Below are 72089 nucleotides of genomic sequence, written 5' to 3' on the forward strand. Positions count from 1 at the left end.
CCAGCACCTTGAATTTCACCCGGAGGGCAACCGGAAGCCAATGCAGCTCGCGGAGTAGAGGTGTTACATGGGAGTATCGGGAAACCCCCATTACAACTCGCACGGCCGCATTCTGCACCAGTTGAAGCCTCCGAGTGGTCTTCAAGGGCAGCCCCATGTAGAGAGTGTTACAGTAGTCCAAACGGGAGGTCACAAGCGCATGAGTAACTGTGCGTAGGGCATCTCGGTCCAGATAGGGATGCAACTGGCGCACCAGGCGAACCTGTGCAAAAGCCCCCCTGGTCACGGCTCCTATGTGATCTTCAAAATTGAGCCGTGAATCCAGGAGGACGCCCAAGTTGCGAGCCCTATCAACGGGGGGTAACACCTCACCCCCCATCATTAGAGGTGGAATAACTTGGTTAACCCGAGATGCCGATATGCACAGCCACTCAGTCTTGGCGGGATTGAGACGAAGCCTGTTTCTCCCCATCCAGACCTGAACCACCTCCAGGCACCGGGACATCACGGAGAGGGCATCCCTTTGAAGCCTGCTTTATACAAACATAATTGTCATCTGGTGCCCTCTCTTTCTTGGTGTTTAATCCCAAAGAAATGTGGCTAGTATCAAGACAACAGTAGTAATTTTCAGGTGATTTATTTACTATGTATGACTGCTGATAGCATTTTATGGATTTCTCTAGTTTGTTTGTAAAGTAATTGAAGCAGGTGGTGGATGTCACCATATTTTGTGGCAGTGAATAGCATAAATATAAGTGTATGTTTTTTTTATTGAAAAGTTTTAAAATACAGTTTTCCTTTAAAAAAAACCCCTTCCCCCTCCCTGTACCCCCCCTACCTCCCCCCAACCTCCCTCCCTCCCCCCTCCCTCCACCCCCCTCCCCCCGACTTCCCAGAGCTAAATACAAGGTATATATATATAAAAAGGCAATCATAAACAACCATATACTAACAACTATAAGTTCTAAAATCCATCACTCTCTAGCTTATATAGGATAGAACACACCTTAACAATATTAAATATATATAAAAAACTAGAATAAAAAAAGAAAGAAAAACGAAAGAAGACTTATTCGAATGCTACATAAAACTTCTTAACCCTATGATTTAAAGGAGCAGGCAGAGCGGTACAAGAGACAAAGGTGAAGAGGTTTATTTTACTATACTCTCGAGCTTGTTGGACTTTTTAAACTTTAAGTGAAAGTGCGTCATAATTGAGGACTAAAAGATGGCGGCGAATCCTCCCCCTAAAACTCTTCGGAGTGGTGGATCCTCGCCAGTGCAACAATCATCATTACAGGCATTGCACCCTCCTGAAGCGCTGACACCGAAGGATTTACGAGATGCTCTGGATAAACTTTTGGAATCAATCAATCAATCAATGGGTGATAAATTTGCGCAGATGGAGGAGAAATTGGAGAAATTGGAGGAGAGAATGGAAGAGAGGATGGAACAGAAGTTCAGCGTGATGAAGGTAGACATTTTGTCTTCGGTGCATAAAGTGGCGGAATGTGTGGAAGAATTAGATGAAAAAATGGATGATCTGGCTCAAAGGAATGCTATATTAGAAGTAAAAGCACGGGAGAATGAAAATGCAAGAGACAAAGTGGAAAAGGAGTTAAGCTTAGCCCAATATTACCAGATGCAGTTTGCTATCAGAATTAGAGGTTTAAAAGAGGATATTAAAGAAGATTTAAAGCAGCTGATCTCTGAGGCTCTTGAAGTGGTATTAAACCAGCCAGCATCTGAAATAAGAGCAGCTATGGATAAAGTGTTCCGGGTGAATTCATGGATTGCCAGACAGAGAAAGTTGCCTAGAGATGTGGTGGTTTATTTTGCAAAAAGAGAAATCAGAGACCAAGTTATACAAGCTGCCTATGATGCTAAAATGGTGATTGCTGAACAAGAAGTCTTGGTTTTAAAAGAAATTCCTCCAAGGATTTTAAGGGGAAGGAAGGACTATACATTTCTCGTGCATGAGCTTAAGCAAAGAGATATAAGGTTCAGATGGGAGATTCCAGAGGGGCTGATGGTGATGCATGAAGGTAAAAGGTACCGGCTGATTACTGTGAAGCAAGCGCGTGATTTCTACAACAATGTCTTAAAAGCAACCCCATTAACACTTCTGGAAGCTGGAAAGGGATCTGGAGAAGGAGAACATCAAGAGGATGAAATAGAGGAAAGTGGTGTTGGAGGAGATCAAGCTACAACTTCTTTGGATGATCCTAGAGAGCAAAGAGTAACGCGTGCTGCTTTAAAACGAGCAAAGAAAATAAAAGAACAAGATCAGCAAAAGTCTTCAGATTCTTCACAACGTACATATAGTCAAGCTGTGGGAGGAGCACGGCCTAAAGAAGTTAGTCCTATCAAAGCTGTGGTCCAAGAGCTTCTGGAGGATATGCATGGCAACTAAATTTCTAACTTGGAATGTTAATGGACTGAATTCACCGCAGAAGAGGAAGAAAGTTTTTCAATATTTAAAACAATTTAAGATAGATGTTATATGTTTGCAAGAAACGCATATTAGAGTTTTGGATCAAAAGCATTTACTGAACTCGAGACTGGGTACGCATTTTGTTGCCTCTGCAGAGAATAAGAAAAATGGAGTGGTTGTTTATGTTAAAAGTGCCTTAACAGCAGACTTAATTGAAGCAGATAAGCATGGAAGATATGTTATGATTGAGCTGTTGTTAGAAGGTAAAAAGACGCTTCTAGTTGGATTATATGCACCTAACCAACAACAAGCTGATTTTTTTAGTTTACTCCACACAAAGCTTACCCAGTTGGATTATAAATCTTTTATTTTTATGGGAGACTGGAATGGTGTTCTGGATGTACAGTTGGATAAGGCTGGAGCTTTTAAGCGCATTCCAAGTCATGCTAGACTGCCTAAATCTTTTTTTGAAATGAAGGATGACCTGGAATTGCGAGATATCTGGCGTGAGAGACACTTGCAGGAGAAGGATTATACTTTTTATTCTGACAGACACCAATCTTTTTCGAGGATTGATTTTATTTTGTTGACTAATGATTTTTTTTTGAGAACTAAAAAGGTGAAGATATGTGCAAGAACTATCTCTGACCACAGTCCAGTTTGGTTGGAGATTGATAAGGAGAAAAGAGACAGGCGCTCGTGGCGCGTAAATGAGAATTTGTTTAGAAATCAGAGAAATGTGGAAGAATGTAAACAGCGGATGAAGGATTTTTTTGAGATTAATATGAATAAGGGTACCTCTATGGATATGGTTTGGGATGCTAGCAAGGCCTATATGAGAGGAGTGTTGATATATATGAATAATAGACATAGACGTGCAGTGGAAACTAGAAGGAAAGAACTGGAGAATGAAATAAAGGAAAAAGAAAAGGCTTTGATTTTGAATTCAGAGGATGTGAAGATCAAGGAGGCTATTAGACTGTTAAGAGGACAATTTGATAAATTAATGGCAGATCAAGTGGCAACCAATCTGCGGTTTGCTAGGCACAATACTTTTTGCAACGCTAATAAACCAGGCAGATGGTTAGCCTATAGACTGAGGAAAAAACAAAGGGCCTCTAATATAGACAAGATTGAGTATAAAGGAAGGGTTGTGTTTCAACAGAATCTTATTAAGGATGCTTTTGTGGATTTTTATTCGAAATTATATACTAAAGAGGAAATTAATGTAAAAGATATTGATAAATATTTGGAGAATGCTAGCATCCCGGTTCTTACGCAAGCACAAAAAGAGGGGATTAATCAACTGATTACAGAAGAAGAAATTCTTATAGCAATTAAGGAACTGAAGGTCGATAAGGCGCCAGGCACGGATGGCTTGACTGCGGCCTTTTATAAAAATTTACAATTTGAGATGATAAAGCCGTTAAAGGAACTGTTTCAGACAATTCAGAGGGGGGGAAAGGTGCCACCGTCTTGGAAGACAGCTTTTATCTCTTTGATTCCGAAGGAAGACCAGGATGCTACTCAAGTTAAAAATTACAGACTGATATCGCTCTTAAATACAGATTATAAGATATTTGCTAAGGTTTTGGCTAATAGACTGATGAGGGTTCTGCAACAGGTGATTCATGGGGATCAAACGGGGTTTATTAGTGGTAGGCAAATGAAAAATAATGTGAGACATATAGTTGATGTGTTAGAGTTTTTGGAAAGGCACAACCAGATCTCTGCAGCGCTAATCTTTTTAGATGCTGAAAAGGCTTTTGATCAATTGAATTGGCAATTTTTGTTGAAAGTGTTAGATAAAATGGATTTTGGGGAAAAATTTTTACAGCCGATTAGGGCATTATATCAAAAACAAACTGCCCGAATTATAGTTAACAATAGCCTGACAGCAGCATGTAATATTGAGAAGGGCACAAGGCAAGGGTGTCCGTTATCGCCCTTGCTATTTGTGTTAACATTAGAGATACTATTGGTTAAGATTCGGAATTCGGAAAAAATTAAGGGGATACAAGTTGGAGATCAGGACTATAGATTGAGAGCATTTACAGATGATCTGGTTGTTACAGTGACCCAGCCAGAGAACTCTGTTGTGGACCTGATGGAGATAATAACACAATATGGGAATGTTTCTGGATTTAAAGTAAATATACAGAAAACTAAAATTTTGGCTAGAAATATGACAGTTTCACAGAAGGCTCTCTTAGAAGGATTAACTGGATTTGAGATTGTTAAAAGGGTTAAATATCTCGGGGTGATTTTGTCGCCCTCTAATACAAAGCTATATAAAAATAATTATGAAAAACTATGGGGGAAGATTCAAAAAGAACTGGAGAGTTGGCAAAAATTGCAACTGTCTTTGTTGGGACGGATTGCAGCAGTGAAAATGAATGTCCTGCCCAAATTTTTATTTTTGTTTCAAATGATACCGATTCTTAAGAAAGATTCCAACTTGGAGGAATGGCAGCGTGGTATCAATAAATTTGTGTGGGCAGGGAAAAAGCCACGAGTTAAACTTAAGATTATGCAGGATACTCGTGAGAGAGGTGGCCTTAAACTGCCTAATTTTAAATTATATTATGAAGCTGCTGCATTAGTAGGAATAAGCGATTGGATTAATTTGACGCAATTGAGGTTATTAAATCTTGAGGGCCATGAGTTGTTGTTTGGCTGGCATGCATATTTGTTGTATGATAAGAAGGTAGATACTGTGTTTAGGATGCATATTTTAAGACAGGCATTGCTGAGAGTTTGGAAGAAGTATAGACATAAGCTAAGCAGCAAGATACCATTGTGGGCAATTCCAAAACACGCAATAGAAAATATACATGCTGGTTTCAAACATGATGTGACTACCTACAAGGAAATTTTAAGCTTGGAAAGGAACGTTTGGTGTTTGAAATCATATAGCCTCTTGCGAGAAGAGAAGGTTGTTCAAACTTGGTTTCAATATATTCAATTACAGGCCAGGTGGAAAGAAGACCAGAAAAATGGATTTACAATGACTGATGAAAATTTGATAAAGCAGATTAGAAATCAGGGACCAGCACATATTAAACGGATATATCTTGCATTGATAGAGATTGACTCGGAAACAGAGCTTGTTAAGGATTGTATGATTAAATGGGCCCAAAACATCCAGGAAGTTATTACAATGGACACGTGGGAAAAGATTTGGGTGAGAAACGTAAAATTTACTCAAGCTCAAAATCTAAGAGAGAACTTTTACAAAATGTTTTATAGATGGCATCTAGATCCTAAAAAGCTTGCAAGTATGTATCCGAATTATCAGCCTAAATGTTGGAGGTGTGGTGATGAAGATGCAACATATTTTTACATATGGTGGACATGTAAGAAGGTTAAGGCTTTTTGGATAAAAATCTGGTGGAATATGCAGAAGATTTTTAAACAGAGGATAAAGTTTTGTCCGCAACTTTTTTTGCTGGGAATAATTGCAGACGCTACAGTTGTGGACACCAAGCTGATGTTGAACTTAATTACGGCGGCAAGACTTTTGATAGGCCAATATTGGAAGAAAGAGGAGTTGCCGACCATAGAAGAGTGGACTTTAAAGGTTTCCGACCTGGCAGAGATGGCGAAGATTTCGGCCTATTTGAAAGATCATTCGCAAGAACGTTATATTATGGAATGGAGAAAATGGATTGAGTTTATCCAATATAAGTGTATGTTTAATTGCTATCTGATGCTTATTAGTTTACTAGCCATTAAAACAAGAGACAGAATTGATAGACTCAACCCCATGTCATCCTAGGTTCTGTTCATTCTGTTGGTTCTGTTTCTTAAATCTTCATGGAAGAAACATCTTACAAGACTTGTCAGTCAAAGAAAGTATTGTATCAACCCCCACTATGAGCACATAATTACATCCCCTGGCAGCCCTATACATAGCCCTATTCAAATATTGACATCAATGGAAACTAAGTATATGATGGCCCACAAGAGGCAGTCCCACTTCTTGGTACTGTTCTGTGACAGCCACATCTCTTTCCAACAACAACAAAAAAACAGAAAAAAAATCCAGAAGGGAGTGCTTCTAGAGGGAACATCTATCTATCTATCTATCTATCTATCTATCTATCTATCTATCTATCTATCTATCTATCTATCTATCTATATTCCATCTTTTATTTATTTTATTTTAATTCCATTTATATCCCACCCTTCTCCGAAGACTCAAGGCGGCTTACAACTTAAGCACAAACCAATGTGCTTAGCAATAGCCTTCATTCTATGTATATGCCTGCTTATTAGGGCTTCCGGGGGGCCCCAAGCGGCATTATTACAAAGTCAGCTTATTGCCCCCAACAATCTGGGTCCTCATTTTACCTACCTCAGAAGGATGGAAGGCTGAGTCAACCTTGAGCCTGGTGGGATGCGAACCTGCACTAATTGCAGGCAGCTGGTGTTACTTAAGGAGGCATTAGCCCACTGCTCCACCAAGTCTCATCTTATTGTTTATAAATAACCCAAGGTGGCAAACATGCTTAATGCACCTTCCTCCTATTTTCCCCTTCAACAGCAACCCTACTGGTGATTGGACTGAGAGAGAGAGCCTTAACCTATAGTACTAGATCAGACTGCTCACAAATAAACATCCCATTTGAAGTTTCTGCCCAACTAGGTTTTAGCATCTAGCATATGTTGACTATTTGAAATTTCAATATAAGAGGGCAACTATTTAATAAACAAATGAATATCTTTTTAAATTGGTATTTAAATTGGTTAATACTTCTCAGCCATACTAAAAATCAACTCCACATTAAAGCTGCATATCTCTGTCAAGGCCATCTTTCTTACTTTCCTTACAACTTGAATGAGTTATCACCAAGAAATCACCAAGTTATCAACAAATGGTTTGGGACTGAAATAAGAAGTAAAAGATAGAAAAATCCTGGAAAAAGGTGATAGAATAGTATTTCTATATTGTTACCAAGAAAGCAACAAGGAAGTGCTCATTAAGTCACCTAGATCTAATTTCATTTGCCTATCTAGATCAATGTTACCAATATTAACATTATAAAGAAAATTATCCTGCATTTTCTGTACTGTTTTATGAAAGAATTTGATTTCCAATTTTCTGAGCAGAAGAGAATTTAAAGAATTTTTTTTCTTAATTAACTGCGATGTTCTTATTTAGTTAGAATTACTGTACGCCAAATGGCCTGTGTTTTATTCTACTATAACCTTTTAAAAGGTCTGTAGCTTCATCATGTGTTTATTAAATCCTAAGGGAAAACATAATGTTGAAACCTCTGCTTGAAGCTTTTCTAGACCAAGAACTATGGGCAACTAGAGACACTGCCGACTGCTGGTGTGATGAATAATATAAAACAACCATACCAGGATTGCCACCCACATGATTTACAAGAAGAAAATAACTCTCAAAAATATACAAATATAATTTTAAAAAATTCCTAATCCCTGTAAGAATCAGATGGAAGAAGAGACACCTCTTTTGAGAAATCGAAAGAAAATTTTTAGACCAGCTTATTTAAAATTAACTACTGACCATAGCTATAATTAAAGACTTGCAGGACTAGAGTGCTTCTTCCATTTTAGTGCTGCATTTAAAATATTACATTTATAACTCATCTTTTTTATCTTTGAAAAGGGATTTTTTAAATGAAAAAAATGAAAATCCATATAGTCTGTTGTATGATTATTAATAATTATTCATTGCAAACTGCCTAGAAAATATTGCTATATGAATATATTCACAATCATATAGAGACTTCAGAGATGTGAATTAAGGACACTTGTGCAAATATTCATTTTCCAGTCTGAATCCAGTTATAAATTCCATTGATCTAGATGAATGTCTCAACCTAGCCTATTTTCAGAATGAAACCCATACATGCCCATAGATTTCCAGGAGTGAATTAAATTTCTGAATGATCGTATTAGCAGTCTGAATCAGAAGTTTAATGAATCTATGAATACTTACTAGCAACATTTAGAAATGCTACTCAAACTCTGTGAAATATATTTTAATGGGCATTTCTTCTTCAGGAATAGCAGGAGGGATGACACATTTCACATCATTTAGCAGCTCTTAAATTGCCCTCAATATAGTGCTTACTTGTCCATTTAGTCTTTCAGCCTATGTAACATCTGGTACTTGTAGATTGTGTTCCTAGTGGCCAAGCATTGGGTTAATTATTTGATCCCTTTAATCCTTTATGAGAGCGCTGACTGTTCTTCTTGGTGGAAATAAGATAGAGGGGAAAAGTAGAGTGCCTAAGACTGTGGTTATATTTTTGTAAAAGGAAGAAGGGATGTCAAGGGGGGGGGAGAAAAAAAGAGGATGGAAGGAACTTTTAAGTTGCTATAATAATTGAATAGTACAAGTGCTTTTGACAAAAAGATAGGCAAAGTATAAACAAGATGTTGCAACTGCTGGCAGCAGAATGGACTGTGAATTTATCCACACATTCTGCTTCTTGTGGCATGAAGGGACTCCACAAACTGTTCCTTAAGAAATGACCTCACAATGTAGGTTCCAGGTTGTCACCAGCCTGCTGCAGAAGCAAACAGAAACCAGTCTAAGGTTTTTCCAAGATTAAAATAGTGTTTCCCTGGCACAAGATCTTCCTTACTCTATATTTTAGGACACATAGAAGAGGGCATTGAAATTTCAATTCAGGGCTACTGTGGAATATATCTACCATCCAGTTGTTGACTTCTGCTGTTTGTGACTATTTTAGCTGTGCCTGTGAAATAAATAGAACATCTCACTTGCACAGTCTATGTTGTTCTTTTGGGTGGTTGGTGTATGAGGTGGAAATGATCTTATGTAAGGACAGCAAGGAACCCAGCAGTAACGTCCCTGAAAGAAACCCACATTAACAAGAGTAATCAGGTCTTTAGTCAACTGAATAAATGGGGACCATGTATATATTTCTCCAATGTTGCAGTATCAGTCTTTTAGCTACCATAAAAGCCCAGAGAATCCATTTACGTTGTTTGGTTGCCAAATGTATTTGGTACATAATTCAAGACAATATTTTTCTCTGAAAATTTAGCTTTTGTCACACAGTCACATTTATATAGTCCACTACTTTCTCCCAAATCTTAGTAGGTATAGGTCATTGCAAATGCATGTGTTTTAAAGAAGCATTGCCCTTATATCTGGCCATTACATCTGTATAGGAAATCCTTTCCTATACAGATATAATGGTGTCCAATAAATTGCAAATACTTTTTGTTGTATAAGTCATAGTTTAAGGTCCATTGATACTCTTGCTATAGAAGTTAAGGCACTCTCCCATTGTTTAGACAATATAAGAAGCTCTAATTCTTTATTCCATTCATCTCTTAACATCTGCATATCAAACTGATTTATTGATAACTTCTATAGATTATTTTTTTTTAGCTTTAAAGGTTTAATTTTAAAGTTTTAAATCAAACTGTTTTAGTATTTGGGTGTTTCAGAAGCTGAAAATGCTGCTGATCCAAATAGTGTTGTTAACAACTGCTATAACTGTAAATATTGCCACTCATTTACCTCTGAAAGATGATTTTGTCTTTCAGCACAGGATCTGGTACAAAATCATCCTCCTCATCTATAAATTCATCCAAAGTCAATATCTCTGCTTTCATCCAATTTTTCCATATCATGATAATTCTTTTTCCCATTTTTATTGTTGGATGTCCTCATCAAGTCAATTTAGCATGGGAAAAAAGATCGAAGCTGTTTTTATTAGATATCATGTTCCATAGCTTTCTAACTGATATAATTGTTTCCAGAGGTACTAGAGTCTTATTGTATTTAAATCCTAATACTAGGTATTCATCCAATTAAAGGTGCTGTATATGTATATTCCAAGTTGCCCAAATCAGAAAATTAACATCAATTTTTGGTTTTTTTGTATTTAATACTTGACAACAGGTAAGCTTGATGATATACTTGATGATATCAAGGTTGACTCAGCCTTCCATCCTTCCGAGGTAGGTAAAATGAGGACCCAGATTGTTGGGGGCAATAAGCTGACTTTGTAATAATGCCGCTTGGGGGTGTGTGTGAAAGCCCTAATAAGCAGGCATATACATAGAATGAAGGCTACTGCTAAGCTTGTAAGCCGCCCTGAGTCTTCGGAGAAGGGCGGGATATAAATGGAATTAAAATAAATAAATAAAATAAATATACTGTAGCTCCAGATGTGGAAAACCACATCCTCCCTCATTAATTGGTAATTACTTCTTTTGTAAAAAATATTCTCAGAATTGAAGAACCCCATAAAAATTTCTAAACAAAGAATTTATTTTCAAAAAAAAAATAATCCTAAAATTTAAACAGGATTTCCTCTCAGAATATAAATTAATCTAGGAATAATATTCAAAAGTAATATGTACTTCAAAGGCAAGGAAAGCATAAGGATGTTAAAATTTCTTCTGCAGATCAAATTAAAATGTGAGTCAGAGCATACTTTTTGTCTCTGGGAAAGGGGAGCTAGCAGGGCAAATCCCAGCTTAACAGTGTCCCTCTTAACTGACTTTCCTTTGAATAATTGGGATTCTTTATTACCAAAACATGCATTTTTATGAGCCTTCAGATGAGTCTGTCACCAAAGCAATGCATTTTTGTACCTTCAAGTTTGATTTATGGTTCCTCCTCCTCCTCCTCCTCCTCCTCCTCCTCCTCCTCCTCCTCCTCCTCCTCCTCCTCCTCCTCCTCCGGAATATTAAATTGTTGGGAAAAAACAATATTTAATTGTAGTATTTTCTCCTATTCCACAATATTGGCTATATTAGTCTAGCATATAAGCCCTCTCTTTTTCAGCCCAGTTCTCAAAGTTAGCCCCCTTCTTTATATCTTTTTTTCTCTCTTTTCTACTTTTTCTCTATTCTTTTTTCTTTTAGCACCTTTAGTTTTTCCTTTCCCCCCTTTTCTCTCTCTCTCTCTCTTTTTGCTCTATTTACTTTAGTCTTATTCTTGTGTTTAAAATTTGTGTGTGTGATATAAAATATTTGATGAGTCACATATCAATCTCCATGTTTGACATTTCAGTGACCCATAAATGTAGTCAGTGAGCAAGATGATAGCTCTATAGTTCCTTCTCTTTGTGAGTAAAAAATACAAAAGAAAGGCTTTAATAAGCCAGAAGATATGTGGAGAGGAAGCAGTCCCTCAAAATCATAGATGCATTATGCCAACAGCTTTATTCAAAGGAAACTATTTTCTGCATTAGAAATCCATTAAAACTCTAACTGAATAAATAAAATAAAAGCAACAAAAGCAAATACCACAGGGAGACCATTCTTTGATTGTTCCCAGGCAGTTTATTCAAACAATAGCAGGCCTCCACTTCCCTTCATGCATCTGGGTAGGCCAATGGGGAAAAGGAACAATAACCATGATACTTCAAACACAATAGAAAAACAAAATGTCCATGTTATAATACAGCAGAAGGCATTTAAATCTAGATTAAAACCATGTTTCAACATAACAGTTTTGATGTATGTTTCAGAAAGGGCTCATGTTGTCAACAGCATCTCATTTATTTTGCCTTTTGTTTGGTCTTGATCTATCAAGCTTACTATCAACCCAATTTTACTGTAGTCATCAAAGGTTCATTTCTGGCTTCCAGGTTCTCAGATCTAGAATGTTACCCTGAAAATAAGACTTCCTATAAAATTACAAATTTAAACATGTTTGTCAAAAATCCTATTGAAAATAGAAATAGATGAGTGTGTTCGATTTACTTTTTTAAGTATGCTCTGCAGATGTGTTGGGACTCTTACTCACAGAACTTTCCAGGCCATTTTATTAATTAACGTGCTAATTGGGAATTCATGGAACCATAGTCTAGAAGTTTTGGAAAGGCTGTTTTATCTCTCTCATAATATTGAGACTATTCTGTCTTATCTTTATTCACTCAAACCAAATGAAAAGTACAAAATGAATAAATGCAATATATTTGCAGAGTATGAATGGACATGCACATGTGTAGATTTTGCTGAAGTAGAGAAATATGATTTGGCACATTGACAAAAGGAGTCTTATTTGTGAAGGTGAAGAAGGACTCCTGTCTCTCACCACAAAGCTAAAGGCACTGAAGGAAATAGTAAGGTAATCTTAGGAGACTGAAACATATTTCAAGGTGAACATTGCAAGAGATAGAATGGATAGATTTAAGACCTATAAACAAAAAAAATGAAATCAGAGCAAGTTTATTTTGAGAGGCATGGGAATCAGTTAGAAATCTGAAGAATTTACTGGAAAAATCAAGTTTACAAATAGAGAGCAATGTCTAATTTGTGATTTGTAACAGTCAGCCTCACAAGCTAGATCACATTAAGAACTAAAGCCATGTAGGTCAATACTACATCTATTGTAACAGCTATAGTTACACAGCCTTGCAAGTCTGAATGTGCTTTCCCCTTTTTCTCTTTATCTTTGTGTTAACTAGAGAGGAGCTTGTCTGAGATGTTTTCTCAAGTTACTTTCTTGGCCCAGGTTGAAGCTCCTTTTATCTAATTGTTGCCTTTGTAGTTGCCCTTCCTACTGTCTTTCAAGGACATTCTCTTTTCTTTCTACAGTCACATACATAGGGTATAGATAAAGAAGTTGAAGTGTGGAATGCCTTTAGCATTTTATTGGTGCCAGATACCATTAACAGTCAAATTGTGTTTCAGATGTTAGACAGTCTAGAGTCCTTAGAAGATGACTACATATGCAACAATCAAGTCAATGGATCAATCTTGAAGAAGGCTATCTTCCCATTATGACTAGCACTGTTACATAAGTATGATTTTAGTACACAATAGAGTTCCTGAGTATATATGGCATTAAGATAGAAAAAGCAAGAGAAGAAACCATCAAGGCTAGAAACATGACTTTGTTCCAGATAGAGGAATAATATAAGATGAACACTGTGAGATTCAAACTATATTTTGCTTAGTTTCTGGAGAATTGCAGAAAAGCATTCATGCAAATAGACATTAAGATGTGTCTGGAAACTGAAGTTGGGAAAATTTAACCCTTTTGGTCCTTCATTATGATGGGTTATAATGCAAAGGAGAAATATCAAAAAATCATCCAAAAGAAAGAACTCAACTTTCATTAACCACTTGGTAGCAGCCGTGGTAGCAGGCAATAAAGGAAACAGCTGACAATGTGATAGAAAATAAATGAATGATGGATTTAGGTCTTGAAGATTGAAGTTCAAATTTCCACGAAGTGAATAACTTTGAACACACTTTTTTGTTCTCAATAAGTCTAACCAATTGAAAAGTTTCTATTGTTTTGGACAAAATGAAGAAAGCCACATAAATAGCCTAGAGACCTTTGCTGGAAATGCTGGACAAACACAGTGAAATAATTTGGAGTGAGCCTAGAGTAAGATGAATCTGTTGTAACACTAGAGCAAAAGGCAGGACTGAAACCTGGGTAAAAGATGTCTTTGCTTAGTACTCTATCAAGACTTTGAGACCTTAGATGAAGTAGTTACGTTTGTATGCATAGAAATGAGCTGCTAGTGACACAATTGCATGGGCAAGACTTTAATAGCCAAAAGAACTATTATTTACACCAATGACACTGCTCATCTATCATTGTAGAACACTGTAAATGGAGAACTGAAAAGATTTAAGGCATGGGAAGTCTACCAAAATAAGGAAGGATTATCCTAGAACAGTATATACCGTAGTTTTCTGAAGGATAAAAAAAATGTTGTTATTCATTTGGGAATTCCTTTTGCAGAAGTGAAGGACAAAATATTTTCCCCCTCATCTTCCATGAACTGGCCAAGATCTTTCACAGATCCAGAGGTTTTGAATATTAGTTTAGGGGAGCTATTCTCAACCTCATCTATTTTAACATGTATGGACTTCATCTCACAGAATTCCCCAGCCCACATGCCATACACGTTAAAGTTGCTGAGTTTAAGAAACACTAGTTTAGAGGAGGCCTAATATTATCTGTGTGTATATTCATCTCAGGGGTCATATTGCCCCAGAAATTATCAATCTGAGCCCATATAGTATGTGCAGCTGAAATAATGAGCAGGGAACAAGCCAAAGGGATGTGTAGAAATTCACTTTCTTGCCCTTTCTTTCTCTACAAAACACCAGGTTGCAAATAAAGGAAAAGTCCTTACTAGAGGTTAGAAATAAAAAGCTGCCTTAAATAAATTTAAAATCAACTGATCCACTTCTACCAATGACTGGCAGCAATTCTTCATAGTTGAGACTGAAGGAGATGAATCTTGGGGAGTCTGCAGCATACAAAAGAAGTATTACTAATACTCAAGTAGTTGGTCTGTGTTTTTCATTCATGTGATCAAATTCATATGCAATTATGCTTTGTATTTTGCCCTCCTCTGAATCTCTCTTGAATCAGGTTTCAGAAAGCATATAAGAATGGACATGTTGGGATAACGTGAATGAAAAAATGCATTAGTGGGTGGGTGGGTGAGTGGATGAATGATCTAGAAATATTTATTGGAATGGATATGCTTGTGTATTCTTGACATCACAAATTACAATTTCTGAGATGGAACAGACTTATGATTGAAGAGATGCCAAGCAAACTTGGAAATAAATTGAACTATCCATCCCTAGCTTGTGCTGTAGCAAAACCGGTCATAATATAAGATTTTCTGGTCTGTGTCCCTTTTGCATGTTTCATTCTACTAAATTTCTACATTATTCTATGAGTTTGGATGCAAGGAAACTTTTGAATGTGTTCAGTCAAACATCCTTGGATTTTAATGCTCAACTTTAGAAATACTAGTACAATTAGAAATGTGGAAGATGCACATGCAGACAGGCAGCACTGGAGTCATTATTAAAATGTTGGACTGGAGTTAGGAAGATCCAAGTTTAGGTCACTACTTTACCATGGAGCTCCCTAACTAGTTTTCAGCCCCCAACCTCACAGCCTTTTTGTTGTCACAAAAGAAAATATGTGAGATTGTTCTTTGCAGTCCTTGAACTGGTAGTGGAAATATGGGCTTTGAGTAATAATTATAACAATTATTCTAACTCCTGTTGTGCTTAATATGGACACACATATATAGACTTTTGCAAATATTATTCATTTCTAGGGTATCTGAAATGTTCTAAGCACTAAATATTTTTAAGTCTAAATTAAGCATTTAACCCACAATTTTCCATTTTTCCATCATTTTAGCACATTATTTCAGCTTTGCTCCATGGTAACCTCATTGTATTAAAACTTTGTCCATTACTTCTATTCCATCAAAACAATTTCCTATTTGCAGCAATATATAAAGCGTTTTTAAAATGTAATAATATAATAAAATTGAAAGGGGGAGAGAACAGAAAAAATAAGTTATCAGTTATTATTATTATTATATATCTTGTAACATTATAGACTAAGTCTACCAGGTAGAATGGCCAGAGGTTTTGAGAGGAAAGTATTAACACAAGTGCCACTATTACATCCAAATCAAATTAGTGCAATTTCTGCATATAGGACTGTAGTTGGCAAATTTGCATAATCTGTGATTGGTTTGTAATGGAGCAATAAGAATTATATATCTTTCAAATGCTAGGTAGAAATGCATCTGGAGAACAGCAGATTGGGAAAGGTCAAGCTAAACCCAGAGTTGTCTTTTTGTCAGAATCCATTTATATCATATTCATAAATGGAATGTTTCAAACATTATTCCATGGATTCTGCCATCTCCCGAAGAGAAGAGAATGGATGTGTATTGAACTGGTATTAGGCATTTCAAAGGAAAGGAGAAGCCTTTTGAACTGGGGAAACAAAAGGGGGGGCTAGCATCTGGCTTGTGTCACGAAAGAGAGCAACAAACATGAAGGGTCCTAAGTTCCTTTTTCCCACGAGAGGGATGATACGAGATAAAGGATGGGGGACTGACCAAATGGGGTTAAGGGGGGTTAAACCGGGAACTCTTTATAAGGGTTTACTTTGTGGAATAATATTAAGTCCTGTCTTGTTTCCTACAACCAAGCGTGTCGTAGTAAAGATTCTTTTTGAAATAGATTTGACTCCAAGAATTTTGTCTTCCTAAGACGTGGTTTGGGGTGGGTCCTGACACTTTTTTAGAATGAAAAAACTAATAGTATATAGGAACAACTAGATCTGATCCTAGTTATGGCCTTTACCACACTTTACATCGGCCATTGCTTCAGAGAAAAGCATGCTGATGCAATTTATTGTTGTTCAGTTTTTCATCCCTACTGTATGCATGAGTTCTTCTCACAAAATTTGCCATTTATGAATTAATAGCATTGCACAGCTTTTATTCTTTTTCATATTTACACATCAAGATTAACCCAGAGAGAGGTGGAGAGGGAGAGTGCGAAAGGAGAGACAGACAGAAAGAGCAAAATGTGATCTTGCTTGATTTCAAGAGCACTTCTGTGACCTGTCCTTATCACTTGTCATTAAGAACCGATTCACCTTTCACATGTTCTCCTTTGCTTAATTGGTTATTTTCTAGCCAGTTAAATTGCTTGACCCTTTAAATTTTTGAGGCCATTTTTATCTTTTCCCTTGCTTCAAAACATCCTACCTTCTATAGAGATAGCAATTAATCATATCAATTCTGTTGGCAGGCGATTGCCAACCCTTTATAGAAGAACTTCCTGTATGTGTCTGCTTCATAGTTTCCTATCACTTTGAATATGTTAAGAAAGGGGGAGGTGGGAGCCTGATTGCAAATATCAGGGGAAAGGGCAACAGAAACTGATTTCTCATGCTCCTTGCCAGCTGAAAGCACATGGTATCAAAAGGCTACATAGAAAAAGACATGAATTGCAGTAATTATTTCTTTGAAGACCAAAGTATAGAAAGGTATATAGATGCTGACGCTTTGCACGTGAGGAAGAATTGTTTGTATGAGATTCTAAACTGAAAAGGAGACACCCTCCCTTAACAGACGACATGGTGTGAAAAGGTTCACCTTGCTGCTAACGTCTAACAGGGAGGCAAATATTGTCATCCTTGCTTGCTTGAATGTCAAGATATATTAACTGCTAAAAATCCTTCTTGTCGGTGGAAGTTAGAACAGTAATCAGATCCAGCATTTTTTTTCTGAAAATTTTCTTTTTTAAAAAATGTGGATGTAGTAACTGTTTATGTTCACATCTCATAATATAGTAAAACTTTATATTATAGTCTTTATCTAATTTATCTAATGTAAAATGTGTCACAGAGCCACCAAGTGGTAGCACCTAGCTGACATTAGCTAATCTTGAAAATACTATGCAAGATCAGATCTGGCTTGCAGACTATATTAGGAAAATCCTGGAAGAAGACAATGTCAAGCGACTTCCTTATTTTTGTGAAGAATACAACAACTAAAAAATCACCAGATACTGAACTTCCCTTGTGGGATTTATTCTTTCTTTTTGAATGTAAATTCTTCAAGAACCCATTTTAATGCAACTCACCACATACTTGTCCTTTGAGACACACTAATCTTTCTCTAGTATGGCCATATACCAGCTTTGGGAAGTGAGGTACAGTTATTAAATATATATATATATATATAGAGAGAGAGAAGATACATTGGAGTAAAAATAAAAATCTGAAAAAAATCTGAAAAGCTAAAAGATATAAAAGATTGTTTTTGTTGTTAGCTGTGAAGTAATGTCCGACCCATCGCAAGCCTATGGACAATGTTCCTCCAGGCCTTCCTGTCCTCTACCATCTTCTGGAGTCCATTTAAGCTCACACGTACTGCTTCTGTGACTCCATCCAGCTACCTCATTCTCTGTCGTCCCCTTCTTCTATTGCCCTCAATCTTTCCCAGCATTAGGCTCTTCTCCAGTGAGTCCTTCCTTCTCATTAAGTGGCCAAAGTATTTGAGTTTTAGCTTCAGGATCTGGCCTTCTAAAGAGCAGTCAGGGTTGATCTCCTCAAGGACTGACCGGTTTGATCGCCTTGCAGTCCAAGGGACTCGCAGGAGTCTTCTCCAACACCATAGTTCAAAGGCCTCAATTGTTTGGTGCTCAGCCTTTTTTATGGTCCAGCTTTCACTGCCATACATTGCAACTGGGAAGACCATAGCCTTGACTATACGCACTTTTGTTGACAGGGTGATGTCTGTTGTGATTCAGGGTCAGCCTGTGGGTTCAACAGTTGGGTCGGACGACTCAGAGGAGGATGAGGGGGGTGTTGAAGAGCTTGCTGATGATGGCCTTGAGGCTCCGCAGAGCCCTCAGCCAGGCCCCTCCCACCTGGTCATGACGCAGACCCAGCTGTGTGAGCCTGACAGCGTGGATGAAGATGACCCACAGCTGGCCCTGTTCAAGGACACCCGACACAGGAGGCAGTCAATCAGGAGTAAACAGAGGAAGGCAATGGGGCACCTCAGAAGGAGGCAGAGAGAAGCCACACCCTGAACTGTATAAAAGGGGAATGTGTGGGAGGACTGGTTTGCTGAAGGCAACCGCTTGAATAGTTCCTGTTTCATAGCTCCTGTTTCATGGTTGGTGTCTGTTTTATGTTAATAAATTTGGCAGGCTTTATTCCAGCCTCTTGCCGTTTGTAAAGGGGTTGTCCCTGCTTTTTCTGCAGGGCCAGTAGCAGGCTGGTACAATGTCTCTGCTTTTTAGGGTGCTGTCTAGATTTGCCATGGCTTTCCTCCTGAGGAGCAAGCGTCTTTTAATTTCTTGGCTACATCTGCAGAGATCTTGGAGCCCAGGAAAATAAAATCTGGCACTACCTCCATTTCTTCCCCATCTATTTGCCAGGAATTGAGAGGGCCAGATGCCATGATCTTGGTTTTCTTAATGTTAAGTTTCATCCCAACTTTTGCACTCTCCTTCTTCACCCGCAACAAGAGGCTCTTTAGTTCTTCTTCACTTTCTGCCATTAGAGTGGTATCATCTGCATATCTTAGGTTGTTGATATTTCTTCCGGCAATCTTAATTCCAATGTTTGATTCATCAAGCCCTGCCTTTATCATGATGTGCTTTGCATATAAGTTAAATAGGCAGGGCGACAGTATACAGCCTTGCCGGACTCCTTTCCCAATTTTGAACCAATCAGTGGTTCCATGTCCAGTTCTCAATGTTGCTTCTTGGCCCGCATATAGGTTTCTCAAGAGACAAATAAGATGGTCTGGTATGCCCATCTCTTTAAGAACTTGCCACAGTTTGTTATGATCCACACAATCAAAGGCTTTAGCATAGTCAATGAAGCAGAAGTAGATGTTTTTCTGGAACTCTCTAGCTTTCTCCATGATCCAGCGTATGTTGGCAATTTGATCTCTAGTTCCTCTGCCTCTTCGAAATCCTGCCTGTACTTCTGGTAGTTCTCGATCCACATACTGCTGGAGTCTACCTTGTAGGATTTTAAGTATAACTTTACTAGCATGAGAAATGAGTGCAATGGTGCGATAGTTTGAACATTCTTTGGCAGTGCCTTTCTTTGGAATTGGAATGTAAACTGATCTTTTCCAATCCTGTGGCCACTGTTGAGTTTTCCAAATTTTCTGGCAAATTGAGTGTAGCACTTTTACTGCAACGTCTTTTAAGATTTTGAATAGCTCAGCTGGAATACTGTCACCTCCACTAGCTTTGTTGTTGCTCAGCTTTTCTAAGGCCCACTTCACTTCACATTCTAGGATGTCTGGCTCGAGGTCAGTGACCACCTCATTGTGATTATCAGGGACATTAAGTTCATTTTTATATAGTTCTTCTGTGTAATTTTGCCACCTCTTATTAATCTCTTCTGCCTCTGTTAGTTCCCTGCCTTTTTGGTCCTTTATCATGCCCATTTTTGCATTAAACTTTCCCTTCATCTCTCCAATTTTCTTGAAAAGATCTCTGGTCCTCCCTATTCTATTGTTTTCTTCTATTTCTTTGCACTGTTCATTTAAGAAGGCATTCTTATCTCTTCTAGATACTCTCTGGAATTGTGCATTCAATTGGGTGTATCTTTCTTTTTCTCCCTTGCCTTTTACGTCCCTCCTGTCCTCAGCTATTTGCAAAGCTTCCTCAGACAGCCATTTTGCTTTCTTGCATTTCTTTTTCTTTGGGATGGTTTTAGTTGTTACCTCTTGTACAATGTTGCAAACCTCTGTCCATAGTTCTTCAGACACTCTGTCTATAAGATTTAATTCCTTAAATCTATTTGTCACTACTACTGTATATTCAACAGGGTTATGATTTAATTCATACCTGAGTGGCCTAGTGCTTTTCCCTACTTTCTTCAGTTTAAGTCTAAACTTTGCAATGAGAAGCTCATGATCTGAGCCACAGTCAGCTCCTGGTCTTGTTTTTACTGACTGTATAGAGCTCCATCTTTGGCTGCAGAGCATATAGTCAATCTGATTTCTGTGTTGACTGTCTGGTGATGTCAATGTGTAGAGCCATCTCTTGGGTTGTTGGAAAAGAGTGTTTGCTATGACTATCATATTCTCTTGACAAAATTCTATCAGCCTGTGACCTGCTTCATTTTGTACTCCAAGGCCAAACTTGCCTGTTATTCCAGTTATCTTTTGGCTGCCTACTTTAGCATTCCAATCTCCCATGATGATAAGGACATAATTTTTTGGTGTTAGTTGTATAAGGTGCTGTAGGGCTTCATAAAACCAGTCAATTTCATCCTCTTTTGCACTGGTGGTTGGGGCATAGACCTGGACTACTGTGGTATTGAATGGTTTGCCTTGGATTCAAACTGAGATCATTCTGTCATTTTGAGGATTGTATTCCAGTATTGCTTTTCCTACTCTTTTCTTGACTATGAAGGCTACTCCATTTCTTCTGAGGGATTCTTGCCCGCAGTAGTATACCTGATGGGCATCTGAATTAAATTCACCCATTCCTGTCCATTTTAGTTCTCTGATATCTAAGATGTCAATGTTCAGTCTTGTCATCTCTTGTCTGACCACGTCCAGCTTTCCTTGATTCATGGATCTTACATTCCAGGTTCCTATGGAGAAAAAATCTTTACAGCATTGGACTTTCCTTTCATCACCAGACACATCCATAGCTGAGCATCCTTTTGGCTTTGGCCCAGTCGCTTCATTCTTTCTGGTGCTACTAGTACTAGCCTTCTGCTGTTCCCCAGTAGCATATTGGACACCTTCCGACCTGAGGGGCTCATCTTCCAGCGTCATATCATTTTGCCTTTTGGTACTGTTAATGGGGTTTTCATGGCAAAGATACTGGAGTGGGTTGCCATTTCCTTCTCCAGTGGATCACATTTTGTCAGAACTCTCTGCTATGACCTTTCCATCTTGGGTGATCCTGCACAGCATAGGTCATAGCTTCATTGAATTATGCAAGCCCCTTCGCCACAACAAGGCAGTAATCCATGAAGGGGATATAAATGATACATGAATTAAAAATAGAAAGTTTAAATAAGAATTTAAAAGAAAGTGTAGGAGCATGAGATAGGTGTAGGGGATCATAAAAGTTTATGTGGAAGATTATCAAATTGCAGACCACTCTAATATGGTGAACTAGGTGTTCATTAAATCTAGTTTTTATAGCATAGGTTATCATCCAATGAATTCTGACCACTGCACAGAACCTGGCAACATTGTATGTTGTAGCAGGGCTGGTATCAGAAAGCAGCAGGGTCTGTAAAATTGTCCTGTTGCCTTGTGCATTTATGCAGAAATGGTGAGCTAAGGCTAGTATGAGTATCTCTATAATAGATGTACTGTAGAAGTATATGCTGTAGATGCATAATAACAGTAGTATAGCAGTGTTTCAATATCTCAGGGGTTGCTACAAAGAAGATGGGGGACAACCTATTCTCCAAAGAACCTGAGGCCAGGACAAGAAGCAACAGATGGAAATTAATCAAGGAGACAAAGAACCTAGAACTAAGGAGAAATTTCCTGACAATGATAACAATCAATGGAATGACTTGCCTCCAGAAGTTGTGGGTGCTCCAACATTGGAGGTTTTTAAGAAGAGATTGGGGATTCATTTGTTTGAAATGGTATAGGGACTCCTGATGGAAAAGGGGTTAGACTAGAAGACCTCCAAAGTTCTTTACAACACTGTTATTCTGTCTGTCCAGAGTCACAGGGCATTCTGGATAGGGAATTTTTCTAAATCAGCCTTCATAGCTCAACGAAAAGCATGTCACTGTGCCAGAGCAAAGGCCTTTTCTGTTAGGTACCTGCTAATTTTTATTTTGAGATAAACTATTCTCCAACACAAGATCTCTTTATTTAGATCATTCTTTTTGCTGAAGTTTGATCATAGAAACATAAATGCTAATGAATTTTATTTGGTGCTAGTATTCACCTTGAAAATCTGAGCAGAACATCCAAATTTATATCCATCAAAATTTTTAGCACAATAGTTTTACCTTCCTGTGTCAAGGAAGGGACGATCATATTATGGGATGGAATCATGTCATAACTTTCTACCATAAGGCTGGAGAAGGGAGATTTCTCCCAGCAATAACTTTCTTGAACTGAATGTACACTACAATAAGGACTTCAGGCATTCTTGCTCATTTGTAGGTTTACAGAATTCATACTAAGAATAATTGCAGCCGTATAGATTAGTTTTTATACTTTTGCATACAACAATATGTGTTTTGCATGTAATATAATATAATAATATAATATAATATAATAATATACCTTCCTTCCTCTGTACACCGCCCCGAGTCCCTCGGGAGAAGGGCGGTGTATAAAAACAAACAAACAAATAAATAAATAAATAATAATGGATAAAAAAATGAAATGCCAAAACAAATCTATAGACGGCTTTGGAAGAAAACAGTGAAATGCCCCTCCCTCTATATTTATTATCAACACAAGATGGATCAGGGCTTTTCAGCCAGTGGTACGGGTACCACCTGTGGTACATTGGCACCTGGCAGGTGGTACACGACCATCCTAGAAAAGTAGCAGTGGAGGGGAATGAGCTGAACCGGTGGCAGCACCACACAAGCCTGAGCAAGAGATGGCTGGAGGTGCACCCTGTCATGGCTCACCGAAAGCGCCAGGATCAGCACTTCTTCGGGGCTATCAGGGCTCAGTGGAAGCACCAGGATCAGCTCCAGGCTCCAGCTGGAGTTTGGTGCTGATCCCAGCATGTCTGCTGAGCCCAGAAGAAGCGCCGATCAGCTGGAATCTTGCAGCATCTCCAGGGTCTTATGATTTACATTCAGATACTTGGCAACTGATTCATATTTATGATGGTGACAGTGTCCCAGGGTCATGTGAAGTGACCAAAACCTACTGCAACCACCCAGCAGACGGGGGGAATAAAAACCAAACACCCCCCACCCCACCCCTGCTGTCAATCCTCATCAGAAATGCTCACAATAATGAAAACTTCAGACAGGAGGAAGAGTGCTGCCGGGTAGGCAGACAGGTGTCTTGCTCTGCTGTGTCTTGGGGGGCACTTTTTTCAGTGCCATTGTAACTTCAAACAGTCACTAAGCGAACTGTTGTAAGTGGAGGACTACCTGTACATCATCACTTTTTTTCCTTTTTTTTTTTTGGCCATCAAGTTTTTGACACCTTGTTAGGCGACTGGTGGTACTTGGATGTTGCCATATCCTGAAAGCGGTACAATGGGTAAAAAGGTTGAAAAGCCCTGAGCTAGATAATGTTCTTGATAAAGAAAAAAAGAAAAAAAAGTATTTCCTTAAACAAAACCAAATTCAACAACTTTTTTTTTGCTTATTGGATGAAATGGCTGCTAGTCAGGTTATATATTGCAAAATGCACTTCTGAGAATGTGGTAAGTGAAAATAGTCTTTGAACGGCTTTCACTTCTCTGATTTTTCTGATTCTTACTGCTAGGGCAGAATTAAGTATTTGAAATTAAGGGTTATGGCTATTCTGTAAAATGTTGAAAATAATGCAATTTTCTGCATTCCCAAATGTGATTATTGTGCCCCATTTTGCCCGTAGGCACTACTCACTTGCTTTGCTGCATTTAAATGATGTTTCATTTCCTTAGAATATACAGTACACCTGGAGTCATGCATAAAACATTAGCAGCCCACACTTCAAACACCTGAAATCCTAATTGGGTCCATAAAGTTCAGACTTCCCCTGCAGATCATGATTCTTAGAAACAGCATTTTTTGTTTGTAGCCTCTGGATTAAATAGGGACTTGGGCATCAGCCACCAATGAAGTTCAAAATATTTTCTCTTTGTCTTATATATCCTTCTTAACTATGTAAACAGTCTGAAAGGGTAGAATGCCTGAGCTTATTATACAAAATGCTTTAAAAAGAAAATCATAGAAATAACATGATGAAACATAATGTCAGCTTGCCCTGTTCTAGGGGTATGTATGTTTGAAAAAAGGGATATTTTCTCTCCTGTACGCTACTTCATCCTGGCAGGTGGAGAGATATCCTTGGGTGTAATTAGTGAGGCATATCATGCATATATTTCAAGAATATTTTTCAAGTAACGTCACCCAAGGTGTGAAGATCATCTCAGCTAGCAAGCACCTATATTAGTTAGCACTGATATAAGAAGGTGCTAAAGGCAGATAGAGGACAGGAAGGCCTGGAGGAACGTTGTCCATTGGGTTGCAATGGGTCGGACACGACTTCGCAACTAACAGCAACAACAAAGGCAGATAATCCTTTTAGATGATCACAACAACGTCATTTATCACAACAATGTGATTTCATATTGCATAGGAAGAGGCAGTGGTAGACCAGATTTGAAAGCCACCTGGATAGGAAAGAGAAAGAAAGAAAGAAAGAAAGAAAGAAAGAAAGAAAGAAAGAAAGAAAGAAAGAAAGAAAGAAAGAAAGAAAGAGAAAATTAACATAAACAGAAAAAAATCTAGAAGATTTTACCACATATTTACCAAATGGAAAATATGTTTTATCCATCAGGACTTCAAAAATTCGAGGATAAGAAAGAAGATTTAACAAAATGGATTATAGAGTTGCCAGGAAAATCATCAGATTCTGAGAAATGAAAAGCATATATCCTACTCAACTTGTCTTTCTCATTCCCAACAACACCTACAAAAATACAAGAACTTCCTGGCAAGAGGAATATATTAATTTGGAAAACTATTTGGCAAAAGAAGACTAGAGTTAGATTTAAGAGATTTGATTTGACTTACCAGATGGAGTAGTACATGATTAAACATTTGTTTGAATATGGTTAAAAGAATGGATAATTTTGGACATAAAGGGACCCTATAGTAAGAGCATAGGGACGCGGTGGCTCAGTGGGTTAGGATGCTGAGCTTGTCTATCAGAAGGTCGGCAATTTGGTGGGTCGAGTCCCGAGTGCCGCGTAGCAGAGTGAGCACCTGTTACTCGTCCCAGCTTCTGCCAACCTAGCAGTTCAAAAGCACGTAAAAATGCAAGTAGAAAAATAGGGACCACTATGGTGGGAAGGTAACAGCGTTCCGTGCGCCTTTGGCGTCTAGTCATGCCAGCCACATGACCATGGAGATGTCCTCGGACAAGCACTGGCTCTTCGGCTTTGAAACAGAGATGAGCACTGGCCCCTAGATTCAGAAACGATTAGCACGCATGTGTGGGGAAACCTTTACCTTTACCTTTATAGTTAAGAGGGATAAGAGATATAAGTAGTATAGTATTTTTTACAATATATGAAATGTTAAAACAATGGGATGATGTATGTGAATGGAAAGTTTGGATATTTAATGGTAATTAATTTTGAGAGAATGTTTTGAATACTGAGGGGAAATTAAGCTTAAATAAGAATTTTGAAAACAGGACACATAATGACTTAACAAGATGAGTTTTACAAATAAAATTGAAACATAAGTTAATTAGAAAAGATGTTATATATGGATGCCATTGTTATTTGTAGAAATACAAAAAATGTTTATATCCAACCTTGTATGCACTGAAAATAAACGACTAGCACGCATGTGCGGGGGAACCTTTACCTTTTACCTTTAATGTTGACAAAGGAGAATACCATTGAAAAAGGGAAGATCAAGGAAACATATTATTAATTAATATATTGATCATGGAATTATAGAAATTATTATTGTTTTTTAAAAAATATATGAACCTAGACAACACGCTGTTTACTAAGCACTAAGGATTGTCATTGCAAAAAAATCAATCAAATATATTTTTAAAAATATGATAATTATCTTCTGCAATTTACAGAATTTAAAACATTAGCCTAGTCACTCTCACTTAATTGTTATCTTGCCAATAAAATAGGAGAAGCCTTTGCCTGTAAATGTAACCTTGAATTTTCAGATTAAAAAATTGGGGTAAGAATTTAATTGGCAAAAAGAATGGAAGCATATTTTTGGATTTTGCCTAGAAAGCATACAATATGGAATTATTAATTAATATATTGAACATGGAATTATATACATTAATTATTGATTGTTTTTTCAAATATATGAACCCAGACATAAGCACCAAGGATTGATATTGCAAAAAATCAATAAAATATATTAAAAAAATAAAATAAAATGTTGGTTATCCAAGTTTATGCTCCATCCATTGGTGCAGAATAAGAGGAAGTTGACAATCAAGTTGAAAGTATAATCAACAGAATATAGAAGCAAGTTCTGGACATGCTAGCAAGATATGCTGCTATTGATTACAGACTAAAATACCAAAGCTGGAAACAGTAAACACAGAAATATAGATGGATATTACAGCTTAGGAAATAGACACAAAGCAGAAGAATGACTTATTTTCTGCCTTTCCAGTTATTTCTTCATTACTACCACATTTTTAAAGCAGCCAAAATAATACATATTAACATGGGTATCAGCAGACTGAGCAAACAGAAATCAAATTATCTATGATATTAGTAAAAGGAAGTGAAGTCTATACTGAAATCCCCTGCAGCAGAGATGTTAATATAGAAGATACCTTAGAAGATACTCCATAACTTACAAATACATCTTGCACTGAAAGGTGAAGTTAGATAAGCAACATGGTCATTACTAAATTGGAAGGCTATAGGAATTGATAAAATGTCTACAGAAATATAGCAAACAACAGAAAAAGAATCTGTAAAGGTTCTAATCCAACTATACCAACAAATCTGGAGTGCCCTACAGATTGAAAAGATCAGTGTATGTACAAATACCAAAGAAAAGAGATGTAAAAGAATTTGCAAATAGACCTAACAATATGCATGTTACAAAATAAGGATGATCTAATGCAGATTAGATCTACATGGAAAGGCAGACATTAACCTGAAAGCTTCATTAGTCAACCAATCTGTGAATAAATGAATGAGTGTGTCTCCTGTACTCTGGGGGGGGGGGAAATCACCCTTGCTCTAGCCATGAGAATTTCTTATTTGAAGGAATTTATAAAACACATTCCCGAAATGCATATAACCTGCTAAAAAAATTGAAAACTTTCTCTATCTGGCATCAATACAAAAGAAAGAATAAACACAGTTGGAGAGAATTTCCACAATTAGAATTAACAGGAATGTAATTTTAAAGGTTAAGAAGAACTAGCAACATTTAGGGAAGACCTAGTAGATTTCTTCATACCATAGTGCTGAATATATTTTCAGACTGCAGAATATATTGGTAGATTGGAAAACAGAAACCTATATTCTTTTCCATAATGACACCTTGGTTTGTTCTTGCACTCAGAGTTCCCTTGCCCCATTTAATTATATGTTATTCAATTTGTATTTGAACTATTTATGGAGACACCTTTCATGTAACCTCAGGTTTTTTAAAAAAAAGAAAATTAAAATCCTGCTGAAAGGTCTATCAAATCAATTAATTTCCTTTAATAGTTAATTTACATCACAACAGGAAGCCATTCCTTTCTTCCTTATGGTCATGGAAAAAACAGTGACTTCATTTTTTTTTTCTCCTTCTTTGTTTTTCTTTTATTTTAAGATCTGGCACCAAAGCAAAACCTAGTTTTAAATAAAGACCAAAGGAATATCAAAAGATGGGACAGAGACAGAGACAGAGACAGAGACAGTGACAGTGTGAAAATGATAAACCCACTATTAAGCCATATTATTCTCAGTGAAATAAGCTGACCTTTAACTACTCTGGAAAAAACATGTTTATGTGTTCCTAACATCTGCTAATATCAGAGAAGCAAAACATAGGTGATCCACTGCCAGTTTTTAATAAAGGATCCAAAGAACACTTAGGAAATTACAGAGTATTTGATTTAACACATGTTCTGAATAAATTGGTGGTAATTATTATAGACAAAATGATCAATTGTATAAAGGAATCAGTATCAGTTGAGTATCAGTATCAGTATAAGAAGGCCTATTTTATTAACCTGCAAATATTCAGAAGAGGTGTGATACATTTTTGTTTGGGCATTTTTGTAAAAGAAGAATATATGTGGAACATGTATGGTATGAAAGATGTACAGATAGAAAAATATTTCTTCTTATGTTAGAACATACAACATAGAATAAGAAAAGAGTCCTTGAAGGTGGTGATGCTGTCTATCCCACATTTTTCTATCTTACCAAGCAGTAAATTGTGGTCTACTTTAAATGCTTTACTGAAGTCCACAGCATTTAACTGGTCCACTAATTTAGTGAGTTTGTCAAAGAAGGTCATAAGGTTTGTCTGACATGATCTGTTTTTAAAAAACCCACATTGGCTTCTAGTAATAGCTTTGCTCATGTCTAGTTGTTCACAGATCCGCTTCTTGACTACCTATTCCAGGATTTTCTTGGTTATTAGGCTGATTACTCTGTAGTTTCCTGGATCTGTTTTTTTTCCTCTGTTGCTCCAGGAGCTTTGAGAAATTTTGGTCAGTGGTTCCAAGGTTTGTTATAGCAATGTTCTATTTAATGCTTTCAGTCCTTCAACATAAACGGTTAGGTCCTCATCTGTTTATTGCTTTAGTGATTGATTTCCATAAAAAAACAAAATTTCCAGTCTTTAAAAATCTGATAAATATTGTGCCACAGATGTTGAAACAATATTGAAAGTGGAGTCTTTGGTATTCTCTGAGCTTGGGTATTTTGCTTTCAGACATTTCATTAGCTAGGTAACATCACCAATGCTAGTGAGTGTGGGTTTTGATTTTTGTTTATATAGCTTGCTCTGCCAATATTTGTGGTGGTGTGGTTTTTTTTCTTTGTTTTTTAGGGTATTGTTTCTGGCTTGATTATTTGTCTGATAGTGAATGAATGAATGAATGAACGAATGAATGAACTTTTATTATCAAAGTACAACATGTATACATTGAGATTGGCTGAGCCTCCCTTTGTGCCCCCCCTACAACTCACAGTGACAACAAACCCACCATTTTGTTACACCATCTGAGCTAATTGCACACAACACACCGACCTCACAAGTCAATCATACATAAAGTTATTTCCCGTTCAAGAGCCTTACAGCCCATGGATAGAAGCTGTTCTTCAGCCTGTTGGTACAGCTGGCTATACTTCTGTATCTCCTACCAGATGTTAGGAGAATAAAGAGGTACTGACCAGGGTGTGAGTTGTCCCTGAGAATTTTCCTCACTCTTCCAAGGCAACGAGTCCTGACAATGTCATCCAGTGGTGTCAGGGGACAGCTCACAATGTTTTGTGCTGTGCTCACTACCCTCTGTAATATCTTCCTATCCGTGGCTGTCAGGCCAGCATACCAAATCACAATACAGTGCAAGAGGATGCTCTCTATAGTTGACCAGTAAAAGAAGGTCATTAGGCCTTTTTCTACCCTGTTCTTCCACCCTGAGGAAATGGAGTCTCTGTTGGGCCTTTCTGGCCACCTGGGTTGTATTGACTTTCCAGGTAAGATCTTCACAGAAGTAGACTCCCAGGAATTTAAAGGAGGAAACTCTCTCCCCACAGCCCTCCCAATGTAAAATGGGGCAGGTTCCTCTCTTTTCCTCCGGAAGTCTAGCACCATCTCCTTTGTCTTGCAATGTTCAGGTGCAAGTTGTTCTCTAAACACCATAAGGATAGTTTTTGTACCTCCCCCATGTACACTGTTTCATCTCCACCTGTAATAAGAGCCATTACGGTGGTATCATCTGCAAACTTAATGATCGCAGTGGATGTGTCAGACAATACATACACAGGTAGGGGCTAAGCATGCAGCCCTGTGGCAAGCTGGTGCAAAGTTTCAGGGGGGTGGATGAAACAAACCCGACCCTCACTGTTGGTAGCCAGTCCCTTAGAAAGTCTTTAATCCAATTGCAGATGGAGGGGGAAATATTCAAGTCAGTCAGCTTTTCAATAAGGATGCTTGGCAGAATACTGTTGAAAGCCGAGCTATAGTCAATGAGAAGCATCCTGACATAACTTCCAGGTTTCTCCAGATGGCTTGCTACAAAATGTAAGGCAGTAGCTATGGCATCGTCTGTCAACCTATTTCCCCCTGTAGGCAAACTGATGTTTGTCGAGGTCCGGTGGGAGGCATGTCCTAAGATGTTGGAGAACCAGTCTTTCAAATAATTTCATCACTACAGACATTAATGTGATAGGTCTGTAGTCATTTAGGCACTCAATTGCTGTTTTCTTTGGGACTGGGACAATGGTAGTTGCTTTCAAGCATGATGGCACACAGGGCATTTGCAAGGAGATGTTAAAGATCCTTGTCAGGAACCCCTGGTAATGCCTGATTATCTCAGGTTGGTGGCTAGAGAGGATGTCTTCTGTTTTTTTTCTCCTTCTTAGCTTTTTATTGACTCTTTTGAATGATCTGTAGACATAAATTATCTCCGTGTCTCTATTAATGGCTGATGTTTCTGAATGCTAGGTTATCAGGAAGTCCCTAGTCTTGTTTCTGAGATAATGCTGATGTACTACCCTTTTTAAGGTTATTATTCAGATGAATACAAGCATATTGCACCAACTCAGAACACCAGGAAAAGGAAACAGACTGCCTAGACAGTTAAAACAGTTCATTTAGTGAGTGTTCAAAATTACAACACTGAAAAAGTGACTTATTACCATTTTTCACATAACCATTGCAGCATCCCCATGGTCACATGATCAAAATTCAAATGCTTGACAACTGACTCATATTTATGACTGTTGCAGTGTCCTGGGATCATGTGATCATCTTTTGTGATCTTCTGACAAGCAAAGTCAATGGGTAAAGCAGACTCACCTAACAATCATGTTACTAACATAACATTTGCAATGATTCACCTAACAACTGTGGCAAGAAAGGTCATAAAGTGGTGAAGAACTCACTTAACAAATGTCTCACTTAGCAACATAAAGTCATCTGCAACATACAGTGTAAATATTGTAACAGCCACTATATAGGACAAACAGGACAAGACTAGCAGAGCCCATCCATGAAAACCAACCAGCAGTCAGAGGACACAATGAAAACTTCTTAATTTCACAACAGACTAACAGACTTAATCACAGTTTCAACTGGGAAAACTTGTGAGCATCCTAGACCAATAAAAATGTTAGGGAAAAATGTTAGGGAATTCCTGAAAACCTGGCATTCAGACAAATCAGTTATCAATAGATAGCTAAAGCACATTTAATTCCTATCCAAAAAGAGACAATGAAAAGCTAAATAAAAAATTATCTCACCGCATGGCTACAAATTACCTCACACAATGGCCTCATGAAGATGTTAAATAGGACAAAAGAGAGCACTGAAACCTGTGGCACTCTACATTGTAGGGGCAGAAGGTAAGGTCTCTCTTCCCCAACTACCAGCAAATGGCCCTGGAAAAAAGGTGAATCAACACAGCACCATGATATTCACCTCCAATTGTCTGAACTGATGGTATCAAAAGCTGCTGAGAGGTCAAGAAGGGCAAGGATGGAAGCACAACCCCAATCCTTGCCTTGAAACCACTACCAATGCTGTTTCCATCCCACAGTAGGATCTGAATTTTAAAGAAAGGTAGACAATGTGTTAAATTTAAATTTACTGACAAAGAATTAAAGGGAGACTAGTACCGAGTACTAGTACCCGAGTACCGCGTAACAGAGTCAGCGCCTGTTACTCGTCCCAGCTTCTGCCAACCTAGCAGTTCGAAAGCACGTAAAAATGCAAGTAGAAAAATAGGGACCACTACGGTGGGAAGGTAACAGCGTTCCGTGCGCCTTTGGTGTCTAGTCATGCCGGCCACATGACCACGGAGACGTCCTCGGACAAGCGCTGGCTCTTCGGCTTTGAAACGGAGATGAGCACCAGCCCCTAGAGTCGGAAACGACTAGCACGCATGTGCGGGGGAACCTTTACCTTTACCTTAGTATAACTATGTCAAGCTATTTAGCTCTCATCAGGTAGCCATACCCTTCTGAGATTTGAACCCATGCATGGCTAGCTGATGAGAGCTAAATAGCTCTAAATAGCTATACTAGTCTCCCTTTAATTCTTTGTCAGTAAATTTAAATCTAACACACAAATAGTCTGTTGCAGAAGTGACTGCCTGTGAAGGCTCCTAGATTGGGGCTGAAAGGCGAAAGCAGCACCAGTATGCTCCAACCCATATTTGTGGTAGACCAGGTTGCCCTGATAGACTGGTCTCACCAGAAAATACTTAAAGGTAGACAATATACGATTTTTGTATTTTTAGTCCTACAGAAACCCAGATCTCTTGTGATTAGGTTTTATTATTTACACCGTGGCTTCATATCCCACATTTATCTTGGCAGGAAGTACTTTGCAATGGAAAGTAAAGAACATACTGATTTTTTTAGATGTGACTCCATAACAATTCAGTAGTGCAATCTAAAAAAAAACAGCAACAAATCCCCTAATTTGGCAGTCAAATACTTTCCCTAGTGATTTTATTCTTTATTCCTTAATCATGGGGTGAAGGATTTTTTTTAATGTTTGCTATAGAATGGTTGATTGGCCTCAGATTAATTGATTACATTTTTAGAAGGAAATAAATCACTTTAGTTTAGAGGAAAAGGAGCTCCTATTTCATATTTCAAACTCTTCTGTACCTTCTGTCCAAAAATCCTTATAATACTCTCTTCATTTTTCAATTATGATTTTGATTTAGACTTTGTATTTTTCTTTCATTTTTAAAATCTATTATTTTTAGATAATAGAGGAAGTCTGTTCTAGCATCTCTTTGGAATTAGGCAACCTTAACAAATCTAATACAGTAGATAAATTTTCCCATTCAATGTCTTTATTTTCTTAATTTATCTTATTAGTAGTTTTTCATGCTTCATTTTTAATTCATCAAAAAGTTCATTTAGTTAAATGGAAATTCTTTTCTTTTTCCTTTATTTATGAAAACAACTTTTCCTTCTAAAAGTTTTCTTTTAAATAATATAATGTTTAGTTTTATATGAAGTTGAAAATTTGTCCTAAGTCCTAAGAGAAAAGAAATACATACTAAACCAATTATTCACCTGAATGTTTTTTCAAGAAATTTGTAAGAAATCTCTTCTATCTAAAACAGGGATTGAACAATTATACATCAAAATTTGATAGGGTTAACAATATGTCAATTTTATTCTTGGAAGAACTAAGTGTTCTAGAGGATTTTTTTTTCTTAAGACAGTCAGCATTTAAATGTTTTAATAATTATATTGCATTTATTTTTAAGGCTCTATTTAGGAATATCAGATGTTTGACCTACAGTAGGTGTTCTGATTTTTTTTTTCATTTGTCTGCAGATGAGACAAATTATTACTGGAGACTTTAATCATGTTTTAGATATTTTGTTAAAAGTAATATTCTTCCAGATAAATTGAATTCTAATATACGGAAAGTGCTAGAGCTTATAAATTGGGTTTTAATTTTGTGGTGATATGACAACTTTAATATCCTTCACAGGAAGACTAGACTTTTTTATTTCAATTCCACATTAGACTTAATCATTTATTATCTTGCTTCTTAGTTGATTGATTTTAACTGTGTAATAGATTTATTTGTAATACCTGATTATGGTCCAGTAACATTCTCAACTGCTATAAGAAAAATATCAACTTCAAGATGATATTTAAATATATAATTTAAAAAAAATATTTACATTTTTAAATAGGTGAAACAAAGTTTGAAGGTTTTGTTTACTTTGTTTTTATAAGCAGACAGATCAGCATTAAATGGCACAATATGCTTATCCTGGCACATAGACTATTAGATTGACCATCCTGTAATTTGGTTTCATAAAAGAGTGACAAGACTTAGGTAATATTAAATTACAGATTGATATGTTAGATATTTCTTCATAAATATTGGAATTAGCAAAGCTGGTCCTACCATATGAAAAATAGGTCTTTGGTATGGTGTGCTGAGGTGCATTTCTTTAGGGTTTTTTCCCCTCAATCTCTGCTGTCTTCCTGGCTCAACTCCTTTCTTGACACACTCACACATTTGTTTTTGGTTTCCTTTTATAGAACAAACTCTCTAATTAAAGAAGAAGATGGTGCTGTTTTAGCCCTCAGGCAGCATCAAAACTGTGGATGCCAGAAGGGAAAAATTCCTGCTCACTTTGGATGGCAATTTCATCCACACAATGTCATTAATCAATGATGTTTCTGCCTTGGTGGAGCAGTGGGCTAATGCCTCCTTAAGTAACACCAGCTGCCTGCAATTAGTGCAGGTTCGCATCCCACCAGGCTCAAGGTTGACTCAGCCTTCCATCCTTCTGAGGTAGGTAAAATGAGGACCCAGATTGTTGGGGGCAATTAAGCTGACTTTGTAATAATGCCGCTTGGGGGTGTGTGTGAAAGCCCTAATAAGCAGGCATATACATAGAATGAAGGCTACTGCTAAGCTTGTAAGCCGCCCTGAGTCTTCGGAGAAGGGCGGGATATAAATGGAATTAAAATAAAATAAAAAATAAATAAATAAAATTTTTTGGAAGCAAGCTTGGTTAAATATAAATGTCCTCCCTTTTTAATAATTGGATTGAAATGTGCTATTCTAATTCCTTCAGTCAAGGTTATTACAAATGAAATTGTTTTCTAGAAATGTAGAAAACTGATGGCAGAAAAAGACCAAATGGTCCATTGAGTCTGTCCTTTTAAATTTTTGTTTGTTTTTGTTTTCTTTTTCACTTATTTATTATTTTTATTATCATTTTTTTATTTTTTTTTATTTTATTAATTTTTGTCAGATCATAGAAATGTGCTTATCCCAAGCATGCTTAAACTCAGTTACTGATGATTGACCCACTATCTCTGCTGGAAGTTGGTTTCATGTTTCCACTACTCTTTCTATGAAGTAATACTTTCTAACATTACTTTCCTCCTGTCAGTTTGAGGCTATGCCCGTCTCTCACTGATTTTTGCTTAATATTGAAAGTACTGCCTTCTAGAACCTTCACATTCTTAATAAATTTAAAGGTGTCCTCTCTTTCCCTGCTGACCTCCGGGCTGTACATATTCAGTTCCTTCAATCACTCAATTGAACTGCAGTTTCCATATTTTTGACCCATTTTCTAGCAATATCAAATTGTTTTCCATGTTACAAATATCCTCAGGAACATCAAATCTATTAAACCCCTTTCTGTCATAGGCAAAAAGATAAATCTCAGAATAACAGAATAAGAGAGTTGGAAGGGACCTTGGAGGTCTTCCAGTCTAAATCCCTGCTCAGGCAGGATACCCTATATCATTTCAGACAAATGGTTGTCCGATCTCTTCTTAAAAACTTACAGTGTTGGAAAATTCACAATTTCTGAAGGCAAGTTGTTTCACTGATTAATTGTCAGGAAATTTCTCCTTAGTCCTAGGTTGCTTCTCACCTTGATTAATTTCCATCCATTGGTTCTTGTCCTACCCTCAGGTGCTTTGGAGAACAGCTTGACTCCCTCTTCTTGTGGCAACCCTTGAGATATTGGAAAACTGCTATAATGTCATCTTTAGTCCTTCTTTTCATTAAACTAGACAAACCCAATTCCAGCAACCGTTCCTTATATGTTTTAGTCTCCAGTCCCTTAATCATCTTTGTTGTCTTCTATGCATTTGTTCTAGAGTGTTAACATTTTTTTTTTTTACATCATGGCAACCAAAACTGGAAGTAGTATTCCAAATGTGGTTTTACCAAAGCATTGTAAAGTGGTATTTATGCTACATGTGATCTTGATTCTATCTCTGTGTTGACACAGCTGAGAAATGTGTTGGCTTTTTTGGCAGAAGCAGCACATTGCTGGCTCATATTTAAGTGATTGTCCACTGACTAGGACTCCAAGATCCCTCTCACAGTTACTACTATTGAGCCAGGTACCACCTATACCACCTGAAACAGTGAAAGAGCCACTCGGAACCGGTTCCCTCACAAAAGGAAAAACTGGGAGCCACAAAAAATGTGTGCACATGTGCGTACATGCGTACATGCGCAGAACAGTGTTTGACTGAAGAGTGGAGCCAAGGCAAGATATGCACCTACCCTGCATATTTGAATTGATTGGTTGAACTTTTTTAGTCCCACTTTTTTTTTTTTGGACTGCACATGGCAGAGGACTGGGAGCTGCAGGAGACAGCTGAAAGAGCCGCATGTGGCTCCGGAGCCGCGGGTTGCAGACCTGTGACCTATACTATACTTGGACTTTTAGTTTTTGATGTCTAAATGTAGAAGCTTACTTTTTTCATAACTGAATTTTATTTTGTTAGATAGCATCCAATGTTCAAGTCTGTCAAGATCCTTCTATATCTTAAGCCTATCTTTTATAGGCTTCTATTCCTGCTAGCTTGGTTTTGTCTGCAAATTTGATGAGTTCCCCATCTATCCCCTCATCCAAATCAGATGTTGAAGATTACTGGGCCTAAAACAGAGCCTTGGGAAACCCCACTCATACTTCCCTTCATATTGATGAAGTTCCATTGAGGACTACACTTAGGATGTGGTTGGTCAGCCAATTACAAAGAATGCAATAAGATTTGTCTGGCATGATCTGTTTTTGACAAACACATGTTGGCTTTTGGTTATGATTTTGTTTGCCTCTAGGTGTTCACTTATTCATTGCTTGATTATCTTTTCCAGAATCTTTCCAGGTATTGAGGTCAGGCTGATGTCATCTAGCAATTCTTCTGTTACATCACTTGCAAACACTTGAACAGACCAGGTTTTAGGACTGAGTCTTGTGGTATACTGCTTGTGATTGGTCTCTTTTCAGATAGTGCCCCATTAGCAATCACATGCTGGGATCTATCCCTGAGTCAATTTCCAATTCATTGGACCATCCTGTGGTTAAACCCTAGCTTGTACAACTTTTTTATGAGCTCATTATGTGGAACTATATCAAATGCTATGACAAAATCATGATAGGTTTTGTCCTCAGCACCACTTTCATCTAGTACATTTGTGACATAGTTAAAAAAGTCAGATTAATTTGACAATTTAATTAGTTTTTCACTTATCAAAACTGAAATAATCACAGTCTCTTGACCTTGTGCTATTAAATTATTTAAACATTTAAATGATGCCATTTAAGAATATTCTGGATATAAAAGCAGATGAACTTGAAAATAATTGTTAGTATACACTGTTGATATATCTTATTGATAACTATGAATACTGCACAAGAGATGGAAATATTAGGTTACTCAGTTAATTGGAATAAATCTCAGATATCTCCTATAGGCTGTAACATATCTATGAAAAACTATGAAAACTGGGACTTTGCTTAGTGTTTACATTTTTAAAAAAATGAATTAATTATCTAAAAGAAATATGTTTTCAATTGTAGATATAAATCAATATTAATACTGATGTAAATATCAGATTAATATTGATATAAACAGATGGTTAAATCCCATTGACAGAAATGAAAACATAAATGTTGTAATAATAAATATTATTCAAGATTTATATTTAGAAGTATTTCCACATCTTTAACTTATTTCAAGCAGAATGATAAATTTGTTAAGAAAGTTTTTTGGGGGGAAAACTGTAAAGCATATTCGCAACATTTTGGAATAATTGCAATTTTAACCCTTAACATGATACTAATTTGAGATATTTCCAATCTATAAATTATAGATAAAATTAAGCGACTAATAGATTTTATTAATACTTAGATTTAATGCTAATTAAATATAAGCATCATTTGAGTTCTTGCAAGAAGAGCTTGTATTGTCTAAAATTTTGGAAGTTCTTTTGATTTCATAATTTGGTTCAGACATAATTTTTTTTCTTTCAATCACATCTGAGTCTCAGAGACTGTCTGGAGAAGTCCCTGCAGTTTTTTGGCAAGTTTTTCAGAAGTTGTTTGTCACTGCTTCCTTCCTAGGGTTGAGAGTTAATAACTGGCCCAAAATAATTGAGTTTTGTGCCTATGGTAGGACTAAAACTCATGGTCTCCGAAGTTTCTAGTCAATGCCTTAATTACTATACTAAACTGGCTAAGATGCATTTCAGAATCTAAAACCCTAAATTACTACCATAATTGAAAATGGGTTCTGGACAATTTTAATTTTAATATTGTTGTTATTACTGTATGAAAAATGTGTAAGTATTGTTAGGAGGATATTAGTTATTTGAAAACTGATGGGAAAAAAGGTCTGGAATTTCTATATAAATAAACCAATGATTAACAGTTTTAATTAGCATTAAATATAGTTCTTGAGAATGCAAAAAATGGTGTGGGGGGGTTCATGCTTATTGGAGACTCCAGATAATGGTTTAAAGGGTTTCACTGTCAAATTCATTATTTTAAGAGTATGCTACTGCAGCCATGCTACTGTATGTCTCAACTGAATTTCATTTAAGTAGGTTCATATGGTTTTAGGAAGAACTATGTCTCTCAATATGAGCATTGCCATAACCCTGGCAACTTTAAGATGTGTGGACTTCAATACCCAGAATTCCCCAGCCAGTGTTGTTTTGGAAATTCTAGGAGTTGGTTCATACATCTTAAAGTTGTCAAGATTGAAAAAAACCACAGCTGTAGTAGCATTCACAGTGAAAAAGAAATAGATGGAGGCGGAAAGGGGGGGGGATACCATGCTTTTTTCCATCTACCCTGCTGCTTCAGTCACAGCAACAGTTTCTCTGAAATCACTTCTGAGTACCAAAATATTCATTGGAGAACATTTGGTTCAACCTTAATTCCCCATTTACCATTGTTCAATTTGTATCCCAGAAAAGGGCTTAGATTGTCTCCTCTGTTATAAATGCACAGTAGAATTATTTTGGTAGTAGACTTGGTTTTCAAACATGTAATAGACCCCTGTAGGAGAGTAATAGAATCCATTGTTCTCCAAGGCTACTGGAGGAAGTTAAGAAATTATAGTCTTAAATTGAAAGATTTTAGGTTAAATATTTAGAAGGATTTTCCAGCCTTATGAACAATCAAGTTAAATAGCAAGCTACAAAAGATGAATGCTGCTCTTTCTGAAATAAAAAGAATTGAGATTTGTATCCATTTGTAACCAGTGTATTAGTAAACAATTTGTACAACTTAATTTGCACAATTTGTAAAACAATCAATAACTCAATAGTTCATTATTTTATAGGTTTATTGTATTATTGTATCAGCATCTATATGGAAGAATTTTTAAATAGTAATTTATTTGCCAACTCCAAAAGAATTGTCAAGGAATGATGACTACTGAGTTTCTGGTCCCTGAAAACCATTCATTTCCCAGCATCTAGCAGACAAACTGGGCCTTTTAGGCTTAAACACCCCTTTGTACAACTGGATTTTCTTACAAACAGGCCCCAATATGTGCAAGCTGGAACAAATACCTCTAATACTGAAATGTCTTTACAAAGACAAGAGCGAGACCGTAGGCAAAGGTTCATAAGTTTATTCGGTTCAGCCCAGGCAGCTGACTGTCAAAACAATCCTGGCTTATATAGGGAACTGTCAAACATCGTAACCAATCAGGTAACAGTATTTTTCCCGCCGCACGGGGAACAGCCAATCGACGAGCGGCATTCTGACAGCTCGGCGGCTGTCAGGGAATTCCTCTCAGCTGAGCGCTTAGCTCAGTTCGGAGGACCGGGTTGTGGACTGCGGATTTGACAGTTCTGGGAACTGTCAAATCCGGCGCATGCGTGTCTGGTCCCGGCAGCTCTTTTGACAGCTGTCATCGGGAATGGCGGCCGGCGGGGCGGTGCGCATGCGTGGTCGCTTCGGGCAGCCATTTGACAGCTGTCAACTGTCAAAAGTCTGCCGGCCCGGCATTTTATCTGTAATCTGGAATCCCTCGGTTTCCAGATATGATTCACCCCCTTCCCCCCCCCTGAACTCGTATGTTAACAATTGAACATTTTAAACAAGTATTGATAACAGGGGTTTTGGCAGACGGCGGGTTTCCCTTCCATTCAAAGTCCGCGAGGTATGCGGGGGTTCTTCTGACTCGGCTGGATCGTCGGAGGCAGGGGGTGCTTCCTTCGGGTTGCGTAGTCGGTGGAGTTATTTCTGGATGGGACTCGGCAGGCGGTTGTGGGTCCCGGGGAGGGGAAAGTTCATCAGGTCCGGGGGTGTTGGAAGGCGCAGGCTCACCCAGGATCGATTGCAGAGGGGGGTTGGGGGGTGACCTGGGTCGGAGCTGATCTGTGTGTCTGCGTTGCGTAAGTCCCGAACCCATGTCTACTGTATATGACAACGGTCCTGTTTGGTCCAGGATAACCCCCTGAACCCACTTATCCCTTCCCCCATAATCTCGAGACCAAACATTTTGCCCCTTGGAGAATGTTTTTGGCTGGGCGTTGAGTGTCAATTTGGCTGCCGGTCTGTCGGGGTGGAGTCTGTCGAGCCTTGTCACCAGGCGGTGACCCCATCGAAGTTCGGCCGGACTTTTGCCGGTGGAGGAGCAGGGCGTAGCGTGGTGGGCTAAGAGAAATTGTGCCAAGCGACGGTGCCAGTTTCCTGTGATGATTCTTTTGAGGGCGTCTTTGGTGGTCCTCACCATAACCTCCGCAAGGCCATTGGACGATGGGTGGAAGGGAGCTGATGTTGAGTGCCTAATACAATTGCTCCTCGTGAAGATCTGAAAGTCATGAGAAGCAAATTGAGGGCCATTGTCTGATATAATAACGTCGGGGAGACCATGGGTTGCGAAGATTCCCCTGAGGGCTTGGATGGTTGCGGCGGATGTTGTGCTGTGAACCGGGAGAACCTCCAACCACTTGGAATAACTGTCAACGACTATGAGGAAAACCTGCCCTTGGAAGGGTCCAGCATAATCAATGTGTATGCGGGACCAAGGGTTTTTTGTGAGTTCCCATTTGTGGATTGGGGCTCTGGGTTGGAGCGGGCGGGATTCCTGGCACAAATAGCAACCAGCGATGTGTTTTTCTATGTCCTGGTCTATTCCTGGCCACCAGACGTAGCTGCAGGCCAGGGCTTTTGTTTTTACTATGCCCGGGTGGCCCTCATGTAAAGTGTGCAGTACTTTTGGTCTGTGTTTGAGTGGTACGATTACCCTGCATCCCCAGAGCAAACATCCCAAGTGTGACGTTAGCTCATTTTGCCTAGAGAAGTACGGCTGAAATTCTGTGCCTGGACAGGAGGTTTGCCAGCCAGTATGTACCCACGCTAGCACCCTGCTAAGTGTTTTGTCTTGGGATGTTGCGGCAGCGATATCGTTCGCTGTCAGTGGGCATTCCAGGAGTTCTTGAATAGCTAAGATGTTGCTCGCTGGGGCAGGGTCTGGTTCCGTGTGGGGTAGGGGCAATCTGCTGAGGCCGTCAGCGTGACACATTTGGTGTCCTGGCTTGTATACTAGTTGGTAGGAATATGCTGCGAGGAATGTTGTCCAGCGCAACATCCTGGGGGATAAGATTTGGGGAGTTTGACGGTCCCAGGTGAATAATCCTAGCAGTGGCTTGTGATCTGTGTAAATCAAAAAGGGGCGGCCGTAAAGGTAGTCGTGAAATTTTTTTATTCCCGCCACAATTGCCAGGGCTTCCTTATCTATCTGGGCGTAGTTTCTTTCCGTTTTGGAAAGAGTTCTGGAATAATATGCCACCGGGGCTTGAGTGCCGTTGCTGTCTAAATGGCTTAAAACTGCTCCGATCCCGTATGGGGATGCGTCGCAGGCTATGCAGAGAGGTTTGTCCTCTTTGTAGTGGGAAATTGTGGCGTTGCTGGAAAGCATTTGCTTGAGTGATTTAAAACTGTTTTCATGGGCTGTTGTCCACTGCCAGGCTGCCCCTTTATCAAGCAACCTGTGGAGGGGCTCTGCGATGGTTGCCTTCCCAGGTAAGAAGGCATGATAAAAATTTAGAAGCCCAAGGAAAGCCTGGAGCTCGGTTTTATTTTTTGGGGTAGGGGCGGCTTTGATAGCAAGGATTTTTGAGTTGGTGGGGTGGATTCCTTGCGAGTCGATTTTGTAGCCTAAGAAATCTGCAGATGGGACGCCTATGGAACATTTTTCACGTTTGAGTTTAAGCCCCGCTTTCCTAAATCTCGATAGTACCTCTTGTAGCCTGTCTGCTAAATTGTTTTCTGATTCCCCTGCGATGAGTATGTCATCGAAATAGGGGCAGACACCTGGGATTCCCTTTAAGGTTTTTTCCATGACTTCCTGGAAGATACCAGGAGCCACTGAGATGCCGAATTGGAGGCGGTTTACTTTGAATGCACCGCGGTGTGTGACAATGGTTTGGGCTTCAGCTGTTTCCTGAGTGACAGGTAGCTGAAGGAAGGCGTGCGCTAGGTCGAGTTTGGCGAATATTGAGCCGGACCCTATTTCTGACAGCACGTCCCTGACTGCAGGTACTGGGTATGCGTGGGGATTTAATGCGCGGTTTAGAGTTGCTTTATAATCCGCGCATATTCTCATGTCCCCATTTGGTTTAACTGGTGTTACGATGGGAGTTTCCCAGGTTCCCCCTTCTGTTGGTTCTAGGACCCCAAGGCTGACTAAGCGGTCTAATTCGGCCTCGATTTTTTGTTTCAGCGCGAAGGGGACTCTTCTTGCCTTAATGCGGATGGGACCTACCTCAGGTTTTAATTTGAGGTCTATAGGGGTGCCAGTATATTTGCCAAGCGTTCCGTCGAAAACATCCGCGAACGCTTGGCAAACCTGTTCTAGTGTTCGGGATTGTATGCGGTTGGTGCCTTCTAGGTGAATGCCCAGAGCCTCGAACCAGTCTAACCCAATGAGGGTGGTTCTGGGTGCCTCAGTAACTTGGATCGTTAAGTGCCCAAGGAATTTTTTGTATTCTACTTTTACTTGTGCCTGTCCCTTTAATTGGATAGCGGCCCCCTGGAAATCTGCGAGGAGTATCTTGGAGGGCTGTAGGGGAATACGGCGTCTGCTTTTAAAGCCAATTTTTTTGAGAGTGTCCCAAGATATTATTGAAACAGAGGAACCAGAGTCGACCTCCATTTCGCAGGGCACTCCTTGAATTTTAACCCAGATCTTAATTTTGGGTTGTAAATGGTAGATGGTCGAGATTTTTTGTTTGGCCCAAATGGACAATACTGCGGGTTGGGGAATTTCTTTGGCGGGGGAAGGGACCTTGGTCCTACCTGCCGGAATTTCCTCAAGCTCGTGGAGGGTTTCCCGGTTCAAACTGCGGCACGCGGAGCGAATGTGCCCGGTCTTCCCGCATCCGTGGCACTTGGCGTTTCTGAAACGGCATGTGGCTCTGGCGTGAGCCCCGCCGCAGCTGGCACACTTCGGTTTTGGGCCTGAGGAGGTGGGTCTTTGGCCCGGACCGGCTGGCTTGAATGGCCTGCGGTTCCTTCCATGGTCGGCGCTCATTTTGGTGAAGCGGGACATGATGTCGTCGACGCCGGTGTAGGTCTCCTGTTGCTCGTTGTCCGGTTCCCCGGCGTGGTGGACTGACCCGGCCGGGCTGCTTCTGAACACCGGGGAGCCCTCACGGTGGCTGTCTTCGTAGGCCATGATCTCTAATGTGAGTTGAGCGAGGTCCATCGTGGGTCTGGCTACCAATTTCCGCTGGAGCCGCTCGTTAGAGAGACCGGCAATAACCTGGTCTCTGATGCGGTCTTCCAGGTCGGGAAATTGGCACCTGCGGGCAGCGTGACGTACCCCAGCGATGAAGGCTGTGGTCGTTTCACCCGGTTGCTGGCGGCGGCGGGCAAAATGGAGGCGCCAATACAGCTCGGACCGACGGGGCATGAAGTGCTTGCTGAGGTGGTCGGTCAGCACGGCGTATGGGACGGTCGCGATGGGGTCAGGGCTGCAGAGCCCTACGGCGATGTCGTAGACAGCGGGCCCGCTGAGACACAGGAGGGCTGCAGCTTTGTGGTGGTCCTCCGTTATCTTGTTGACAACGAGGTAGCCTTCAATTTGTCCCCAGTGCGACTCCCATCCCTCGGGATGGCGGACGTCGAATTCTCTGACGTGACCTAAATTTGCCATGGGTCTGGTCCACAGTACTTTTCAAGCTGCCGAAGGGTTCCTTTGCCCTCGTAGTGGCTTCAGCAGTGACTTGTCAGCGAGAGGAATCGGAACTCCTTCACGGTGTGACTTAGCTCAGCAGGCAGCTCTATAGTATTGGTATCCCATCCTCGTCGCCAGGTGAAATGTCTTTACAAAGACAAGAGCGAGACCGTAGGCAAAGGTTCATAAGTTTATTTGGTTCAGCCCAGGCAGCTGACTGTCAAAACAATCCTGGCTTATATAGGGAACTGTCAAACATCGTAACCAATCAGGTAACAGTATTTTTCCCGCCGCTCGGGGAACAGCCAATCGACGAGCGGCATTCTGACAGCTCGCCGGCTGTCAGGGAATTCCTCTCAGCTGAGCGCTTAGCTCAGTTCGGAGGACCGGGTTGTGGACTGCGGATTTGACAGTTCCGGGAACTGTCAAATCCGGCGCATGCGTGTCTGGTCCCGGCAGCTCTTTTGACAGCTGTCATCGGGAATGGCGGCCAGCGGGGCGGTGCGCATGCGTGGTCGCTTCGGGCAGCCATTTGACAGCTGTCAACTGTCAAAAGTCTGCCAGCCCGGCGTTTTATCTGTAATCTGGAATCCCTTGGTTTCCAGATATGATTCAAATACCATTTTCATGAGCACAGGTTCTCCTCAGGGCTGTGTCCTAAGTCCACTGCTGTTCACCCTGTTGACCCATGACTATTGTGCTAGGTTTGCCACCAACCATTTTGTAAAGTTCGCAGATGATACAACAGTAGTGGGCCTTATTCATGATGACAGTGTGGAAGTTTAACACAAGGAGGTTGAGGGGTTGGTGAACTGGTGTAAAGAAAACAGCCTAATTTTAAATACCAGTAAAACTAAAAAAAACATTGTCGATTTCAGAAAAGGCAGGCACAGCCACACTTCTCTGTGCACTAATGATTCACCTGTGGAGATGGTTACCAGCATCAAATTCCTGGGTGTGCAGCCAATAAGTAGGCTGGCTTGGTCGCTAAACAGTGAGAAACTGGTGAAGCAGGCACAGCAGCACCTGCACTTTCTGCATCGCATGATAAAAGCTCATCTTCCTTCTCCTGTTCTGACCACTTTCTATAGGGGGACGATTGAGAGCATCCTGTCATACAGCATCACAGTCTGGTTTGGAAGCATCACTGCTTCAGACAGGAAGGTGGTGCAGAGAGTGGTGAGGATGGCTGAAAAGATCATTGGCAGTTCCTTCCCTCCCAATCCAGGACATAGCACAGAAGCGTTGTTTGAACAGGGTCCATAAGATTATCTGGGACACTACTCATTCTCTTCACAATCTGTTTTCCTTGTTACCTTCTGGGAGGAGGTTTTGTGGTATCTGTAGCAGAACATCCAGATTCAAACATAGTTTGACTACAGCATCAACCTTTTGGACTCTCAGGCTTCCTCCTTCCATTATACATTATATTCAAGTTGGACAGTATTTAATATTTTATTGTTACTACATATGTTGCATGTAGTATGTTTTGGAGGTGTGTCATGTATGTGTCTCACTTTGAGAGCGGGCAACTAAATTTTTGATGTGCGCCATTGTGCCCACAGTAAAAAAGATAATAAAGATTATCTTATCATCTTATCTTATCTATCTTATCTTATCTTATCTTATCTTATCATCTTATCTTATCTTATCTTATCTTATCTTATCTTATCTTATCTTATCTTGTCTTATCTTATCTTATCTTATCTTATCTTATCTTATCTTATCTTATCTTATCTTATCTTATCTTATCTTATCTTGATGACATGGTTCTGATAGTACACTCCCAGACAGTCTTGAGAAGATTAATGGAAAAATGTGGTGCCTATTACCACTTTGATTCTTTGAATATTAGTAAGACTATATCCAAAGTAGTGGGTTTTGGAGAAAGACAGGCCAAAAACAACCAGCACTTGGATGGGGAGCCTATAGGATAAAAGTGTTTCATATTTAGTGTTGATTTTTACAGATATAGGGCCTTGGGTCAACCACTTCAAATGGAGTTCAATAAAGGTCACAGCAAGCTCTAAAATGCCCACTAAACTATTTAGTTATATCCACCAAGCACTCTGCTGTCCATTTAAAAGTCTGCAGGGCAAAAATTGCACCAATATTGACATACAGTACAAAAATGTGGACCCTATCAAAGGCTCCCTTACACAAACAAAATCAAGTATGCTTTTTAAGATCTATTCTCTGGACTGGCAGGAATACACCTGCAGCAGCAGAAACAGCTGAAATAGGCATCCACTCTATTTATAGTAGTCTAAGTAATGGTGGAGGAGTCTCCCAATGTAACCAGGCAGATTGCCAAAAAGTGCCTTGAAGAACAAATACTTCAGTCCATTACATGGATCAATCAACTTCTCCAAATCACCTCACAGCTTGGCTTCTCAACACAATGTCTACTCTCAACCAGATATCAGGTTAATGCCCAAATTGATACGGAGTCACTTGCAAGCAACGGGTCATTAAAATGGCTGGCCAAGAATAAAGTGTCTTTTCAAACATTAAAAAAAACCCCTGACCAATGTATTTGATTCAATACAATAGGATTGACTTTTGAAGAGCAAGATTTGAGCAGCTAGATTTTATGGTAAAATACAGATAATTCCACTAAGGACCATATTATGAGAGAATGTGGTGTTTCAAAACATCAAAAATAGAAGACATTGTGTATGACATGTCAATTCACCTGTCAATACTACTTGATAGAACCATATATTGGGACTGTAGCAAACAATTATCTTGTTTCCTTCAGGGCACAAACATAGATAGAACTGTTAGGACAACTGAAAACACATTTTATGGAACACATTGGGATTGCATATAAAATTGATGAATTCATCTAAACACATACTGTTTTGTACTTTAATATTCATCTTATTTTAGGTCTCTGCATTGTGCTTTATCTTGTACTATTTTATCCCACTCTTTTATCTTTTCAATACTTTGTTATATTTCACTTTATTTTATCATATAGTAGTCTATTTTACCTTATTTTATTATATCTTACCTTATCTTATTTTATTGAATGTAACTGTGGTTGATATCCATTGCTTTAATATGAAATGGTCAACTGACTAATTAAAAATGTTATGTGTTTGTGTGTGTGTGTGTGTGTGTGTGTGTGTGTGTGTGTGTGAGAGAGAGAGAGAGAGAGAGAGAGAGAGAGAGAGAGAGAGAGAGAGAGAGAGAGAGAGAGATATCCAAATGTTAAGTGTATCTTTTGCTGATTATCCTGAGACATACAAAGAACACCACATTTTCATAGGAGTAAAACCATATAGCACATGATTAGAAGGCACAAGTTCAGGAAAATATAGTAGAGTTTTATATGTGCTCACTATGCATATGATACAAGATTCTCTTTATGCCCTGTTTAGAACATCAGAAATGAATCCAAACTGTCTTAGACTTAAAGAGATGCTTCCTTATTTGACTAATGTCAATTGGACTCAGGATTCTTGCATCTCATTGACCAGCCTCAGAAAACACCAAAATGGCAATAATGTGTTTGTCTTTTCAAAACAATGGTAGAAATTTGCAGGAACAATAAGCAATTTGGGAAAAGTGCATACTGATAGATTTAAAAAAAGGAGGTAGGGGCTTTGTTGATTCTTTTTAATTCAGGATAATTTTGCTGTTTGTGGAAAATGGTCATAACCTTTGTTTTTTTCTGAATAGAAATTGATGAGGTTTGCAGGCCTCATTGCCCCAACAATGGGGATAAAAGTTATCACATTTCAACCAGATAGGCTGAGGGCTTGTTGTGTACAGTGTTTAGAACTTTGAAGGGAAGGATTCATTTAGCTATGTCTCATCAGTTAAAACTGGGAGGATGCAGCAAGCTCAAGAGAACAACAGAGAATTTATCAGGTGCACAGTAGAACTAAGACATTGGTATAAGAAATGATAATCTCTATCCCAAACAGCCAGAAAATTTATTTAAAAATCACATTCCTCAGAACAGATTTAAAAACCTTCATTATCTATCAGTCATTGAATTTTGGTACTCGTATTTCCTTTTATAAGCTATTTTTTGTATTGAATTTCCCCCTCAATTTCCATATTCCAAATGAGGCCACCTGGGAATCCAGATGTACCTTCCTCTTTTAACAACAATTCTCTTCTAGACAGCACATTGAAACTGCAATTACAACTTAATTTGATTATCAATTATGCTGAAATTAATGATTACAATAGTTAGCCTCCACTCTGCAATAGAAGTGCATAGTATTTAATTCCAAATGGATGCAGTCATACATTCAGGTAATAAAAAAAATGATGAATATAAACTGCCTCTGCAAAGTGGTTTGTTTGTTGAATGAAAAAGATGTGAGAATATGTTACCAAAGAGGAATTGGAGATGGAATTGGAGAAGCAGAAGTGAAAGTCTGAGTACATGTTACAGTCATCACAGAAAAGTAATTAAAGAGAATGGCATGACTAGCCCATCATATTTAAAAATGTTTCTCACATGACACATTATCATTATGCATATACTGTAAATATCTATGTTTTTATGTCACATTTTTGGCAACCATCTGAAGAACAGACATGGAAACTCAAAACATATAGGAGTACAAGCACACATATGGGTTAGTAGATACAAGGCAAGATATAAGATACTGGTTGGTATGCAGCTTTCAGGATTCCCCACTAGCATGGTAACTATAATAAATATGTCAGTGTCGAATGACAGATGAAAGAGGCAATGATGTTAATATAAAGCTAATGCTTTACCATCTGTTATAATAATTCTTTATATGTTGTTTGAATTGTGCCTAGTATTCTGATATTTTTGTATGTTATTATATTGTGTGATGTAGAAATGTGAACTGCTTTGCTATTTGGATATATGCATAATAGTAGGCGTATTCTCTAAGTAAAGAAGTCTAGTATACTGTGTAAGTGAAAACTGGTGTTTATGCTTGAAGTTAGTTTTTTATTAATGAAATATAACCAAAAGAAAAGTAGTACATCAGCAATAACATACACACAGTTATATTAGAATGATTGACAGAATTAATGAAAAAAAACTTAGAGGTCAAAAACGGACTTTATTAATATACAGTTAAAACAGTTCTTAATGTTATTAATAAATGCAGATTATATGAAACATTGTTTTATCTATTCATTTTGGAATACAATGACATTTCAAAAATTAAAGAAATTTATGTTAATTCCATTCCTTAACATTAATCCATTTATATAAAATACTTCTCTGTGCTGAACTCTAGTATCAGAGTTCTTCATAAAATGTCAAATTTGTATCTAAGAAGCATAGTTCAACATCACTGTTAAATCATTAATTTCTATCTTTTTTTTCTGAAGACTAAGTTAACACACATGATACTGTAAAGCCAAAGGGAGCGATAACTGAAATCATGTGGGTCAAATGCCCTGCAGTTTTCTTACAAGAAATTTCTTACAGTGGTTTTATATGTGCAGTTTTATATCTTTTAAAATTTTTGAAATTTTTGCATCATTATATAGAAATTTGAAGCATGAAATATAAGTCTGACTTTTGGAATTACATACCTATCTCTGTCAGAATGGATTCCATTTTGCTGGATACTGTACAATTCTGAATAATTAAAAAGAAATGTTATCCAATATCCCTTGTCTCATATTTAATACTTTAATTGAAAATAAAGTACAATTTCGCTCTGATAAAAAAGATGATTGTTCTAAAGTAGACAGTGTTAGCTGTAGCTGAAGACAAAACCTAAATCTGACATGAGGAAGAATACAGGTAGAGAATGAAAAATGTATATTATATGGAAGAACTTTCATCAAATTACCAAAATATGGGGAAAATACTGTAGATAAATCATGCTCAAGAACATCACAGCCTATTAAGAAGTAACAGTGTGATATATTGTATATCATGGCTCCTTTCACAGTGACGAATAGGCAGCTTTCTTGGTGCTCACTAGAATGAATAGTGATAATGATAATGATAAATATCCATGCAAAATAACAGAAGCTATTAGGGAAATAGCCTCCATTGACTCATTAAAACAGAGCTTTTTGCAGCAACTTAATCTGCTCCATGAGAAGCTGACCTATTGATTTGCTTAAGCTGCTCAAAATTCTTTTACAAAAGCTTTATGCAGAATCACCCCATAATCCTCAACTAACATATAAGGTTAAGCTCTTTTCCCTCTTTCCTTTACATTATCAAGCTGGGATTTAAACAGTATGTAAAATAGAATCCTTCAGAGTAATGGGTTTGAGAGATGAGATGGCAGAATATCACGAAGAATGCCAAGTGTGGCCTTAGAAAAAGAGATCACCCCAATGAAACAAGATTCAAGGAATTTAATAGAAAAATGAACAAGGTCTATACATACACTATTGTATATACTGGATTGTATCCAGACTTCTTATGCCTGGAGTTGCATCTGAGAAGCAATCCACTGGAAGAAGTAAGAAGACACTGCTACTTGCCTCAACAACCTTCCACAGGCTTTTTGGCGAGGTATAGAAGGAATCAATAAAAATAACTCTATTATTCTATTCAACTTATAGTGAATGAACAAACAGGCCTGAATCCTGGATAGCAGAGATAAATCTATTTTTAGAAAGATTTGTCTGATTATTCTGCTACGTTGAAAGGAAAAAAAAAGATTTTAAAAATGTATTTGTATTCTGCCTGTAAGTCATTAAGATGGCCAAAGGGAATGACAGTATGATAACAATTAAGGTATGAACATAAAACTACCAGCAAATTGAACAGAAGATGAAACCAAGTCAGAAATTAAGTTTAATGGCAATGATAGGAATCAAAGCTTGTTCAAAGCTAAGATGGAAAGAGAGGATCAGAGGTTTCAACTGTCTTTCTTTCAAGAAGAAAATGACACTTCATGAAACATGACCAGAGGGGATTAATGCATTATTTAATGGGGATATGATGTTGACATTACTCAGGTGGATACTGAATGCATGTTTATTCATTTGATTGATTGATATTCTGCCTCCCCTTCAGGAGCTTGTTCCTGCAGATGCTAGATTGGGCTATGAGAGAGTAATTGGCCAAAGCCTCTCCATCTATGACCTAGAAAGATTTTGTGATTGAGTTGGAGTTAGCCTAGGTGCCTTCAGTATTAATCCATTATTCTAATCACTACAATAAGCATATGGTGGGATTTGGGGCTCATCTAAATCTTCCTTCTTTCTTCAACAGACTGTTCCTCCTGGATCACTGTTACCAGACATTGTCATTTTTATTATTTCCAATGGAATGGAAAGATGAAAGGGCTCAGTGCTTCATCAGCAGGATAATGGTACAAAACTGTACCAGAGTTGATCCATTGTGAGAAGCCCAAGACAGAAATACTGGCTTTGAAAATAAATCAGATCTGGCCTGGAATTGTAGAGAAAAATACAAAGAGGGGGAAAAACAGATTTGTGTTATCATGTTGGCATTTTTACAACTTGCTATGTATGTTGCTGCATAAATTCTCAGCTACGCCTATGCTTTTATTGAATTTAAACATATATACTTTTCAAAGTATGTACATTTAACTCCAAGCTCTGCACAATGGGGTAAGCTCCCATTAAATTGCCCTAGCTCCTGCCCACCTAGCAGTTCAAAAGCATGAAAATGAAGGTAGATTAATGAGTGCCTCTTTGGTGGGAAGGTAACAGCATTCCATGTACCTTTGGCATAGAGCCATGCTGGCCGCATGACTGTGGAAATTGTCTTTGGACAACACTGGTTCCCTCAGCCAAGAAATGGAGATGAGCACCATGCCCTAGGGCAGGGGTAGGCAAGCTTGGCCCTTTTATGACTTGTGGACTTCAACTCCCAGAATTCCTGAGCTAGCATGGCTGGTTCAGGAATTCTAGGAATTGAAGTCCATGAGTCACAAAAGAGCCAAGCTTGCCTACCCCTGCCCTAGGGTGAAAAACCATTGACAGGGAAAACTATATCTTTTTACTTTTGCTTTTCAATGGTCTTTCCATTACAGATGGAACTACATGCCACCAGAGGCAAGTTTCTTGTTGTTGTTGTTGTTGTTAGCTGCGAAGTCATGTCCGACCCATCGCGACCCTATGGGCAACATTCCTCCAGGCCTTCCTGTCTTCTACCATCTTCTGGAGTCCATTTAAGCTCACGCCTACTGCTTCAGTGACTCCATCCAGCCACCTCATTCTCTGTCGTCCCCTTCTTCTATTGCCCTCAATCTTTCCCAGCATTAGGCTTTTCTCCAGTGAGTCCTTCCTCCTCATTAGGTGGCCTCTCCTGGTATTTTTTTTAATCGATCCCCCCTTTTACAGGTTTTCACTTCACCTGCAGATCTGAGCACCATGCTATTGCCAGATTTTCTGTAACCTTTCAGAGAAGACATGGACATCAGTAGAAATGGGGCGGGGGGGGGAAGTATGAATTTGCTGACTTAGCTTTTTCCTTCTGCACCAATGGAATGCCACTGAACTAACATCTAGATCCAATCCATTGTGGGATGATTGTTCAATTTCAATGAATCACTATTAGCCTAGTGTATTTTTAGAAAATGTTTTATAAATAAACAGACTGTGACTATTTGTAGAGAATGAAGATTTCCAATGTAGGAATAAACCCATTTACAGAAAAGGCTGTGAGAACTTGCTAATGTGGTGAATAAAGCTGTCTCTATTGTCTTTGTAAAATCCTGGAGAATTGATGAAGTAATAGAAGTTTTCACACCTCCCATTTCATACCTTCTCTTCATAAGGAGAAATAAAGAATCACTGCAGAACAATCAGTCTAGCATAATATTTGGGAAGACTCTAAAGCATATCTTAAAACAAGAGGATTGTAAACTCTTATTCAAAAGAATGTATTATTAAAAATCAAGACCACATCTTACCAGACTAATATTCCCTACATGATTTGTAGTTGATTACAAGAATGCTGTAGATCAAGAATGTATAAAGTACTATCTTAAAGCCATATACACACCCCTTTTATAACCCTAGAAATTCCAGTGTGAGTAAAATTAAAGCTATTGGGCCTTTTTTTTCTTTATGCATTTGCAGGGAGTTGGTATGGTCTATTCCATCCTGTAGACATACTATCTTGATTTCAGCAAAGTTTTTGACAAAATACTCCTTGACATTTTGATTAAGAAAGCATCGACTAGGTGGCATATGTAACAGTTCCTCAACTGGCCTACAAAGCATATTCAAAGTCAATCATCAATAGTTCTTCACCAAACTGAAGGGAGACAACAAAATTAGAACAGTGTGTATAAAAAGAGTCTTATCACAAGAAGAATATGAGACAAAACTGTGACCAAGCTGCTAAAAAGGCAAATATAATTTTTGGTTTATGTATAGAAGTATCCAGACAATGGATCAAAACAGGCAAGAGGGTGCCATTACTTTTTCATATGTGCACTAACATCACACATATACAAATATGTTCATTCATACTGTACAGGTGACTCATATGCACATATTGTTATACTGTAGGCAAAATCCTCCAGAACTGATTTCAACTAGTGTGAGCAAAATTAAACTAACTTCAAATTAATAAGGTAGAGTGTAGAACAGCTGGCTATTACACAGGATTTCAAATGTGATTCTTCCTCTTCTTCCTCTTCTTCTTCATATATCTTTAAGTTGTTTTGTTTTTTTTAAAAAGATCATTTAGAAAAAAATGGATTGAAAATAGCAAGGTCATTCTACCCTGTGCACATAAAATTAAGCACACTGTTTTTTCCCCACATTTTATATTACTGTTCTGTTTACTTATACATTTCCAAGTGAGAGCAATAATGCTTACATGAAGTCTCGAGTCTTACCTTGAAATACGAGGCATAATACAATCAAACTGACTCATAATACTGATGTAGATTGTTATGTGATGCAGATGCTGAAATTCATCCAGGTTGCCTGTTCTCAGTTTGCCAACACTCCTTTCCATTCTTCCCACTCAGAGTAGCATTTTTAGCTAATTTAACACTTTTTGTTGTCACACCTAATAAAATTTGCCAGTTGCTGCTAATGCCAGATCTTTCAGAAATATTTGCCCCACCTCACATCAATCATTATAAGACAACTATGAGTATAAACAATGCTACATTTTTGGATTTCCAGGGGAGCTATGGTGAACTGAAGATGGCAAACTTTTAATATGCCAACCTTGGCTGATCTTGAAATGCTAAAGACAGTCAGATCTAGTTAGAACTTGGCTGGTAGACCAAAGACTTCCAGGGAAGGAATGGCAGACTGAAAATGATTCTATGAAAGCAGGATTAACAACAAGATTGAAGAACCAGGGTAGACCAATTCTTTGGAGAGGAGAGGAACCATCTGAATCAAATGTAGGAAATCACCTACATTTGAACCAGATGGTTGCTTCTAGTGAGGATACTGCAGGACAGTGGTTTTCTATGGATTTGAATGCTGAGAGATGATGGATTAGGCCTCCTGCTCATAACCATGGCATAGCCTTTAAGAACATTAATTCCACAATGCTCACTTTCTAATCACTTTGGGAAATCCTAAAACTATTAGCTGTTAATCAGTTTAAAGATATTAGAGGCCTTCAGAACAAGAAGTTTGAAATTGTGGAGTGAACTTAGCTTCATCTCTGAACAAAATAAAAATTAATTACAAACTTAAGAACTTAAAATATTTGAAATAAAGAGTTACAGTAGCTCAGTAGATCATCTCTGCTCCAGTGGTTGGAGTTCTAGCACTTCATGACAGAGTGAGCTCCCATCATTTGCCTCAGTTTCTGCCCACAGAGCAATTTGGAAGTATTCTACATGCAAGTAGATAAAAAGGTACCACTTCAGTGGGAAATGTGGCAGTGTTTCATTGGACAGTCAGACCTGTTCAGATGTGATGCCCAACTGTGAGGCAACATCAGTGGTGAAAGAATGCCCTGAATTACGCTGCAGGATGCCACATGACTTTTTGATGTAGAGCTAGTTTGTTCCTTATGGTGTACCCTGGATAAGCATGTGAGAGTGAACTAAATGAACCCAAAGATGCTTTTTCATGAGGCAACTGGACTTTCTTGTTTTTCTTTGAAGATGTTTTGCTTCTCATCCAAGAAGCTTCTTCAACTCTGACTGGATTTTGGGGATGGGATGGAAGGATTTATACTCTTTGAAGACAGCTGGTCATTTGAATTCTTTTAGAGAGTCATTAAAACTACCTGGAGGTTTATCTGTATTGTCAGGGTCACCTGAGTAGTGCAAATGGGTGTGGAGCTTTCTTGGACCTGCTGAAAGGACTGTGTTGTAGACTGGAGATAGATGATGTCATATCTCTCCACCTCTGTTGAGAGAGGACTGTCCAATATTGACATAAATGGCCTCTTTGACCCCTCTTTCAAACCAGCAGTCCTCTCTGCCCAAAATGTGGATTTTGCTGTCTTTGAAAGAGTGGCCTTTGTCTTTTAAATTCAGATGGACTGCTGAATCTTGTCCTGATGGGTTTGTTCTCCTATGTTGTGTCGTGTGTTTATGAGGTGGTTGTTTTGTTTCCCCAATGTACAGATTTACACATTGCTCACTGCATTGTACTGCATATACCACATTGCTCAGTTTGTGTCTGGGTGTATTATCCTTGGGGTAGACAAGTTTCTGCCTTAGTGTTTTCTTAGGTTTGAAGTGTGCATGTACGCTGTGTTGGCTGAAGATCCTCCTGAGCTTTTCCAATATTCCTGCAACATATGGAATGAGTACATTGCTTCATTTATTGTTTTCTTCTTTGTCTGTTGTAGAGGAGCTACTGCTGGATCTTTTTTGGGATTTGATGAAGGCCCAATTGGAATAGCCACAAGTTTTGAGGGCTTTCTTGATGTGTTTTAGTTCTTTTTCTTTCCTATCTTTGCTGATAGGCAGGCCTTCAGCTCAGTGGTGTAGGGTTCTGATAACTCCCATTTTGTGCTCTAGGTGACTAAAAATTCTAATAGAAGGAACAATAATGCTTATGTTGGTTAATACTGAAACTTACAATATAACATAAAGTATCATGACATTGAAAACGTTAAAGGACATCTTTGAAGAATGGAGCTAGAAATTAGTAGCTACAACATCAACAATGCCAGAAATAATATTTGATTCTATGGATATATTATGTTCAAAAGATGTTAATGAAGGAATAGGGTTGAGGAGCAAATTTTATCTGACAAGCCAGAGAAAGTACTAAAAGAACTAAAAAGTACTAAAAATACTAAAAGATTTGAACTGCAAATCAAACAAGAGAATTATTTGGAAAAGAATGCTTTATTGGAATGGAAAAGAACATCTCACATTTTCAAAGAAGTCATTTATAACACCAGGTTAAATAGAAGGCATGTGTATTTTTATATCACATGGTATCACAAGTACAGCACTCTGTTCTTGCATTTGTTTAATCCTGGGCACTGGAAACATTTAAGCTGGTTGACTGGCTGAGAAGGAGGTATTCAGCTTCTGCTTGATTAAACTGCTCTAAAGATTTATATGGACTGTGTTCTCACTGTCACACTTGAGATTAGGAAAATATAGAATCTCTTCAAGGTCTCTAAAAGCCTCAACTCTTTCTTTTACAGGGAAAGTTATCTTCCTTTGTAGTTGCTAATTGAGATTTCTCATAATTTTGATAGAGAATTTCAAAGCCTTACCTGACTTCTAGGTTGAGAAAACCACCAATAGGAATGAAATTAGAGATCCATTCCCACTAAATATTCCTGGTATTAAAGCAAGCTGGGGACAATGTTGAAAGAAAGGGATGTGTAATGTATTGGCCATTTCTATTAAAATCACTTGCTTAATGTCTGATCACTTGCTTAATGTCTGACCTACTTTTCTGTGTTATACGTCAAAGTCTTAAATGTTAATTAATGTATTTAATCTAGCCACCAACTTCAGGAAAGTACAACAGTTAAAGAATGCAGGTATATTTGACTGCTATTTTTGCTGTTAGTATCTTAAATCAAAGGTCTTGTTTTGTAGTTCCAATGTAAAAAGTCATTCTACTCCTTAAGAATGTAAAACAAATGTTGCTTAAAATTTATATCCTCAGCTGCATCATTTTATTATCCGCAGTGCTGGGATTCAAATATGTGAACAACCTGTTCTCTGTGTGAATGCCGCTTTAGGAGGTCCATTCTGGGCCTGGGCAACAAAAATTAGCTAATGATTCTGCCGAAGTGGTGCGAACTAGCTGAATTCCATCACTGCTCAGATGTAATAATCCTCCCCCTCCCCCAATTAAACTATATTATTTAATACATGGGTGTCAAACTCGCCATCTTACGTGATGTGTCGTGACATATTGCGACATGTTGCTGGCATGGCTTTGGTATGATGAAACCAGCCTGCGGGCTGGCAGTTTGACACCCCTGATTTAATACATAACTGGAAGCAGGACAGTTGACAGCCTTCATTTTACACACAGTAAGATAGGTTTATACTTTTCCATATGTTTCTTTATATCTATTTTGCCATTCTGGTTTGTTCTTTAATATTCAAATTTGTGTGCATGCAATATAATACTGAGTGCTTTCCATTCTCCATTGCCTGTATTAACATCTTCTTACCCTTTCATTTTCCCTTTCATTTTCTGCAACTGAAAGATGATTCTTCTATATTTAAATTCTTGCAACATGTGACTAGTGTGCATATGACATAATGATTTCTGTACATTGATAAACCATGACAGAATCGAAGCAACAAATGCTCCATCTCCTTGAATCAAATGAACATATTTGGTTGTTTTGACTCAAACCAAAGAATGTATTTACTTTGTTTATATATTTCAGAAATTTATATTCTACCCCATTATCTTGAACATAATCTCTTGGAAGTGTATAAAGAGATTAAAAATTCAATAAAATAAGACAACAGAAAACCTAAACATAATTGAGAGGTTTAGGACTAAATCAATCAGCTTAAATGCAGATTTAAATATAATTTTCCTCTAAATACCAATATAAATCAAATGGCTTTAATGTTTCTCTCTCTCCCTCTTTTTCTTACAAACATAATATAATGATGGCATTTTTTACCAAATTCAGAATACTACTACTGCCCCAAATTCAAAATACTACTACTAAGAGTGCAATGATTCGTTCTTACAATAGAAAAGCATCCTTTAGCTAGATAATTCTTGATCTATTATTCATGTAATTTGTTTCTATTCCCCACACAAAAAGATGTTCCAGTGGGTCCAGAATTTCTTGTTTTCTTCCAATTAAAGTTGAAACACGTTTTGACAAGAGGATTTGTTATCAATTCCTTTTATAATCTGCCAATATTGAAAAACTCTCAAATATTGTAGGGGAGATGGGGGGATGCTGAAACTGTGGCTATGATAGGACATAAGAATCTATCTAATGGCATCTGTAATACATCCAAAATAATATTTTAAACCAATTCATTTACTGATCTAAATTAATTTCTGGACATCCAATACTTGAGAAATGGTAATAATTACTGATAATCAGTTGAGCTGAACCTCACAAATCTAAGTTTACACATGATAATAGGTCCAATAAGTTACATGTTCATGCATAAGTCTGTTCTTTCCCAATTCCTCATTCAATCAATTTTATTTTCAAAGACCATTTAAAATTTTCATATAATACTCTGTCTGGAAATTAAGATTTTTTTTCCAGTGATTTAAATTATTCTTTCCTCTCTGCTCACATCCTATATAGGAAGCAGAGTTTTAATGTGGTCTTGGTAGTTTTTGCAAGCCAGCAGAAAATTTCTAATTTCCCCCCACTTTTTTGGCCTCATCAGATTTGTCTCACTCTTCTGCTCTCAACCTGAAGCATCTCAAAAATATATCATTACTGGAGAACTGCCATTGATCTCATGAATCAGACAATTTTCCCCTCAGCAATGCAAGCAGACATTACTTCATGCTTCAGTAAAGTAAGTGATGGGTTGACATTTAAATTCTGCCTTCACACAGTCCTAAATTATCCTTCTAAGCTGAAACACTGGTGATGTCAGAGTTTATTTAAATGATAGTCCAGGGAAATGTCTCCTCTCCTCTCCTCTCCTCTTCTCTCCTCTCATTTCCGTATTGTATATAAATTGTGTATAAAGCTTAGGTTGTTCAGAAATATATAAGCATCTTGATACAGGAACATTTAATTAATTCTGAAAATCTGTGCATTTTTAAAACATTTAAGGAAACAAATTGGGTCTTTATCTTGAAATCCCAGGACATGATTTGAAACTAACTTGATTTACTGTACCACTGTGCTTTATGAATACTTCAGTCACATTAGGGATTTCTCCAGCATCAGTCACAAGAGTTAAGTAATAAAAGAAGATCCTGGATTCAAAAAGTGAAATATAAATTCTAGGAATCTGATCCATTATAATAAGGCAATGTTCCATATATAAAAATATGAAAAATAATGTATATGTGTATGTGGCATATGTGTGTATGTATGTATGTTTATATACGCACACATATCAAGATGGATACCTGCAATATTTTACCAAAGTGGGATAAAATATTATTACAAGTATTACCTGTATAGGAACATGGGAGTCACAAAAGTTTTCATTGCATTGCATGGTACTGCAGTCTCAGGAAAAATGCAGTCTAGTACAGGAGTCCCCAATATATATATATATTAGCTGACAAGTGGACAATCTTGTAGTCTAGAATGAGTAAAGCAAAGAGAATGAAATGTGGAAGACCCAGTAAGAAAGAAAATCCACTTGCAGCAGCATAAATTACTCAGCTGATATTTTCCCCCAAATGTACTTTAACTGACAGCTTCTCTAATCCACATTAAATAATATGGGTCATGACATTTGCCAGCCAACAGAAGCAAACAACAAGAAAATATTTCATTAGCAATATGTCTCTGCTTAACATTCACCTATGCAAACCTCTTTCTGTTGTAGCAAACAAACATGGCTGAGATGGCACTCCTAAAGGCATCTTGCATCATCAGAAAATATAAAAACAACAACCTCTGAGATGCTTCCTGGGCTTTGGATTGAACAAGCACTGATTAATTGGATAAGTGAATCTAAGGAATAGGGAAATTATTCTGATGAGTGCTCATTCCCTCAGGAATAATTGGTCTGAGGCTGCTTGCCTATGATGTAATGTCATTGGGTTCTAAGCCAAAGTGGAGGAAGCAATCTGGCTCCTTTTTCTTCCTGCCACCCTTGTTATTCTCATTCTCTGTCTAGGAGAGAGGGCAAGGCCTTTCTTCTTCTTCTTCTTCTTCTTCTTCTTCTTCTTCTTCTTCTTCTTCTTCTTCTTCTTCTTCTTCTTCTTCTTCTTCTTCTTCTTCTTCTTCTTCTTCTTCTTCTTCTTCTTCTTCCACATCCATTATCGGATGTTGGCAATCATGTTGGTGATCCTGTTTTTATCAGCAGCCGCATGAAAAAGTGCTGCTGAGTTTTGTTCAGACCAGTCCCTTAGATTTTGAAGCCATGATGTTCTTCTTCTGCCTGGACCTCACTTGCCTTCAATCCTTTCCTGGAGGATTAAATGGAGTATGCTGTATTTTTCTGGGTGTCGCATCACATGTCCGAAATATTGTAACTTTCACTTTTTAATTGTTTTGATGATTTACCTTGGCTTTCCCAGGCAGCTTATCACCTCCTCATTTCTGATCTTGTCAACCCAGCTTATACGTAACAGCTGCCTGTAAATCCACATTTCAAATGCTTCTGGTCTCTTCAGGTGGCCTTGTGTCAGAGACCAACTCTCTACTCCACAGAGCAGCATAGAAAAAATATAACATCTGACAAGCCTAATTTTCAATCTTAGGCTTATGTCGTGACTGCAGAAGACCTTTTTAATTTTGAAGAATGCTGTTCGAGCTTTCTCTATCTTTGTCTTTACTTCAGTAGTCATGTCCCAGCTTTCATGTAAATTAGAACCGAGGTGCGGGATCCTTTCAACTTTTTCTAATGGCATTCCTTCTGAATTTATTGGTGGTAAATTAACAGGTTGTTTGATGATGACCATGATCTTAGCTTTTCAGGTGTTAAGCTTCAAGCTGTATTTTTAAGATATTTATGTGACTCTGTTGATGAGAAGCTTCTCCTTGTTTGACATTTGCTTAAGAAACAGCAGTGAAACAGCAATCCTTCAAGCAATTGAACAGCAATAAATGTACCTGTAGGGAATATTTCTTTTCCTCCCTACAACCTACACATGTTTAAAAAAGCAAGTGAAGAATAGTTCCATATGTTCAGTTGTGCAGTGCTTTGCTCACACAGTGAAGATATCTTCCCATCTCATATTTATACAATTCATAAAAATTGTACAATGGCCAAATTGTGTGCTAAGAATAAGATGTTGATCAAGCCATAAGCTAAAAAAAAATTACATTTCTCCTTTCCTTTCCTTTCCTTTCCTTTCCTTTCCTTTCCTTTCCTTTCCTTTCCTTTCCTTTCCTTTCCTTTCCTTTCCTTATATAACAAAAAAAGCTTCTTTCAACATATAAAAAACAAGAAAAAAGTTAAGGAAATGATTGGTCCCTTAGTGGGGGAAAGTTGCAAGCGGGTGACAAGCAACAGGGAGAAAGCAGAACTATTTAACTCATTTTTTGCATCTGTCTTTACACAAAGGAAAAAAAAACAGTCCAACCTACCAAAACCAGTGCCATAAAAAACAGAATAGAAACACAAGTAAAGATAGGCAAGAAAATGGTAAGTGAGCTTGGTAAGTCCAGCCTAGATGAGTTCAAATCACCAGGACCAGATGGATTATACCCCAAGGTTCTCAAGGAACTGGCAAATGTGATCTCAGAACCACTGAACTATATTTTTCAAAGATCCTGGAGCACTGGGGAACTACCTGAAGACTGGAGAAGAGCTGATGTAGTTCCCATCTTCAAAAAAGGGGGAAAAATGGATCCAGGAAATTTCAGACCTATCAGCCTGACCTCAATACCTGGGAAGATTCTGGAAAAGATAATGAAACAATGAATCAGCGAACACCTAGAGGCAAACAAAGTCATTGCCAAAAGCCAACATAGGTTTGTCAAAAACAGATCATGCCAGACAAATCTTATTACATTATTTGACCAAGTGACAAAATTAGTGGACCAGAGGAATGTTGTGGATATAATTTACTTGGACTTCAGTAAGGCATTTGATAAAGTAGATCACAACCTACTACTTGATGATAGAAAAATGTGGGTTAGACAGCATCACCACCAGATGGATTCGTAGCTGGCTGACCAGCCATACTCAGCATGTGATGCTCAATTTAACTGCAGCCACGAGAGTTGTGTTGGGAGTCTCCCGATACTCCCATGTTACACCTCTGCTCCGTGAGCTGCATTGGTTGCCAGTTGTCTTCCGGGTGAGATTCAAGGTACTAGTAATGGTGTTTAAAGCCCTACATGGCAGGGGTCCGGAGTACCTTAGGGAACACCTGCTGCTGGCATCAACTTCCCTCCGCCCTGTGCGTTCCCACAGAGAGGGCCTCCTCAGGGTGCCACCGGTCAGAGAATGTTGATTGGTGGCCCCCAGGGGGAGATCCTTCTCTGTGGGCGCCCCAGAACTATGGAATCAGTTACCGGTTGAGCTCCAGACGGCGCCCGATCTTCGCTCCTTTGGCCGCAATCTAAAAACATACTTGTTCGAACAAGCCGGCCTGGCCTGATGGGGTATTGGTGGGGTTTTATTGTATTTTATTGGGGTTTTACTATGTATTAATTGTTTTTTATTGGGCATGTATTTAATTATTTTTTAACTTTTGTAATTCTGTGTTTTCTATTCTTGCCCTGTTCACCGCCCTGAGTCCTTCGGGAGAAGGGCGGTATAGAAATATTAATAAATTAAATTAAATTAAATCTACATGGAGGGAAGTGTGTAGTGGGGTGCCCCAGGGCTCTGTTCTAGGCCCAGTGCTCTTCAACATCTTCATCAATGATTTGGATGAGGGGATAGATGAGAACTCATCAAATCTGCAGATAACACTAAGCTGGTAGGAATAGCCAACACTCCAGAAGACGGGCTTAAGATACTGGAGGATCTGGACAGACTTGAACACTGGGCACTATCTAAGAAAATGAAATTCAATGGTGAAAAAAGTAAGGTTCTACATTTCGGCAAGAAAAACCAAATGTACAGGTATAGTATAGGTGGTACCTTGCTCAATAGTAGTAACTGTGAAAGGGATCTCAGAGTCCTAGTGGACAATCACTTAAATATGAGCCAGCAGTGTGCTGCAGCTGCCAAAAAAAGGCAACACAGTGCTAGGATGCATTAACAGAGGATAAAATCAAGATCACATGAAGTATTAATGTTGTTGTTGTTGTTAGCTGCGAAGTCGTGTCCGACCCATCGCGACCCTATGGACAACATTCCTCCAGGCCTTCCTGTCCTCTACCATCTTCTGGAGTCCATTTAAGCTCACGCCTACTGCTTCAGTGACTCCATCCAGCCACCTCATTCTCTGTCGTCCCCTTCTTCTATTGCCCTTGATCTTTCCCAGCATTAGGCTCTTCTCCAGTGAGTCCTTCCTTCTCATTAGGTGGCCAAAGTATTTGAATTTTAGCTTCAGGATCTGGCCTTCTAAAGAGCAGTCAGGATTGATCTCCTCTAGGACTGACCGGTGTGATCGCCTTGCAGTCCAAGGGACTCGCAGGAGTCTTCTCCAGCACCATAGTTCAAAGGCCTCAATTCTTTGGCGCTCAGCCTTTCTTATGGTCCAACTTTCACTGCCATACATTGCAAGAAGTATTAATACCACTTTACAATGCCTTGGTATTGCCAAACTTGGAATACTGCATCCAGTTTTGGTCACCACAATGTAAAAAAGATGTTGAGACTCAGTGTATTAACCACTGAGCAATATGACCACAATGGTAACCTCAACGGTGACCACAATGATGACTAATTATCATGGAGATATATATTTGAACATACATTTTAAGGGAGGTGATTCACAAATAACAGGCAGACTTTTTTTTCACCTGCCTGCTTTGCAAAGCTCTCTAATCTCTCAACTGAAAGGCAGAGGAAGAGCAAAATGTGCTAAATTAAATTCAGGAGCTACTTGAAGAGATTCCTGAATGACTCATTCACTGAATCACAGATACAAGATTAGCTGCATGAAACAGAAGGGTTGGGACGAGATGGACAACTTGTTTGCTTGGTGGTGATGCTAACAGAAGAATATCATTTTTTACCTTATACATCCCAGAGCAGTGCAGAAAAGGGCATCTAAGTTGGAGCAGCTGCCTTCCAGAGCAGGTGAAGGGTAATGGTAGAGTTAAATAAAATAATGCACAGTGAGGGGAATATGAACATATATGTTTTCCTCACCTCTCATATAATGTCAGAACTGGGGACTATTCATTGGAACTAAATGTAGGGAACAAAATTTAATTCTGAAGGTATACAGATAAGTATAGATGTCTACCTCTCAGTGTGCACATCCTAAGGAATTCACTCCCATCAAAGTGGTGTAATAACTGCCAATTCAGATGGTTCAGAACCAGAATATCAGTGGTTACTATTGGATGCTGCTATATCTCTTATCTCCTGAATCACAGGCAGCATACCTTAAATGAGGTAAGAACAATGGAAGAGGCTATTGACATTCGAGCTTTGTTTGTGAGATTCCTCCCTGAATGTGATTAGATGGCTACTATGGGAGATAGTATGCTAGATCAGAAGGTCCATGGGCAATCCAGTAATATGTTCTTAAGACTGGAAGTTCTGTATGATCAATAATGAAACTATGAAATTTGTCATCTTCTAAACTAAGCTATGTACAACCACATTACTCAGAACAAAGGACCTTGCTTTCTTAATCTGAAAAAACTATTGAGAGAAAAAGTCAAATCTTTCTTTGTTAAACTGTGGTGCAGAAAGCAATATTTCTTGTTCTCCCTAGTTCTTTTCCAACTATAAATACCTTCTTCAGCTACATCCAATATTTGCACAAATAGTTTAAATTATCAGCACGATAAAACGGAAGTCTTCACTTGTTTTTGCATATGGTAGTGAAACTATAATCTCCTTTCTGTACTTCTCTTTACATATTTTCCCATTAGGATTGACAGATGTAGAAGACTGTAAGTGCAAATACATTTCTTGGCATCATGCAATATATTCAAAGATACTAAAATAAATTATTTTGATCAGCCATTGCCATTCAAATACTCTCTATATGATGATGTTGATGATGATAATTTGAATTCACATTTTGTTTTGTTTTTTTGCTAAAATATTTGTTGAACTACAATTTATCATTTCTTGAATATGCTGGTGAAACTAGATGGTGAAAATTAAAGTCAAAACTGATATTTATTCCAAGCATCTTCCTATATATTCCCATTTTTTTTTATAAAAAAGGCTAGTTTTCCTGCACTAATGTAAAACAACAGCATTCTAAAGTCAGAAATTATGGAGTTTAAACACGGCATTGGATTAGAACAATTCCTTTTGTCCAAAAATTCCTTTAATGATATGTTATAATAGATTGAGACATGCAGTTACATTTAGCAACATGTTAGAGAAATTTAAATTTTATTTTATGGTTGAAAATTGAAAGTATTCAACTTACTTTCATATATCATTTCATATCAGAATCCAAAAATAGCCTATTATAGATAAAATAGACCTCTTTCTTTTTCAACTCAAGTCATTTTGTCTTCCATTAAAAATATCACCTTCAAACATAATGAAGAAATAGACACATGCTTATATATCAAGTTGAATTTTCTGTGATTATGTCTAATGCTAGTTTTCTATTTATTCACCTAGGAAAAATAACTAAGCAGTCATACAACATTGTGAAATTCCTATTCTTCTACTCTATAGATTTCATCCAGAATTAGCCATGCTTTCAGTAGGCCCTTCAAATACATTGGCTTAATGCAAGTATGGTTAAATCTGAATGTAAATTTTTCACTTTGTTTCTGATATGGAAATTTTAATCATTTAGACTAACATCTTTAGATTTTTAATCCCATTTATATCCCGCCCTTCTCCGAAGACTCAGGACGGCTTACAATTTAAGCACAAACCAATGTGCTTAGTAATAGCCTTCATTCTATGTATATGCCTGCTTATTAGGGCTTTGCCCCCCCCCCAAGCGGCATTATTACAAAGTCAGCTTATTGCCCCCAACAATCTGGGTCCTCATTTTACCTACTTCGGAAGGATGGAAGGCTGAGTCAATCTTGAGCCTGGTGGGATGCGAACCTGCACTAATTGCAGGCAGCTGGTGTTACTTAAGGAGGCATTAGCCCACTGCTCCACCAAGGCAGAAACATCATTGATTAATGACATTATGTGGATGAAATTGCCATCCAAAGTGAGCAGGAATTTTTCCCTTCTGGCATCCACAGTTTTGATGCTGCCTGAGGGCTAAAACAGCACCATCTTCTTCTTTCATTAGAGAGTTTGTTCTATAAAAGGAAACCAAAAGCAAATGTGTGAGTGTGTCAAGAAAGGAGTTGAGCCAGGAAGACAGCAGAGATTGAGGGAAAAATACCCTAAAGAAATGCACCTCAGCAGCAGTCTTCAGACAGGGAAATAAAACTGCAATTCTTGGAGTTGCAAGACCTGCTGCAAGGTAAAATTGAGAAATGAAGAAGATCCCAACTAGAGTCTGCAAACCAAAACAACTCACTGCACTTAATAGCCAAAGTGCAGAATCCACAAACCAGCTCCAGAAACAGACTGTGAATGCTGGGTAGGAGACAGAGAAAAACCCATTTGCAAGTCTGCAAAGGAGTGAAAAGAGTTTTCACATGTAAAATGGACTGAGATTGGCTGCAAAAGCTAAAAGAAAAGGAAAGATTTAAAAAGCTAAGAAATACTTAAGAAAGCTACAAACATAGGAATAGGAACATACAACCAGAACATAGACAAATATAGATTGTTGTTGTTAGTTGCAAAGTTGTGTCTGACCCCATGGACAATGTTCCTCCAGACCTTTCTGTTCTCTACCATCTTCTCGAATCCATTTAAGCTCATACCTACTGCTTCAGTGATTCCATCCAGCCACCTCATTCTCTGTTGTCCCCTTCTTCTATTGCCCTCAATCATTCCCAGCATTAGGCTCTTTTCCAGTGAATCCTTCCTTCTCATTAGATGGCCAAAGTATTTGAGTTTCAATTTCAGGATATAGCCTTCTAAAGAGCAGTCAGGGTTGATCTCCTCTAGGACTGACCGGTTTGATCGCCTTGCAATCCAAGGGACTCGCAGGAGTCTTCTCCAGCACCATAGTTCAAAGGCCTCAATTCTTTGGTGTTCAGCCTTTCTTATGGTCCAACTTTCACTGCCATACATTGCAACTGGGAAGACCATAGCCTTGACTACACACACTTTTGTTGGCAAGGTGATATCTCTGCTTTTTAGTGTGCTGTCTAGATTTGCCATGACTTTCCCCCCCAGGAGCAAGCAACTTTTAATTTCTTGGCTGCAGTCCCCATCTGCGGTGATCTTGGAGCCCAGGAAAATAAAATCTGTCACTACCTCCATTTCTTCCCCATCTATTTGCAGGAATTGAGAGGGCCGGATGCCATTATCTTGGTTTTCTTAATGTTGAGTTTCAAGCCCACTTTTGCACTCTCCTTCTTCATCCGCATCAAGAGGCTCTTTAGTTCCTCTTCTCAAGAGACAAATAAGATGGCCTGGTACTCCCATCTCTTCAAGAACTTTCCACAATTTGTTATGATCCACACAGTCAAAGGCTTTAGCATAGTCAATGAAGCAGAAGTAGATGTTTTTTTTTCCTGAAACTCCCTAGCTTTCTCCATGATCCAACATATGTTGGCAATTTGATCCCTAGTTCCTCTGTACTTCTGGAAGTTCTCGATCCACATACTGCTGGAGTCTAGCTTGTGGGGTTTTAAGCATAAAGCATGACTTTACTAGCATATGAAATGAGTGCAATGGTGCAATAGTTTGACATTCTTTGTCATTGCCTTTCTTTGTAATTGGAATGTAAACGGAACTTTTCCAATCCTGTGGCCACTGTTCAGTTTTCCAAATTTGCTGGCAAATTGAGTGTAGCACTTTTACTGCAACATCTTTTAAGATTTTGAATAGCTCAGCTGGAATACTGTCACCTCCACTAGCTTTGTTGTTGCTCAGATTTCCTAAGGCCCATTTCACTTCACATTCTAGGATATCTGGCTCAGGGTCAGTGACCACCCAATCGTGGTTATCTGGCACATTAAGCCTGTTCTTATATAGTTCTTCTGTGTAGTTTTGCCACCTCTTCTTAATGTCTTCTGCCTCTGTTAGGTCCCTGCCAATTTGGTCCTTTATCATGCCCATCTTTACATGAAACGTTCCCTTCAACTCTCCAATTTTCTTGAAGAGATCTCTGGTCCTCCCTATTCTATTGTTTTCTTCTATTTCTTTGCACTGTTCATTTAAGAGGGCATTCTTATCTCTTCTAGCTATTCTCAGGAATTCTGCATTCAATTGCATGTATCTTTCTCTTTCTCCCTTGCCTTTCACTTCCCTTCTTTCCTCAGCTATTTGCAAAGCTTCCTCAGACAGCCATTTTGCTTTCTTGAATTTCTTTTTCTTTGGGATGGTTTTAGTTGTTACCTCTTGTACAATGTTGTGAATCTCTGTCCATACTTCTTCAGGCACTCTGTCTATCAGGTCTAATTCCTTAAATCTATTTGTCACCTCTACTGTGTATTCATCAGGGATATGATTTAGTTCATAGCTGAGTGGCCTAGTGCTTTTCCTTACTTTCTTCAATTTAAGCCTAAATTTTGCAGTGAGAAGCTCATGATCTGAGCCACAGTCAGCTCCTGGTCTTGTTTTTACTGACTGTATAGAGCTTCTCCATCTTTGGCTGCAGAGCACATAGTCAATCTGATTTCTGTGTTGACCGTTTGGTGATGTCCGTGTGTAGACCCATCACTTAGGTTGTTGGAAAAGAGTGTTTGCTATGACCATCATATTATCTTGACAAAATTCTATCAGCCTGTTCCCTGCTTCATTTTGTATTCCAAGGCCAAACTTGCCTATTATTCCGATTATCTTTTGGCTTTCTCCTTTAGCATTCCAATCCCCCATGATGATAAGGACATCATTTTTGAGTGTTAATTCTATAAGGTGCTGTAGGGCTTCATAGAACCAGTCAATTTCATCCTCTTTAGCACCGGTGGTTGGGGCATAGACTTGGACTACTGTGATATTGAATGGTTTGCCTGGGATTCACACTGAGATCATTCTGTCATTTTGGGGATTGTATACCAGTAATGCTTTTCCTACTCTTTTATTGACTATGAAGGCTACTCCATTTCTTCTGAGGGATTCTTGCCCACAGTAGTATACCTGATGGCCATCTGAATTAAATTCACCCATTCCTGTCCATTTTAGTTCACTGATACCTAAGATGTCGATGTTCAGTCTTGTCATCTCTTTTTTGACCACATCCAGCTTGCCTTGATTCATGGATCTTACATTCCAGGTTCCTATGGAGGAAAAATCTTTGCAGCATCAGACTTTCCTTTCACCACCAGATGCATCCAGAGCTGAGCGTCCTTTTGGCTATGGCCCAGTTGCTTCATTCTTTCTGGCCCTACTAGTACTCACCCTCTGCTCTTCCCCAGTAGCATATTGGATGCCTTCTGACCTGAGGGGCTCATCTTCCAGCATCATATCTTTTTGCTTTTTGGTACTGTCCATGGGGTTTTCATGGCAAAGATACTGGAGTGTGTTCTCCAGTGGATCACACTTTGTCAAAACTCTCTTCTATGACCTGTCCATTTTGGGTGGCCCTGCATGGCATAGCTCATAGCTTCATTGAGTTATGCAAGCCCCTTTGCTGCGACAAGGCAGTAATCCATAAAGGGGAAATATAGATTAAATAAGACTAAAAATAGACTTGTAAAGAAGAAAGTAGAATAAGATAGATGGGAAAATAAAAAACAAGCACAGCACTAGCATTAGGTTTTCAAGTAAAGAATATGAGTTTAATTTTATGTGCTTGTGTGTGAGGGGGAAAATGCAGTCTTTTTGTCTGTATTCTGTAGCATATGAAAAAAAACCCTAAAATGTCAGCAGTGGAATATGGCACAGTATCCAGATATAGAGAATTAAAGGCTTGCATGAAAAAGAAAAATGGTGATGCTGTTCCTGAGGGAAAAGCAATTGGGAGACAGAATTAGAGCTTTGGGGGCAATTAGGAGCATACTAGTATTATCCACAAGCTTACACAAGATGGCTTGAAATGGAAAAAAATATGGTGAACCAGAATCCATGAAGGCATAGGCCAGCTCTGAAAATAAAGCAGACCTATCTGTAAGCCTGAGAGATATTATGTGGAAGAGTCTGAGGCAACAAGAAGAGAAAAGAAGCATAATGGCTAAAAACAAGGAAAAAGGGTGAGGGAGAGCTACCATAAAAGAGGAGAAAGATAGTTTATGGAGGGAAACTGAGTGAAGGGATCACTTAAAGAAAGAAAAATCTGAAGAGGGGAGTTCAAGGAGCTTGTAGTAGTTCTTACAGAAACACAGTCACCTGCTGGAAAAACACCAGTAACTCCAAATGTAATTTCTGGGGTACCAAAGCAAGGACACAGAGAAGGAAGATATTGGATCATTTTTCACTTTGTTTGAGAGAGAGAGTTGCTGCAGCTTGTAAATGGCCAGACAAGTTAATAGCTAGGTTAGCATCTTGCCTAACTAGAATAACAGAGGGCTTATACAATTTTATCAGCACAGGAAGTGACAGACCACAAAAAAATAAAAGAAGTTATTTTGTATCAATATGAAGTAACACAATACACATTCCAACAAAGATTTCATGAATATCCTTACAATTTGCAGGAAGGAATAAGGAAAAAGTAGGTTTGCTTTAGAATTTAGGGAATAATCTAGTAAGAAAGTGGCTTAGGCCTGATGAATTAACCACAAGGAGGAAATGCTGGATAAGATGCTCTTCCAGTAATTTTTCTATGTGTAAATTCATGCTTGTAATTTGGGGTACAAGAACAGCATCCAGAGACAGGAGCAAATGTTAGCAGGAAAATTACTTAGCTCAAAAAGCAGAAGACACACTAGAAGGGGTAAAGGAGACCATGAAAAAGGCCCTACAGTAAGAGTGGTAAACTTGAAAAGAGGAGAAAATAAAAAAATGGAGTAGCCAAGCAGAGAAATCACAGGGCTCTATACCATGGGTGTCAAACTCGCCACATCACATGACATGTCATGACATAACACAACTTTTTTCACATTGTCAAAGCTGGGGTGGGTGGGGCCTCCACATGTTGCAACTGGCCTGCAGGCCAGCAGATTGATAACCCTGCTCTATACAGATTAAAGGTCAAAGATGGGCTGCTGGAGAGCCAAATGAGTGCTATAAAGGTGGCAAACCTTCATAGGACAGGGACTATAAAACAGTCTTTAGAAGATTCTAGCACAACTAACTTTGAAAAAACCTCTGTGAAAGGAGATGATGGTTATGACAAGAGTAAATAGGAGAAGAGTGATTAATCTTATCGATACAGGCAGTTGGAGGACCTTAGTATACCTTAAGGATTTGGTAAAGGAAGCCCTTATAGTGGGTAGAGAGAAGCTGACAAATATATATGG

The sequence above is a fragment of the Vipera ursinii genome, assembly GCF_947247035.1.
Source record: "Vipera ursinii genome assembly, chromosome: 1".
Lineage (NCBI taxonomy): Eukaryota > Metazoa > Chordata > Lepidosauria > Squamata > Viperidae > Vipera > Vipera ursinii.